Genomic DNA, 69,837 nt, shown 5'->3' with positions numbered 1-69,837 from the left:
GCTAACAACTAAAATGCAAAATTACAATCTTAAGGAAAAACAAACTGCAGTCACTGAGAAATACTTTTGCGAAAAATGAACACAAATGGACGTGGGAAAAAACAAAATATCAGAAGATATTTTCAACCAATCAGAAGTCGTTTGCAGATACAGTTGAATCAGCAATTAAAACGTTTTAGACACACACACACACACACACACACACACTCTTCTCCTACTTTTAAAACTAAAAAAATATAATAAAATGAATGGAACGATTAAACGCCACTTCGGAAAACAAATGACAACTGAAACAAAATCACGACTGCACAACATCACTTCAAAACCAGCCCTCTTCTACAGCTGTGAGACTTGGGTCATAAATAAGAAAGATGCGCACAAACTAGAAGCAGCACAAATGAGATTTTTAAGACCATTATTAGGCTTTACAAGACTAGACTACCAAAGAAATTTAGATATCCGCGAGAAATTAAAAGTAGATAATGACATAAAACGTTATCAGGAAGAATGGATCAGCCACATAGAAAGAATGAACCCAGACCGGATCCCAAAATTAGTCTTTAACTACAAATCTACAGGCAAGAGAGATGTTGGTCGACCAAGACAACGATGGCGAGATCAAGACCACCTCCAAGAGCTACAACGGAACAAGTCTTAAAAGACCTAAGCCGGACCAAGTTCATGATGATGAAGAACATTTCCACTCAGCAATGAGAATAAGACAAAAATCTTGGAATGTTCTTTCCAACTCAGTTAGAATCAATAGGTACTGATTCGATTCTTACAACTCGTTTTGGCAGTAGTTTTCGAACCCAGGCAAAAGTGTATCTCCGGGCAGATTGATTTATTTATGTTCTGCTGTTAATATGTAGGTAAACTCATTTACATTCAATCAACTGAAAAAGGACTAAAATCGTAGAGAGAATAATAGCTTTTTAAGAGTTTAATTTTTAATCTTACCTTGGAATAGATTTCACACATCAAGTATATACAGAGGTTACAAAAAAAACAAAAAAAAAAGAACAGTGAAAAACAAAGGTGTATTAGTGGAAACAGACAATTCTGGTGATCTAAATAGGATTATAGGATCTGAGGTTTTTGGTAATAAAAGGTATCAAATATGATAGACTTAAAATGAATGATCCTTCAATTTTGATTTATGATGTGATGAAGGATATGACAAAAGATGAAATAGCTGATTTCTACTCTTAAAAACTTAAAAGATTATGGTCTTGAATTTCAAGATGCCAAAGAGGGGGATTATGTTTAGATTTAATACGGGATCAAAAATAAAGTTGACTAATTGGATTATTGGGGTGGCCTCTAGGCTTTTAAAGTATCTATTTCAAAAAGACAGAATTTATTTCATTTAAGACTAGGAGGGAAAGATTTGGATAATGAGTTAAGGTCTAACGAGCAACTTAGATTTTTGTATAAAAACATTAATTGGAAAAAGTTCAGGCCTTCCATTGAACTAGACTTTGGGAATAATAAGTATTTGACACTAAACACTTTGAATGCAACAGAGTATGCTCCAATTGTGCAGAATGCACTTTACTTTTTGCGAACAAGAGAAGGAAATTGCTTTAAAAAAATGCACCTTGGTGATCAAATGACCTTAGTAAATTACGTAGAGAAGTATTTCACTTAAGAAAACAATACCAAGGGCATAGATCTTGGAATGCAGCTGAAGCCAGTTATTTTAAAGGATTGTTTAGGAATAAAAGAAAGAAATATCACAAGGCCATATATGAACATAAAGGGGCTTAGAGGGGAACAGGTATCCTGTGTGTTATCAGACACTCAGCCTAAAACACTGATGGATCCAATATCTCTCTATTACAGAAGATTTAGGAGAAGTCTGGTTGGCCTGTCTTCCTAAAATCCACTCATGCACGCCTTCTCGATGGTAAGCCCTGTTATATCACTCAGGTGGCAACGAACATGTAGAGTGGTTCTCTTCAAGACGCCTGGTCAGCGTGAAGAGGAAAAGACCAAACCCTCCAGCATATGACAGCACGACAAAACAAATGACCCTCAGTCCCCAGCAGCTTTCACTCTCCCTCTTACGGCAGCGAGAGGATCAGAGTGGAAGCAGAGGGTGCTAAGAATCTCTGGGTACGACCAGGCTGCCATGCACGGAAACTGAACTTGGCCTGTTATAACGTACGATCACGCATCGGTGAAGACAGGATATTAGAGCTGGAAAAGGAATTAGAAAATGTGAATTGGAATATCATCGGTTTGGCTGAAACAAGAAGAAGAAGAAATGAATCACTTATAAGTTTATCAAGTGGAAATCTGCTGTACACCAATGGAAACAGTGAAAGGAGTGAAGGTGGAGTTGGGTTTCTGGTCCATAAAGATTATAATGATTTATGCACCAACATCGAGCCATGATGATGAAGAGGTTGAAGAAATGTACACCGAAATTGAGAGTCTTCTAGATGAGCAGAAAACCCACTACACTATTATTATGGGGGACTTCAATGCTAAGGTTGGAAAAAGACAAAACAGCGCAGAAAGGGGAACTATAGGAAATTTTGGAATTGGTGAAAGAAATGAAAGAGGTGAAAGACTTGTGGAATTTTCAGAATCTCAAGGACTGTCAGTAATGAACACTTTTTTCAAGAAAAGGGTGAACAGAAAGTGGACATGGAAGAGTCCAAATGGATTAACAACTAATGAAATCGACTTCATCCTCACTAACAGAAGATATATTGTGAATGATGTTACCGTCCTGAATAAGGTAAATGTTGGAAGTGATCACAGAATGGTAAGATGTACACTTGATATAGATGTAGGAAAGGAAAGGAAAAAACTGACTCGAGTAAATAATACAAAGGTCTTTGAGATAACAGAGGAGGAGAAAAAGCAGTATGTACTGGAACTTAAGAACAAGTTTGAGCTTCTGCAGACTGCTCAGAACCAAGATATCGACGAGGAATATTACAAATTTTTGAAAGTGATAAAGCCCAAGAAACCTATAGGGAAAAAGAAATCCAAAGAAGAAAAAATTAGTCAAGAAACACTTGTCATGATGAACCGAAGACGACAAATGAAGAGCAAGAAAAACACTGACAGGGAGAAAATTGAGTATACTGAGTTATGCAAAGCCATTAGAAAGAGACTCAGAGAGGACATAAGAAGATTTAACACAAGAAAAATAGAACAAGCATTAAGGGAAAACAAAGGATTTAAATCAGCAGCCATGAGCAGTAATACAGAAAGACAAATGATACTGAAACTGAAGAATAGCGACGGTGTACTTATAAACAGCAGGGAAGGCATAATTCAAATAGCGGAAGACTACTATAGAGAATTATACAAGGAGCGAGAGAATAATGCCAGTAGTGGGGAAGTTGGATTGTAAATTAGCAACGCATACAACATACCCGATATTCTTCCTGATGAGGTAGAACATGCGTTGAAGAAAATGAAGAATCAGAAAGCCCCGGGGGAAGATGAAGTTACTGTAGAGTTGTTAAAATTGGGAGGAAGAGACATAACACAAAAACTGGCAAGGCTCTTCACAAAGTGCATTAGAAAAGGTGTGACGCCTAATCAGTGGAATAATGCAATCATAGTTTTGCTGCATAAGAAAGGAGATAAATCAGAAATTGGAAATTGTAGACCAATTAGCTTGTTATCCCACATCTACAAGTTGTTCCCAAGGGTCATTACTAACAGATTAGAAAGAATACTTGATGAGAATCAACCGAAAGAGCAAGCTGGCTTTAGGAGAGGATTCTCAACTATGGATCACCTTCACGTAATATCACATTTGGCATTTGTGGCATTTGTGGATTATGAAAAGGCATTTGACTCCATACAGCATAAAGCAATGTTTCGGGCACTGGAAAGACAAGGCATTGATACCCCATATATTATGATTTTGAAGAAAATATACGAGAGTGCTACCTCCTTTATTAGACCAGACAAAGACAGTAGGAAATTTAAAATTAAGAAAGGAGTTCGACAAGGAGACACAATATCTCCGAAGCTGTTTACTGCTGCCCTTGAGGAAGCCTTCAGAAGATTAGACTGGTCGCAGAAAGGAGTCAATGTGAATGGAGTAGCTAAACCATTTATGATTTGCAGATGACATTGTGGTCATAAGCCACGATCTCAAAGAATTAGAAGAAAATCTTAATCAGTTTTGCACAGTTAGTAAGGATTTTGGACTAAAGATGAATATGGCTAAAACAAAAGTAATGATAAACAAGTATGCCACAGAAAGGGAAATAATGATTGAAGGAGCAGTAATTGAAAAGGTGGAGTCATATACTTATCTGGGACAAGTTATTAGCTGTAATAATGATAAATGGCTGGAAGTCAAGAGAAGAATAAATTTTGGATGGATAGCATTCAGGAAATATAGTCACATACTGAAGAGCAATATCCCACTTTGTCTGAAACGTAAAATAATGAACCAATATATACTCCCCCACCATGACTTATGGAAGTGAAACTTGGGCACTCACCAAAAGAATGGAAGAGAAGCTGAGAACTACACAGCGAAGAATGGAACGAATCATATTGGGAATCAGACTGTTAGATAAGAAGAGAAACACATGGATTAGGCAGCAAATTCAAGTAAAGGACATTCTTATCAAAACTAAAGAACTAAAATGGTCTTGGGCAGGACACATAGCTCGAAGACATGATGACAGATGGACTAAAAAATAACAGAATGGTACCCAAGAGGAGCTAGAAGAAATCCTGGAAGACAAAGGCGGAGATGGATAGATGAAATTCATGAGTTTGTGGGTAGTAAATGGATGGCCAGTGCTCAAAACAGAAGGAACTAGAAAGTTGCTGGAGAGGCCTTCATCCTGTAGTGGATTGAAAATGGCTGATGATGATGAACATAAAGTAAGAGCTTGGAGGTCATTGGTATCTACAGTTGGAAATAGCGACCCATGGGGACTTTTATATAGATTGTTAATGAACAAAATAACAACACGGGAGGAGTTCCATACAATTATAACTGATTATAGTGAAACAATGGATTGGCAATCAACAGTACAAGCTGTGATTGCACAGCTGGGTCCTGAAGATAATGTGTTGGATGAGAATGAAGAATAAATTACAGAACCTGTAATGCTGGAGATTTTACAGATGATAATGATTCATTGTTTGCTGAATTAAGTTCAGTATTAAAATAATTAAGTATTAAAAAAACGCCTGGGCTGGATTTTTTTTTTTTTTTTTTTTATGAAAGCCCCAAACACGTAAGGTATCAGAACCTATAATACTTAGTACCGTGCATGGGTTGAAGGAGAAGTATGGGGGGGGGGATGCCGGAAACTTTGCTCTAGAGACTAAACATGGGTTTCACCACTTCAAGCCTCCAATAAGCAAAGTGGTGGTATTTCACCGGTTGATGAAAGTCATCTACCACCTTAGTAGAGAATAGTGCAATAATTAAATTTGTAGATTGTTACCCAAGTGTAGCTTTAAATATGTATTATAAATGTTTATTGGAATGTATTTTTCCTGATTTTTGGAAGAATGCACTCGTGAAATTGATAAGGAAACCCGCTAATGAAATTACTAATCCAAAGACCTCCAGGCCAATATCATTATTACCTAATCTTTGTAAACTGTATGAGAGATTGTTGTTTTGGCGATTACAGCAGTTACTGATAAATAGGAAAATTACATCAATTTGGTTTCAAGAAAAATGTCTCAACTGAAGATGAAATTAATGCACTGTTAAATCATGTACATAATTCAAGATTTCATTATGAATTAGCTCTATTTATAGTTTTTGAGGGGGCATTTGATGCCGTTTGGCATCAAAGTATTTTACATGAGTTAAGGAAAGTTAATCGAAGCATATACAATTTAATAACAGGGTTAATTGAGGAATGTCCACAGGGGTCCGTTTTAGGACTTCTGTTTTGGAATTTAGTTATAAATCAATGGTTATCAAGGCCATTTCATTATGTGGAGAGTTGCTTGAAGATAGCTTTTGCTGATAATTTGGTGATTTCCATATCTGGGCAGTAAAGAAGAATGTTAGAAGACAAAGTGGGGAAGATTATACACGAATTATGTAAGTGGACAACAACTAACAAGTTAAAGATTTCTGCAAACAAAATGGTGACAATGTTATTAACGGTCAACCTTGATTATAATCGGCTACCAACAGTAAAAATAAATAATAAGCAAATTCTACTGGTTCCTCAGACTACGTATCTGGGGGTTATACGGGATCACTTTTTTGCCACACGTATTTATTTATTTTTTTTTTAAACCTCAAACACGACAGGTATTAGAACGTATAATACACTAGTGTGCAAAACTTAAGGACCAACCCCATTTCTAGAGGTTACAATCAAAAAATCTTTAAGGTACTCTTTACTGATGAGAGTAGATTCAGCCTCTGCAGCGATTCTGGAGGTCAGCTAATCTGGCGAGAAGTTGGCACACGGTAACACCCCGCAAACATCACTGAAAGGGATCGATACGGCGATCGGGGTGTTCTCGTCTGGGGAGGCGTTATCTTGGACAGACGTGCACAACTCCAGATACTGGAAGGCAGTACTGTAACCTGTGCACGCTATACTGTACTGTGTAAAGTGTGTTTAGGGTCTAACGGCACCAGGGGTTACCCCCATCTCCGTGTAGTCTACATTGTCGCGTGTTACAGAACACTGTAAAGGCCAGAGATTTAAAAGTGTATGGATATTGTTGGATGTAGTGTCGTGTACCGTTGTTCATCTGGCTATTTAGCCGCTGGACCCCTACTGAGGCCCAACGTTGCCCACACTTAGCCCCGTGGAGGCAAGCCAGGTACACCAGTATTTTTAAATAAGTACTCTGGCAGGTCCTGCCACCTAATTTCCTGGGATTTCAGTGGCTAGGACCAAAAAAAAAAAAAAAAAATGGGGGGTGCGCTAGAGGTTGGGTCAGGCCAAGGAGTTTTAAGTTATACAGTGTGGAATTAAGAATTTTGGGTGTAGGGCTAGGATAATTTTGACATGGGATGAACGCTAGTTGGAAAGCGAGAGGGGGAGGGGAGACTAAAGGCTGGGGGGTGAGAGACAGAAGTATAGGGTCGATAGAGTAGATGACCCCAAAATCAGTGAGGCAGACCCATGCCACACCAGAAGGACTGTACTGAGGTAATCCTTCCCCATGTGCGTCTGATCCGAGGTAACATTGGCCCCGAGTTCGGGTTTATGGATGATAAGGCCACACCCCATCGCACCTGCAGCTGTGATATGCTTTTGGAAAGTGAGGACATTGTTCGCACTTCTACCGGAGAGTGCGGGATTTTTGTGCGGCTAGCACAGACAGATTAATGGATCCGTGCCCAGGGTCGGGCGCCGGGTTGTGGATACCAGGGTGTTGGTTGCTCGCTATCTATTTACAACGAAACAATAAAGAACAGTGACAACAGGTGGATCAGGACATATGTCTAGGGGCCACCGGCGACCATAAATACATACTGTATTCAATTGCAGCTGCCCGGATTTCATGTGTTGCTACGAGATCTTTGCCAGTTAATTTGTAAACTCTTTATCTCCGCGGGAGAAGTATTCAAACAGATAACTGCAGCATTTTGGGTTGTATTATTCATTTACGGTTTTTCTTTTGGCCAACTCCAGCTCTGAGGTATTCCGGGCACTTGCTGTCCCGCACTGAGTGCTTACTATCTTTATTCTTACGCTTACAGTTTACGCACTGTGGAGGATTTTCTTTGTGCGTAAGTAAGGCATCGGAAACATTTATTTACCACGGTAAATTTACAAAACGATGAGAGGTGAATCCAAGGTATATTCGGTCTGATTGGCTTATGCATCTTAAAATACGAGGATTGAACCAAATCACCCAGTTGGTATCATGTGTCCCAGTTCCAGAGTTAAACCGGAAAGTTGTCGCCCGAGAAACCTCCACTTGATAGGCCTCAAAGTCCTTGAGGCTTTTAACATGGAGATCTTCGAGAATATCTTCTTTAGTATAATCTTTGGGGAATCCATATACCAACACTGTAGAGGTTGTCAATTTCGGTTTTTTCAATAGTAAGACCAGCTTCAACCAGAGACGGAGCCATGCTAATTTTAGAAGCATCTGTAGAGTTGGTAGCCTTCACCAGAACTCCTTTATTCCGTAATAATCGAATGTTTTTAATTTTCACTTCTCTGAAGTCTTTTTGAATGTATCTGTAATTCTATTTCTTGTATCCTGACGAGAGGCAATGAATAGAGGTTTAAGTATAAGAATGTCACTTGGGTCCCCCAAACCTAGCAAGGAAGTCAAAGGACCTTTAGGACTATAATGTTCCTCACCACACCTGGTTGAGGCTTTTATCCTTGTCTTACTTGCTGTTTAGGAACATCATCCTTAACTATATCTGCAAAAGTCTTTTGCACTGAGCACTGTCCCTTCAAATACATGTCAAAAAGCTCTTCTCTTATTTGGAGCTCAGCTGATTTTGCTTTGGGCCTTGCATTATCAATCAGGGCTGTTGTCACCGCCCCGAGATCCATCCAAAGGCTATTAATGCGGTTAGACGCCAGCTTTGTAACTGCTGGAATCTGCAACCATGTAGTCTTCCAAACCTTTTTAATTTTAAGAACTGTTGCATGAACCGTTAACATATCTAATGATTTTCCCAAGTCAATACCTTTTGTGCATGACAAGTTGTGTACAGTTTCGGACTCTGCCAAACCTGTTTCTTCTTCTTCTTCATGATTTACACTATTTACATTACTGCCCACTGCCACTGAGGATGTAGATCGTGTTTCATCCGAAGCAAGATCTTGATCACACCTTGTGACAACGATCTTGGGTTTCTTTTTTCCCCACAATTTACTCATGTCTGTTCCTGATGTGCCGGGATTACCAACGAAATCTTGTTTCGTTTCTATCTTCAACTGTTTCCATGCTACCTTGTGTGCAGAATGAAGTAAAAAATATAATACAAACATTTAATAAAATTCAATAATCCTGGTGACACCAATCTTCACCTGAAAAAGAATCTTCTTTATTTATTAATGATATTTTCCTTTGCTTCTGTCTTCTCGCTTTTTTAATTCCAGTAATGTTTAATATACCACTTACCTACTTGGAAGTACCTAGACACTCTATGAAGTTTTTGTCTATGGCCGAGTTAACCAGTATGGGGACTTGTATGTCAATAATAGAAAAATTAAAAATTGAGTTTTTGTATCTCCCCTGAAAACCACCAGGGAAAGCCACAAAAAATATGAAAGTTAGGTAATCCTTATTGCTGTTCTTCACCTTCTAAATATCAAATCCTTAGGACCATTAGGAGAGAAATTATACACTCTCCAACCCAGGCCCAAAAGAAACCCAAAAATCAAAATTTCTATATTCAGTCATATTTACTACATACAATGATTTCCACTTGGAAAATTGACCCCATAGAGGGGACTGGAATAACCCGATGTTTATATTCAAAGTTTTTAAGTCCAAAAAGCCAGTAGCACAGGTGACTGAAGGAAGAGGGTTGCGATTAATGGCTTTTCTTCAGATTGATGCAACTTCAGGAGTGGAGTTCCATAAGGATCATTTGTCGGACCGCTGTTCTTTCTGATTTTCATAAACGACATCGAAGAAAGGAGAAGCGGGGTGATGTCAAAATTTGCAGACTACGTAAAGTCTAGGAAAGTCATTGAAGACCAGTGCCAAGAAGCGCTCAATCAGGATCACTTGAACAGGCTTCAAGAAAGGGCCAGGAAAGTGGAAGCTATGTTTTAATGGAAAAATGCAAGGTGTTTTACTTGGGGAACAGCAACCAGAAAATAAATTATACGCTTGGTGGGGTTGAATTAAAAACAGTAATGGAAGAGAGTGGGATCTCGGCGTTAGGATAGAGGCAGATAAGAAGTTTTCTGAACAGCGTAAACAGGCAGTCAGGAAAGCCCACGGTGTCCTATTGATGGTTTATCGAACTATTGATAGTTTATCCTTTAGAAATGGAGTAGTCTTATCTCACTGCACAAAGCAATTGTAATACCGCATTTGAAATACTGTTCAAGTATGGAGACCTCACTGACAACAGACGTAATACATAAGAAGCTAGCAAGAAATACCAGTTGATCAAAGAAATTGTACAGTATTACAAGTAGCCTCTGGCCGTACTAGAGACCTCTATCACAGAATAGGACAAGACAGTCACTAACAGGACTGTGTCCATTAATGGAGAAGATGATCCTCACAACAGACCAGATAATTTTCATCGACACTGCACGACAAATCGACAAAGCGGGGCCGAACACCAGCAACCTTCAGAAAACACAAGGAAAAGATCAGGGCGTATTCAAACCTAAGACAGGAAGTCAAAAAGGTGCGGCATAGCAACAAGAAATGGCCATCCCGATCATCGTGTCAATTAACTCTTTGGAATGGTTCCAAAGAAATTCCATAAGAACCTAGCAACAACGGGCCTTCCAGAGAATACTTTCATGGAATTCCTGAAAGCCGCAATCTTAAACATCTGTAGCATAGACAAAGGGTTCCTCGACCAGCAATAACAATAAAAATAACGGGACACGACCAATCAGCCGATGCACTTGGTACCAGTATAAGTCAAGGGGCGGAAAAATGCCCATAAAAGGAGAAAACGTTTCTAATAATAATAATAGGCAGAAAAAGAAGAATACGAATAATGAGCCAGAGTGACAGATGATACATGTCGACGATGCCAACTGGGTCACAGTAACGATCCAACACATCACCGCAGAATGCAGTTTGGTCACCCCAGACGGAGTACACTTGTAGACACAACCAGGTAGCCAGGATTATACATCAGAAGCCAGCAAGCAAATACCAGTTGCTCAAAGAAAGTGTACCATATTACAAGTACAAACGCCAAGTAAAATACCAGACACTCCAACCCACACGAAAATCCCAGACAACAGACTGGACATAACCTTAGTGGACAAGAAGGAAAAGGCAACCCATCTGATCGACACAGCAGTGCCTAACATTGCAATCTTCCAAAAAACCCACGAAGAAAAAAAATCAGGAAGCACACGAACCTCAGACAGGAGATCAAAGAGATGTGGCATATGCAACAAGTAACGACCATCACAATCATCGTGCCAACGACCGGTATGGTGTCAAAGACTACATAACAGCAATAGATCCCCAGAGAACACTCACAAGGAAGTCCAGAAATTCTCAATCCTGAACACCTGTAGGACAGTCAGAGAGGTCCTCGAACAACAGCAATACCAGACACCACCTCCCATCTCTCGTGCACTTGGTAGCAGTACCCGTCACAGGGTGGATACCCCATCATCAGGGAGAAAATAATATCATAACTACAACAATGATAATAATAATATATCGACATGTACGGGATCTTATGTAGGGCTACACCCGAACTTCAGTACAACCTCCACCTTGGTACAGTGTGATGAGTGAAGATTTCCGCAAAAAAACATAAAAACGTGGGTAATATTCTGTTTGTGCAGTGTACGTATGTTATTGTGTTGTTTAGTTGTTTCTGGCCACTTTCTCACTAGGAAGGCGATCGCCCGGAATGCAGCAAGTGCACATCAACACCACGAGGATGTGGACCACAACTAGGTATGTGCCTTAGCCTGCTTATGGGATGAACTGGATATGCTATTGAGGTGAGTGACGTCGAAGTGCAACCAACCTCTTTCCGGATACTTTTGGACATAACGTACAGGAGGGACTGACCCTGTAGGTTTATTGGTAATGGATTTATCGAAGTTTGTAGCTGGAACCGCCAACGTCAAACTAGCGTACTTGTGAACACCACATACAAATTGTTTCTTACAGCTCTGAAAGTCTCCTGTTCAAAACGAATAGTTCGAACTGTAAAGAAAGAAGTGATAAAAGATTAATCTTTGATACCGAACCTAATCTAGACCAGGTGTGATTTTCAGTGCAATAATAAGTTAAAAGTTGTATCGAAGGTCGAACTCCTACAGCAGCAAAGATATCTCTGCTAATCTGACCAAGATATAAACAACATACGTTCAGTTATTCTACATATTATCAGTTGAAAAAGAGACGCTACAGTCTGGAAAGCTTCTGCTATTGTATATTTTATTGTATTACATTAAACTGGGTTATCATTGTATATATTTTTCATAACATACGTTCAGTTTGTTGTCATCCATGGAAGAGTACAGTGACACCTTCGCCTGCCCAACTTGAACTGGGACGATGACCCTCACTGTCGTACATCGAAAATATCCTAATAGATAACTACAGATTAAAATGGGTTACAGCCCCTTTGAATATCTTAACAAAGTTGGAGAAGATTTTTGAATCATGGATTAAGTATATCGGAACTGTGATGATTACAGTATTACAGAAACATCACTTCTCACGAACTTATCAAGGTCCCACATTACAATTATCATTAGACGAGACAATGGCAGAAGAGACGGCAGGATCTTGGTTCAATACCACAAAGCCACTCAAGTAATTTTCCACTACCCTATAAGCTTCAATCATGGAAAACTTGGATTGTCTGTTATAAGCTTTGTTTCGAAATATCTCGCCATCTACTTCACGATAGGCAATCTGAACCTTCTTCCAAGAGACGTACATCAACTCTGTACCCAAAACTCAGTTCTGGAGACCTTCACGATGCCACCAGTAAATTTTCTAACTTTGGCAGTTACGTGATTAAGGTGTGAGAGAAAATTTAGGGTTCAGTCCACAATCACACCCAAATATTTGGTTTCCGTGACAATTGGGGGTCGAACATTGTAAACTTTGACGTGTGGTGGGCGTCGAATATTTAATTCGGAGCCAAAAACCATCATTTTAGTATTCAAGGAAGCACTGATCGATGGTTTGTTGTCTGGATTGCAACCGTAAAGACGTGCAAGATTGAAAAATGTTTAAGAACCTGCGATTTATACGAAATTAACTTATGCGCCTGTGTAGACACTGTTCTATCCTGAACAATATACATATACCACGCTGCAGCATTTCGGGTTTTACAGTAGGCAACTGCTTACGACACCGAATTTTGAAGGCGCCAAATAATTCGACATAAAACGATTTAGGAGCGAAATTCCTTTTCACGAACTGTGATTCTCATTTGGAACTAATTGCAGTAGTTCCAAAATCTTCTGACGCTATATTTAACAAATTGAATGAAGTTGATGAGCTCTTGCTGTCCAGTTCAATGGACGTGGTCTGCTTCGCAGAAACATGACTTAATCCCAGTGAAGAAACACTTTCCTCTACTTCGCCTGCAAGATATGAGATGGTGTGCACGTCTAGAGAAAACCGCAGGGGAGGAGGAATATCAATTTTGTTCAATGAGCAGGTATTTCTATCCTTCACTCAGTATCGAGCCAGTCCGATTCTTTCGAGGCAGTTCTACTCACACTAAAACCTAAAAACAACAACAGCCAGAACGTTTCTCTCGACATTGTCGCAGTGTATATCCCACCAGTTCCATATGCACAAGTAGTTGATGAACTCCTCAATTGGCTGATTAACCATCTCCATTCATCACTGAAGCACGTCGTGTGTGGAGATTTCAATCTCCCAAACACCCTGGGGAGCCTCAAAAGAAAACTGAGTCAGCATTTAGACATATTAGGCCTTAAACTGGTCAGCACACCACCCACAAGGGGTGAAAGCACATTGGACCTCGCATTCGCGTCAGCAAATTGTGTAGCTAATCAAAACGCGACAAGCAATAGTAGTCTGATCATGATCCCATCATTCTCTCTGTGCAAACAGAAATGCCCATTATTTCTGACAGGAGGAAAGTCACAGCCAAAACAATTACAGCGCCCAAATACCTCAATCCTGAAAGGTGTGTTTATGCAGCCCAGGCAATCCCATGGGATGTCCTGGAGGAATGTGACCCTGAACTCGGAATTGACCTAATGACAAGACGAATAGCCACTCTCTCTCTCTCTCTCTCTCTCTCTCTCTCTCTCTCTATGCTGCAACAAAGAAGCTAACCATTACAGAGAATTCAAGGGCCTGGTGGAGTCCAAAAGTCTCTGAAAGCTTCCACGTAAAACAGAACATGCACAAGCGGTGGAAAAACTCCGGCTCACCCTCGGACAGAACCGCATTCTCCCGAGCTAGGGCTCTTTTTATTAGGAACAAGAGGGACGCAATAAAACTTCACCTAGAGGCTCCCATAAATAAAGAGAAGCCCTTCCATAGAAGCAAATCAGAGGACGCCATTCACTCACTCAATCTGAGCAGTTGACTCGACCACATAACTAGGTTTGCGAATCAGCCAGAATCCACGACACCAATGGAATTCACAATCAATCCGATTTCGACAGATCCCTTAAATTCAGTTCAACTCATCAAATATCAACTGATTGATGCAATAAACAGTTTAGCACCTACGGCCGCATCCGGCGCAGATGGGATTCCTCAGTTTATGCTGAAATGCCTCAGTACATTTATTGTTGATCCCATTCTGTTGTTATTGAACAAAATCCTTCACCAAAAATTCTTCCCTCCTATGTGGCATGTCTATCTAGTAAGACCGCTGCCAAAAACACGCTTTGATTCTCAGCTCAGTCACTTCGGTCCTATTTCTTCTGCATCAAGCCTATTAAAGATATTTGAGAAATCTCTTCTGAAAACGTTAACGACCCATTTAATGCCACATCAGTCACCGCAGATCCACTATGCCACCCGGTCAAGATCCACCGCTACAAATCTAGTCACCACCACTACCAAGATCCTCGAGGCATTTGATTCCATATCCGTTCAAGCGTTGGCAAGTCTACTACGTGAGTATTACCTCATTGGAGGAGTCGAGCTCTGGTTCATTGAGACAATGCTTGAGAACAGGACTATTATTGTTAGCGATGCGAATCGGCGCTACACCAGAACTATTACAACTGGAGTCGCACAAGGTGGAGTCCTCTCTGGTATTTTGTTCTCAGCTGTTCTTCTGCCTTTCGTGACGGGCCGAATTGATATTGTCACCTTCGCTGATGATATAAAGATGTTCACTGCTATCAACCCTGGAGACCCTACTGACTATACAAATGTACACAAATGCCTACACCAATCGTACAGAAAATCCAGAACCCCCAGGCCTCTCCGGTTTCGGCCTTCACATCAATCCTGATAAGCCGAGACAACTGACTTTCTCGCTCAAACGGAACCCAACGATAGTGCAACCCAATATAAGAGGATCCGCGATTTCTGCTGTTCAGCAACACACCGATCTGGGCGTTATCTTTGACCAGACGCTCTCCTTTCTGCCACACATAGACCACCTGCAAATAAAGTTCTGTCAACTTCGGTGGATGCTTAAGCAACAACTTATGCATGTCCATGACCAGGCCGTTCGGTGCAGGTATATTAAGACGTGTCTATCCGGTTGTGCTTTATGGCACAGAAGTCTAGAACCTCAACTGCCGCAACGCATCTGAGACGGATTTTTGCGGGCGAATTTTGGTTATTGAAGTGGGCCATATTGAAATTCCGGCTTCCCCCTGCACGAAGGACCACCCAGATGGCAGCAGCTCTAAACATCAGACGTCTTCCTGCCATTATCCATGAGAGAAGACACGTCTTTGCTATAAAAATGATGGTTGTTCATTATTTCGGACCCAGATATCTAGTTTATTGCGCAACTCATAATAATTTTCTGTAATAGTTTCCGTTGCTGCTCATACCTCCAAGCGGTCTGGGGCGGGTAGGTAAGGGGGTTACCCCCTTACCTAGCTAAACTGAGCAGTATTGTAGTAGAGAAGAGGTTCTCGTTTTTTGTTAAATCAGGAGGGGGTTTAATTCCCTCTCCTGAGATTATAGTGAGCATTTCCGTGCGTGCCCTCACGGGACTTGTTATTTTCTGATTTGAGCATTATTGTGCCCTCAGACCTAGTCCTAGCGTTTACGAATAGGCCTTCGGGACCACTGCCCGTTTAACTTGAGTAATGTTGCTTTTAACGCAATTGCACAAAGTTTATGAGTGTATATTTTAATATTCCATTTTGGCTAATTTTGATCAACGGCTCCTAGTTCCCTCACAGCTGTGTAAATATTATAAATAGTTAGTTATTCACCATTTTTGGTGTCTCACTTTTAATTGTATATAAGAATTTTATTGTGTACAAATGTCTTCCTCTTGGGAGGAGTTAATTATTCGAAGTATTCGGACATCCCTCTTCGGGCTGACCCTGTTTTCTGGATGAAAAGCCCGAGTTTCAGTGAGACAAAACCATTCCACCCTCGCCTGAGACCGACTGACTCAGCCACGTTATGAAAAGGTCGATAAAATTACATCATCGACGGGATTCGAAGCGGGGCCTTTCTGCCCGCTGATGATACCCTTGTACTACCGCACAGACCCTATAAAAAATCGTGTTGGTCCTGGTAATGGCAGCTCTGGCAGTGGGCGATGGAATACCAACACCTGAATCGATAATTCACGATTCCCCTTGCAAGATATGGTATATAGCATGAGAGTCTTATTTTACTCACTTCTATTAGTGTCTCCTTTCACATGAGCTGACGGTTCTAAATAAACCTGGCTCACCTTATACCTTCAGCTCTCTAAATGGCGAGTCAAATCTAGACATCACTGCGACTTCTTACACCGTTTCTTCAAACATTAATGACTGGACAGTAAATACTAACATTTGCTCAAGTGACCACCTTGCGATCACCTTCTCCGTGCCTTGCTCTGCGCAATCATATAATCCTCCACTACAGGACCTTAGAAGATTTTCTTTGCGACGCATCATGTGGAACCGGTTTAATGACTCAATCAACATTGATTTCTCAATTGAAGCCATAAACTTCATCCATCACTTTACAGCTTCTGAATTAGCTTCCTATGTTAATTATGCTCTCAGCCACGCCTGTTATAAAGCAGCCAAAAAGAAAATTCAGTCCTCCCATCCCACTCCATGGTGGAACCGAGAACTTACTCTGCTTCGTCAGCAAGTGCATCGGGCTAGACGCACTTACCAACGACATCGCAGGAACTGGCCACCTCCCGATGTCGAAAGTCTTAAAACAGAATATCAGGTTCTCAAAAGACAATACGTCAAAACCATCGCTACCACTAAAATAAAATCTTGGCAGAACTTGGTTACTTCTACTGGCAATCGGGACCCATGGGCCTTGTTTATCGCCTTACGAGGAACAAATCCTATTCCCCTACTGTTTATTGGTCGGTACCCGCAAACGGCACCGAAACTCTCACCTGGAAGGACACCATCAACACTATCTTGGACAATCTGCTTCCTTCTGATCGCCCAGAGATGACTTGACTACTCATCAACAAATAAGACAGCTCAATAACTCCTTCATTAATACTTCTGATCTCAGCCATTTACGCAGCTGGAGGTGGACACAGCTGTCCTAAAAATTAACAACTCCGGTTGTCCGCGCCTCGACCTTCACGAGGGCATCTTTATCAAACAATTCCACAAGCTACATCCAACAGTTCTTCCGACTCTATTCAACAAATGAAAGCACTTTCCCTGTTATCTGGAAGACAGCTCTTCTTAAACTAATTACTAAACCTTCAAACACCCAAAGTGGCAAGTCCTTCCATCCTATTGCTCTGCTATCGCATTTGGCCAAAACACTTGAAAGGTTGATTGCTATAAGACTCACGTCACTGTTCGCGAACACCTCTCTTGTATCAGACGATCAATATGGTTTCCGAACTGGACGAGGAACTGAAGAAGCAGTCGTTGAGTTCCTTTCTCGAGTTAACTCTGCAAATTCTAAATACGTTCTTGCTATTTTTGTTGATTTCTCTGCGGCATTTGATCTCTTATGGTGGTCTAGTTTGTTTGCTCGCTTACGTGCTGCCGATTGTCCTCTTCCTCTCTATAACCTTTTAAGAAGTTATTTTGAAAACCGTACAGTTTCTGTTATTTCTGGATCTAACTCCATCTCACGCTCTGTAACTAGGGGCTGCCCCCAAGGACCACTTGTTCTTGGACCACTTGTTTGGAACATCGTTCTTGACGAATGGCTCCTTAAAACTATTCCTTATACTTCCAAATTGGCTTATGCAGACGATCTCACCCTGCTGATCCAGGGAAATTCCCGTGCCTCTCTTGAAAGTACTGCCAACTTAGTCATGTTAGATCTCTCTCAATGGTCCACCACAAATAAGTTATTCATATCCTCATTGAAAACTAAAATGATGCTGGTTAAGGGTTCGCTTAATATTTCACGGCCACCTGTTGTAAAATTTCAAAACAAATCACTTTTCACGGTTTCTTCTCTAAAATTTCTTAGTCTGATCATTGATAGTAAACTTACTTTTACTAAACACTTGGAAGGTCTCTCAGAGAAAGTCGAAAAACTTACCTTCTCACTTCTGCGTCTCTCTAAACAATCTTGGGATCTTAATTCTCGTTCTCTACGGTTATATTACAAAGCTGTGTTTCTGCTAATTTGTTCCTAGCATTCAACGTAAAATGCTTCTAGCAATGTGCAGGGCCTGTAGGACTGTGTCTACTCCTGCTTTGCAGGTCCTTGACGGCTGTCTGCCCCTCGATCTCTTTCTTATGTATCGAGGCCTGTGCTTCTACATTAGGCACGCTGTCCCTGTCACCTTTCTTGGCATTACCATCGATGTCACTGTGGATCCCAAGGCAGAGAAAAGACGCTGTTGGAATATTTTGATGCAGAGCTGGCAAGACAGATGGTCCGCTACCTCTAAGGGTCTTGTTACTTTAAAGTTCATCCCTAACGTCACTTTTGCCACGTTAGAGTCCACTCAGAAATGGTTTCATCCTGGTCTGTACACTCTCCTTACTCCCTGGTCATGGCTCCCTTAATGCCAAACTTGCAAATTTCAACCTTGCTGGATCACCTCTCTGTTCTTGTGGCGACCCAGAAGACTGGGAACATATTTTATACCACTGCCATCAATACCTACATCTTGTTAACAAATAAAATAAAACAAATAAAACGCACTGTAATAAGATGTCAACACTAACGTAATTTTAATAAAATTTGGGATGACTGGATAAGGCTCTCTAAAAGAGACAAATCTAAAATATCATAAAAATCCATTCATTGTTAGTTTAGATATTACATACGGACGGACGGACAGACAGTGAACATTACAGCTTACCTTTAGTTTATTCAATTTTTATTTTACTTTTTAATAAATACACAACTTTACCCTTTTTTGTCTGTTCATTGTAATTGGGAAGTTGATGCAACTAACTGCAAGGTATGTAATAGTTTGTGAAGGCCCAAAACCGGAAGTCATTCACAAAAGACTTGTAGTACATTTCGGAAGTTGTGTCCTGTCAGCAGCGCGATGTGTGAGTCGTATTCTGCTTTCAGGACAATCGTGAGAATATTAGGAAAGAACATTTGCAAAGGTGGGACGCTTATTCTGTACACCCACCGAATTTCTGCTCATGAACCCTCACAAGAATGAAAGTCATTATTGGTAGTTAGAGCATTGAAGGAAAAGCGTCCCAGAACGGTCAAAAAAAATCCTTTTTTACGACAATTGGAGTACAGAATCTTTCAGAGCTCAAAAGTATTTTGGAGGTTTCTGGACAAATCTCCTAAACATCTTGAAATTTCCTTATCAGAACGTACATTCTGGAGATGATTTATTGAATTTAAGCATGACCGAGAGAACATTGGAGATAACCCACGGACTGGACGTCCAGAAACAGGTCAAAATAAAGAAATGGTCAATATGGTGCATAAATTAGTTATAGAAGACCATAAGTTGAACATTTGAACAGATCGCCAAGAAAGTAAAGATTAGCACTGGGTTAACATGGGCAGGTAGGCATAACAAAGGTATTGCCGGTGGATTCCAAGAATGCTTAGTGAAGGCCACAAAGAGACAAGGGTGCACATCGCTAGGTCTCTTTTGAAACGTGCCACTCCGAATGAAGAACAGTTTTTGCCAAAATTGTTATTGCTGATGGATGTTGAGTCCACTACTTTAATCAAGAATCTAAAGTTTCCACCATGCATTGGAAACACACTGGTTAATCCACTCCAAAAGAAAAAAATAAATAAATAAAAATGCAAGCCTTAGCTAGAAAGATTCCGTTGGCAGTCTTCTGGGATTGTTTGGCGATTAGGAACATGCGGGATTTCTTCCCGAAAACAGTACCACTCTAACAAGCCATAAGAAAGATAGACAAACGGCACACAAAACTCAATCTCAACAAGGAGACCACACTCACACAGACAGAAAAATGGATGAAGGAACTCCAGGGTACACACTACAGTGATCTTCATCAAGACTATATAGATAAGATGGGTTCCAAAGTATGGTTCCCAAAAGCAAAATTCATCCCCTAGACCGAAGGATTCTTTCTTGCCAAGTAAGAACAGGTAATCACACCAGCAACCAATCCGCTCAAGCAACAATAAAACTCTACGACGGGCTAAATCAAATTATATTACAAATTAGAAGTCTACTCGGAAACTCTGACAAAAGTTTTTTATTTTTATACGCCATTTTGAAATAAGATGGCCGCCTCTAACATTATGCTTGTCACCTGATCAGAGATAATAATTTGAGTAATTAGTAAGGCTAAAGGCGAAGGTTTAAAAATGTTAGGTACCGGAGGATTTTGTTAAACTTTGTCCAATCACAGAACAGGGAATTCATTTGGGAATTCACAGGGAATGAATGGTTTCTGAAGAATCTGCTCCAACATTTTTATACTGTTTGAATCAGCAAGTTATGTTCGTCACATCCATCAAGAAAGAAGAGGATTTGGAAAGATGGTTTTCATGCTATATCGAATGAAATTTATGTTTCCTTTCTAAAGGCATCTCAGATCGTGTCCGTAGGCGCCCCAGAAGTCACCTGCTATTGTTCTTACGAAGAGGACTGAGCCTTTCAAAAGACCCTCTGCTAGTTAATCTGCAGTGGTGTGAAATCCAGAACTGTTGTTTAAATGTTGTTTAAATTTAGGAATGTTGTTAGAAAAGCCTGTTGCTTAAATAAGGAATCTACTAAGTATATCTTTAAAATTCGCTCTTTGAATGAATTGTAATTGAATTCTGAAGAATTTTAACTAAAGTTCACGGATACGTTTAGTCTAAAATTATTTCAGATAGCAATAATTCTGTGTTGTATATCTCATACTTTGTATATTCATATTTTGTTATATTTTTATTGTTTAATCTCAAAAGAAATTCTGTATACTTATTCTTAATTACAATGGCTCCGCAAGTGCATATTAATTGCCAATTGTGCAAAAAGAAATGCAAAGACTTCCTTCAATGCAATGCGGAATGCGGTCTTGTGTACTGCATCAAATGCATAGATATGTCAACTGCCAACTGGAAAAAGATGTCACAGGCAGCGATTGACTTGTGGAAGGGCCCTTGTTGTATAAATCACAGGCAATCAAAGAAAAAGCAGACGAAACATGAAAATAACTTAGGCTGCAGCCCATCTGATCCCTCAAGCCCTCCCGACGATGAACCTCAGTGTTTCAACTGTCCCCCATCGTCAATGGATACTCGGCAGAGTGGGCTATCCGAGGCCATACCTTATGACGTGGCATCAACGCAGACAAATCGCTCCTTCTCTCACCACCTTAACCAAGACGTTTCACAAGATGAAAATCCAAATGAGCTGACCACAAAATTCATTTTTCAAATCTTGGACACTCACAAATTCATGATGGTCTCTGTTCTTGATGAAACTAAAAAAATCAGATTGGAAAACGCGCAATTGCGTGAATTTAATTATATTTTACTAAAGAAACTTTCGGATTTGACAGATCTCATGCGAAACTCCAGCAGGTCATTAAGTCCTACATACAATTGGACGAAATCCATGGAAAATTCCACTTTCCAGCCAACCCATGCACCTGTTGCAGAAGCCACTTACACATCTATTATAAAGCAACCTTCATACCCTCCTGTATATGCTCCTATCCCCAGTCAGTCTCAGAAAACATCTAAGGATGTCAATCGACCTTCAAATCCACTCCTAGAAGATGTCATTTCCTCTAGTTGTTTTCCACTGTCTTCCGAAGAAAAAACGAACTGCTTTTTCTCATCGGAAGACAGTGGAATCTATCTGCCTCTAATCACACAGCAGACGTCGACATCCTCCTCCTCCTGTTGTAGGAACAGCCACCAACTCTACAATCAGAGCAATCCCCAGAACCAAAAGTTCGACCAAGGGTATTTTTGTCTCGAGACTCGAACCCCAACTCTGCGATAGAGAAGTAGAGCAGCACATCAGAACGCAGCTGCAGATAGAAACAAAGGCAATAAAAATGATTTCTAAATACGAGTCGTACAGCTCTTTCTACATTCAATGCCAGGAAACAGACTTTGATGAACTACTGAAGGACCACTGTTGGCCTGTGGGAGCTATCATTCGGCCTTTCTACGGACGACCCCCTCTCCCTGGCCCTAGGGTTACTAGCTAGTGACTTAGCTATCGAAACAAGTGAGCATGAATGACAATCCGTGCGTTTTTCAGATATCCAGGAATCTCTACAGGAAATAACGTCTACAAATGATTCATCTGTCTCTTCAGCCTACCAGAATTTCAATGACACTAACTCTTGTGAAAACATCTTTCTACCCTGTCACTTGCCAACAATTAAGCCAAGCAACTGATGCCTTACTCCAGCATCAAAAGATGCAATTACTATATTCTATATAAACGCACGCAGTCTTGTAAAACATAATGATGAAATCCTCGCTCAACTGACATCTTGGAATCTGCATCCAGACCTGATGGTTTTTACTGAGACTTGGTTCTCTCCTGAGGTTTCAATCCAAATTCCAGACTACTTTCTTTTTCAAAGTTGCAGAGGAGATTCAAAAGGTGGTGGAGTTGCTATTTATGTTCACAATCATCTGCGATGCTCTGCCTTTCCTTTCTCAAATTCGCCTGATCAAACATGTGAACTCACTTTTATCCGCATTGCCTCTTTGGTGATCGGGTGTCTATACCGACCACCCTCAACTTCAGTTAACAGCTTCCTTGTAACTCTTGACAACACTCTATCTCAATTCACAAGCAAATCCCTAAGCCTTCTACTGATTGGTGAATTTAATATTAACATTCTTCAAAGTTCTTTCTCTCAGATGCAAGACCTCCTAGATGTCATTACTTCAAATGGTTTCTGTCTTCTTACTGATGGAGATATTCCAACTAGAATGGAAGAATCCCACAGTTCCCTTCTTGACTTCGCAATTGGGGAATGCTCTCTCACGTATGCAATACTTGATACAACTATTTCCGATCATCGTCCCATCTTAATGGTAATCGAAAATGAAATAAATGAAGCAGAGATCATCTTGAAGAAAATCAGTTCATCCGTCAACAACAGTATGCTTAAAAGATCCACTAATTTTGCAATTCATTGATAGTCCTTGCTATAGCACTGTTTCTTGACTTATCTAAAGCTTTTGATTGCATAAACCATACTATTCTACTTAACAAACTCAATAACCTTGGCTTGAGAGGGAAAATTAACCTTCTCCTTGAAGATTACCTTACCGATCGGCCGTTTGTCGTAAGAACAAATCAATCATACTCTCACATCTGTTATTTCTCCAGGGGAGTACCCCAAGGCTCACTTCTTGAACTTATCCTATTTGTTCTTTACATCAATGAATTTCTCTCTCTCTTCTTCTGTCTTCTCACCTAGTAGCGTATGCCGATGATGTTTCCATCCTAATCACAGATAAAGACCCTAATGAGCTCCAACTCAAAATCTCTGCCTTGTTTTCTGTGATGCATAATTGGCTTCAAAAGAATCAGCTTATACTGAATCCAGAAAAATCAAAATACATGGTGTTTAGAACGAAAAACAAACAACTAAATATTGATTTAGACGTAACGTACAAAGAAAAACAACTTGAAATGGTGAATGAAACCAAGTTTCTCGGAATCTGGCTAGATGATAAGCTAAGTTGGGCAAAACAAATGATAACCCTACGAAAGAAGATTTCGTCACCAGCGGGAATACTCGCCAGGGCCTCTGCCAGGGTGTGTTCTCCCTCCCTTTTTGCTGTTATCTTCCAAAAAAGTGTAACATAAAATAGGGATAAATAAATTATTGTTATTATTATTTGGCATGCAGAGTTTGAGAAACCTCACGGTACTTGACCACATGTAGATTATCAATAAAGCCTTCGGCTTAGCCTGATCTTGTCAACAAGCGTCCTTCGACAAAAAAAAAAATCGTACTGCAATACTTCTACTCTGATATATCACAAGCAAATCCAATACGGAATACAAGGTCACCATAATACGGATACCTCATAACCTTGATCAACAAAAACACACGCGCATAACGAAGGTTGCTGAAAGTGTTGCAAGGTTCTACGTCATTCCTCTCTATTTTGCAAAAAAGGAAGATTAAAGGGTTTAAAACGGCACTATTTGTGATACATTTTAAACGCTTCAGTGTTTGAACACCTGCTGGAATACAAATATCATTATGGAAATCACTTATGACGTAGTAGTTGTTGAAGCAGAGTATTTTTCAAGATCATCAGCGACTAAGGTCATATTGCTCCGTGTATATTGTCTGTAAATTGCGTGTGTTCTGAGGTCGAATTTCTGTTTTGCTGGACGACAAACCCGACTTTTTGTGGAAAAAACCACGCCACCCACGCGCTTATATAGCATCAGCCAATAAATAAATCTACACAGTTCACCCATTCGTACCCTCTAACAATTTTTTTAGTCCTTCCTTGAATTTATTCAACCCATCCACTTCCACAGCAACGGATGGAAATCTTTTGCAATAATCAACCACTCGCTGGCTGAAGGCAAACTTACATACAACCATCCTTCCTCAACTTCAATTTATGTCCCCTCGCGTGTGTAGTCTCAGCAAGTGGAAGAATGCCATTCACATTCAGTTTACTCAATCCATCAAGGCTTTAAACGCCTTAATCAGATCTCCACGCATGTGACTAGTCTCGAGACGTTACAATCTGCAGAACTGAAGCCTTCCTAAGGTAAGAGCACCCCTTTGTTCCCTTCACCAGTATCCGTTCCAGCAAATAGACATCCTTCCTAAGGTAAGACCTCCACACCTGTAATATAGCACTCATCATGTGGTCCAACCATGGCCTCATATAAGGGATAATCATTTCCTTCTCACAGTCAGTGGGTGGTTGATTGTTGGAACAGGCTTCCATCTGTTGTTGTGGAAGTGGATGGGTTGAATAAATTCAAGGGAGAACTAAATAAATTCTTAGCTGGTACAGATGGGGTTTTTTTTGACTGATGCTATTTAAGCTTGCTTCTTGCATCATTTCCCATTACTACTACGACACCATTTCAGAGACTCTTACGGTCCATGACCCTGGTGACTTCAGCTAACGACTGTTTTCTCCTCATTTTGCCAATACCTTTCTACCAGACCAAATTTCCCATCATCTACGTTGTATTCTACAAATTCATAAAATACCTACACTACACTTTCATAATAATAATAATTCCACCCACAGCATCTGATAAACAACTGGCGCCACAGAGTAGCATGCAATACTCTAGCGCTGACACACTTCCTCCCTTGCTTTGACCTCCCTTGCGTCTGCTAAGCAGAACTGTCTCACTACATGCAAAGTCTGGCAAACAGAGAGAGGCAATTTGAGCGCTACTGTCTTAAGTGCTACTCTGTGGCGCCAGCTATTTTAGAGCGCATGCGTATAACGGGCCACTGTTGATTATAATGGATCAGCAGGGTTTTTTTTTTTTTTTAGTGCTGGCGTTCTGAAATTCTAGGGTACTGGAAGGCAGCTCAGTACAGAAATACAACAAATAGTGAAGATGACAAGATTTCTGGTGGCGGGGAACGAGACATATCCACCACAAATCTAGATGATTTCATATCCGAAGACTTTCTTGGAGTTCATAAAATTGGATCCTAACAAAGACCTCTTCAATTTCAATATTGCATCTCTGTCCTATGGGATAAGGTGGAACGGAATTCTGGAGCAGAGGTCCACAACCAACCAATTTACAACGATTGTGGTAAGTAATTACTGAAACTACATCATCTGTACAGGAAAAAAAAAGCTATCCTATCACATCCTAGCTGAAGCATCACACCGAAAACTACCAATCAGCAGGTACAAATCACCTAGGGCAACAATCATTCCCCCACAGATGACGACTCTGCCTTCACTTCTCTCTTGCACCACAGGGCAGTTGCACGCTACCTGGAAGAAGTTAAACGTGATGTAGCTACCACGGCCACAAAATGTTGCCAAACGGTAACAACTTTGATGCACGTGATAAACTGGCCACAGATAAGTGATGCTCAAAAACAGTCAGCTGAATACTCTTATTAATGAGATTAAGCAAATTAAAACTCAAACCTACTTGAAGAAGTACAACTACTCAAGGCACAAGTAATTAGAAATAAGTTCACCGTTGTGAACCAGCCTTCTGTCATAGATCAAAACCTTGGAAATCGCAAAGGAGCTACACCAAATGAATACATGGTACCAGCACATCGTGATGGTCAACAAAGTATGAGAAACGCACTAAATCTCAAACCAGCAGTACTAAAGAAAAACAATCTTTAACTAATAAGAAACAACGACCTGCCTACCCCAATCGATATGAGTCAATTACCTGTATCAGAGCACCCTTGTGAACCTAGGTGCGATATCGACTATATAGCTGAAGCAGCCATTTCTCATAATGAGGCTTCTCAAAATACTCCATGCTTACACTCAAGCACCAATGAAAGACTCACTTATGCACATATTGTCTTCCAGCAGTCATCATTCAAACGATCGCGACCTAATTCCCCTTTGGAAGTGATATTTACGGCCAATGATCCAACTTCTCACCAAGATAGTTCTGTAAATAGATTGGTAGTCCAGAGGGCCAGTCTCACTCTAGAAACATCACCAGCATGCCCTAACAAAGCCAAACCAGTCGACCAATCCAACATATTGGAGAAAATATACAATATAACATCCATCCAAACAAAATCGAAAATCTTCACATCGAGATTTGGACCATCCACAACCGGTGCAAATATATCTAAACAGTTCAGGAATGCTCATCCCAACATGGGTCACGAATCGACGAACTCGAAAGCCTGACATCAATAAAAACACGGCATGTGCCTTAAAAAAGATCCCCCGGAATTATGCAGTCAGAGTCTTGTACCAGAATGTTAGAAGCCTTCGCAATAAGCTGGATACCGTTGACCAAATTCTCCTAGCCAGTGATATCGATATCCTCTGTGTCACCGAGACCTGGCTGGATAAAGAGCAGGAATATTTTATATCCTGTGTTCCAGCTGGATATAAATCTGCTTTCACTTCCAGAGTTGGGCAAAGAGGAGGTGGTGTTGCAATTTTCTTTAAGAGCTCACAAACCTCACTCATTCATCAAGTCTCTAGCCAAACATCAGCGTACGAAGCGCTTGCTGTTACTCTCAGCTACCATAGGATTCTCATAGATGTAATTGTCATATACATACCCCCAGCACCTTCCTACGAAGCCATCCATGAAATATCTAACTGGATCATCAACCAGCTTCATCCTTCAGCCTTGCACTTCGTATGTGGAGATTTTAATCTTCCTCCTCAGCTAGCTAACCTTCAGCAAATGCTCCTATCAAACTTATCTTGTACAGGGTTACAAATGATCAACGATCTCCCGACAAGAGGTAACAACCAATTAGATCTCATCCTTGCTTCTTTTCCCTGCACACCTGATTACCTGCCAGAGACTTATTTCAATTCGGACCACAAGCCAATTGGTGTTCTTTTACACATACCTGCTCCAAACTTCAATATTGTGAATTCGACTAATACCAAAGTAATAGTAAGTCTCAGGTTTTTGAGTATTTCTAAATGTGTTGAGGCTGCCTCTGTCATCCCATGGACAGTCTTAGAAAATTGTGACCTAGAAATTGCAGTGAATTTGCTGACTAGCTGGCTTAAGACTATTGCGACATTTGCAGCATCAAAGAGAATTTCCATCATGCCTCGGTCCAGAGCATGGTGGACTCCCCATCTTAACATGAGCTTCAAGTTAAAGCAGCATCTGCACAAAATGTGGAAGCAGTCGCACAGTATCCATGACAGGATAGCCTACTCCAAAGCTCGCGCAACATTTAATAAGCAGAAGTCAACAGCAATTAAGCATTATATGGATAGAACCCTTCGTAGCGGAAAATGTCCCTACTCTGAGCGGCCTTCTGATTTCCCCCTAAATCTTGAACCTGACCAGTGGCTTGACTTCATATCAAGATTTGCTTCGAACACGGAACAATGTCCTGATCTTCATACTCCAACAACCAGAATCCCGCCTGACACTCTGTCGGCAGTATCAATCTCCAGGGAACAGCTTATTGCTGCCATTAATTCTACATCAGCTTCTGCGACGGCAGGTGCTGACGGTATCCCCCAATTCATTATTAAATGTCTCAGCCCATATATTTTGGATCCCCTTCTAACTATTTTTAATGCTGTTTTGTCAACCCACTTCTTTCCCCAGCAGTGGAATATCTACCTTGTGAAGCCTGTCCCCAAAACTCAATCTCCTTCACTTCTTAAGCATTACCGGCCAATCTCCAACGCCTCAAGTCTTCTAAAGCTCCTTGAGAAGGTACTTCTCCCCGTTCTAACTAAACAACTTCTTCCACATCAGCCTCCTCAAATCCATTACTCCCTTCCTCATAGATCCACTGTGACTAACCTCTTAGCCACCACCAGCTCTATCCTCTCTGCATTTGAATCCCAAGCAGAGCTTGCAGTCACCTATGTAGACCTTGAAGCAGCTTTCGACTCTATAAACGTTCCTGCAATGCTGAAGCTACTTTCAGACCACTACCAGATCAAGGGAGACACTCTACAGTTCCTCACGTCACTCCTTCAAAACAGAATAATCCAGCTTATTGTCCATGGGCACATATATGAGCGAAGTATCTCTTCAGGCGTGCCACAGGGTGGTGTCTTATCTGGGCTCTTGTTCACAGCACTTATCTCTCCACTTGTTGAGTCCAGGTATGATATCTTATGTTATGCAGATGATATAAAGCTCCTCACACCGATTTCTCCATACGATGATCTTCTCATGATAACAGGATCAATTAATAATACACTGACGGAAATTGAAAACTACCTCAACCAGTTCGGATTAAAAATAAACCCAGAGAAATCTGAATTTATGATATTCTCTTTAAAGAAAACACCTTCTTATATTCAGCCCATTCTGTGTAATTCTCCAATTCCCATCGTCAATAAGCATACTGATCTCGGGGTTGTGTTTGATCCTAAGCTCTGCTTCAGTTACCATATAGACAAGCTCCTCACCCTGGCAGCTCGACTCCGATGGATTGCCAAACAGCATCTACATTATATAAATGAAGTCACAACTACTAGAAAATATATAAAAACCACTGTATACTCTCCGCTTTTATATGCTGCAGAGATATGGGCATCAGCTGCAACTAGCACAATCAGGCCACTTTTTTCTGCTGAGTATTGGCTCTTAAAATGGGCCATAAACAAACACAAACTGCCTCCACAGCTCAGGACAACTGAAATGGCCAGCTTAATTCAAATTCACAGGCTCCCCATGCTGATTAGGGTGAAACGTCTTACCACGACTATCAAAATGATGGTTGGCGAGATTTCGGCACCATCATTCTGGGACCTGTGCTCATGGAGAATCCCTCAGTCTTCCCTCAGAGCGACTCCAACTCTATGCCCACATCACAGCCGTCTCCACCTATCTGATAAGTTTCTGCCTTTTCAGCTACTTTCGTGTGCCCAGTCCTTGGATGCTGACCTTAACAAGTTCGCTTCTGACAGGGAATACAGATGTCGCATCCTTGAATTGTACTTCCCTGTCCCTGATCCTTCTCCTCGAAGCTCGTCTTAATGCTGCAAGCCATCAACACCACCTGATGTGAAGACGGTATACTAACTCTTCAGTATGACAGTTAGTAATGATGGACTAACTACTTCTGTTCATACTACTATATGTATATGAAATTATCCGTTTCCGCCCATATCTTCTTTATATATTGTATTGTAAATAACTGTACGATACTTGGAGTTTGGAATTGTACTTCCGCATATGTATTTCCTATGTTTTATATATCAATGTTCCCTATTTATACTGTATTATTACTGTTAACCCCTGGCCTGGTGGCCGTGAAGGGCAACATTGCAATCTATCGAATTGTATCATTATTATCATTATTATTGCAATAAAGATTTCTTAAATTCTTTGAGGGACAAATAGGGATGTGAGACCTATGAAATCAAGATATCCTTCCTATGCTTCATTCACAATTACTTACGACACACAGGATGAACTAAAAGTGCTAGATACCAGCACCTGGCCTCCAGGAACTCTAATAAAAATGTACAAAGAACGGACCTCTTCCACATCCTACTGCATGAGATCGACAATAACACAGAGACAGCAACCAACGTCACCTCATGCCAACCTGTCTCAATAACTCCCCTTAGATGCTTCTTCCAAAATATACGCTGTATCAGCAATAAACTACACCCTCTACAAACCACCATGCTACTAGCTGAATATCAGTTCATCTGTTTGACCGAAACTTGGTTATCTTACGAAAGGCAACTGGATGTCATATGTCAGCCTCTCGATTATCTCATTCTCCATAATTCCAGGGATAGCAGACGCGGTGGAAGTATTGCGTTACTATACTCATTCAGTTTCAAGCAGTCCAGATTTCAGGTAACCAAATCAGATAACTTCCAAGCCCTATGTGCCACATTAAGAAAAGATGCCACACAATTCCAAATTTGCCTTATATATCTACCCTCCGACCACACAGAAGATTCACCAAGTGAGCTGATAGCATGGATAGCAGCCAACCTAGTCCCCAAAATCTCCACCTTCATTCATTATAGACAATTTTAACATGCCTACGCCTTGACATAATGAGGCCACTGAAGATCTCATATCAGTCATTGGCAAATTTGGCTTAGTTCACCAAACTACACCTCCTACTCCTCTATTATTCCTTATTCCACAATCTTCCACACATTGGACTGACCACTGAACACTAGAGCTTCCCTCCTGATCACTCTCCCATCACGTTTGAGTTCAACGTTACTATAAACTGAAACGCTCGTGAAACTTTCGGGAATGAGGTGATTACCAAAACAGTATTCTCCATCAAATAGTTAAACCCAGAGATCATCCTTGCACGTCTCACAGAAATAAACTGGAAGGATCTACAGCAAGAATCAATAGACATTGCTATATCCAACCTGGCTAACCAGCTACTTCAAATTGCCTCCCAAGGAGCTTCCAAACAATTAAAATTCTCTGATAGATCCAATACATGGTTCAATGCTGAAGTCCAAGAAGCATTGAAGAGGAAACAGTCAGCTGACTACCAGATGTACAAGAACGAGCGGGCAACCTTCCTCAACGAAAAGCAACCCGGCAGCTGGTACTCAACAGAATAAACCACTCCAAACGTATTACATTCAAATGCAACAAAGATTTCCATATCGATTAGAAGGTATTTCAGGAATGGATATCTTTGACTTTCAACGAGGTGCCATCAGACACAAAAATCCCAAACCTAAGTGATTTCATCATGCACTCCAGATATCCCCCTTTCAGCTATAACTATAACAAAACAAGTCCTTATAAATACCATCAATAGACTTCCCAATAAATCTACAACTGGTAGTAGTAGTAGATTTATGATGCCTTCCCTCTGTTCATGGTTAAAGTGTGGAGTGCCTTCATTGTGGAGCCCCTTCTTTTAATATTTAATCGCATATTGAATTCTGGATTAATCCCGACAATGTGGAATCACTACAGGGTACAAGCCGTACCCAAAAGAAGAAACCCAAAGGAACCTAAGGACTTGAGACCGATCTCAGTGGGCTGCTCTCTATTAAAAGTGTTTGAGAAAACTATCTTATCAGCACTGATCGACCAATGCTTCTCTCTTAGACCCAAACATCTGCATACTGTGATCCCAAAAGATGTACATATACAAACCTACTGGACACCCTATTTAAAATTCAAACTGCTCTCAACCGTAAATCTCAGCTGGACGTCATCTTCCTGGATATTTCATTTGCTTATGATAAGCTCCCAATTCCCGCTCTCATCTACAAATCTAGAAAAGTACTTTGGCATTACTGAAAGCCTCTAAAAACCATCAACCGCATCCTTACACCAAGACAACTCATCATCAGCTATAAATCCTTCCAACAGGAGTGCATTATAACGAGAGGAGTACCGCAGGGAGGTGGCCTGTCCGGTCTACTCTTCGCCGCTGCCCTTGAACCTTTCCTCGCAAGGTACTTTGATTTCTCATCATATGCAGACAACCTCAAATTATACATAACGTCTAAAGACGCTGAACAAATCACTGACAAATTAGCGAGTCTCCATCCTGATAAACAGACTTGTAGCCCATCTACTGCAAATAGATCTGGAACTAAACGTATCAAAATCAGCTCAACTTCCCTTCACAAAAAAGAGAATCAAAAATGACATCACAAGGGATTGTAGATAAGGAAAGTGAAGTCTCACAACGACCTCGAAATGACTTGGGACGAGGGCCTCACTTTTTGGAACCATTTTCGACCATGAAATCGAAGACTTTCTCGGCGATGTGGGCAATTTGACAGGAGATTAGGGGGTTACTCAACGTCGATGTAGTTGGAGGATACGTCCAGCGGTGCCTACAATCCATTGTGATCACGTGTATGCATCGCCAATCTGGTCTTCTGCCCCGACGTCGTACATAAACAGATTCCTGGCAGTCAGTACTGGGTAATGCGATGGATGAACAGGGTCACGGGCAGCGCATTCACCATCTGGCCCCAGGGCTGTTTTATATACCAACCTAAAGATCACTATGTGGAGAGTTCACATTGCATCCAGGAATATTCTTCCTCTTTATCAGATACTTACCGGTGTGATTAACGCAACGAGTCTTCGAGGACTTAGCTCTATTCCACGAGTACCGCAGCTGTGCTGTCTGAAGAATTTCTTCCCAAATAACCTTTTCAATTGATTGCCTGTGACCATCCTGTGAAATTGATTGCCTGTGACCACCCTGTGAAATTGATTGCCTGTGACCACTCGGAAAGCAAGCAAGCAGTAGAGAGTGAAGAGCCTCTCTGAATCTAGTCAATAATTGAATAATCTTGAGCAGAGCAATAAACAGATTTAATAAATAAATATACGCACTTGTGTAAATAATTGTAATCGTGCATTTTTGTACACCTTTCTTATATTGTAAATAATTGCAATTCTTGCAATTATTTAAGTCAACATGAGCCTGGGTCCCTGATAGACGTTGAATCCATTTTCGATCAAATTTAAGGGATGAAGGGAGGGACCTACTCGTCTCCCTTTAGGCATTTATGCCTGGCACAGTGGCCAGTCGTATTACAATTATCCATGGTTCTCTTGAAAGCAGATGGCTTCTCCCTTCTTACCACTGGAAACAGAATAGAAAAGAGCGCGTAAATTACAATTTTTTACTGTCTTCATTTAATGCTCTGCAAAACAGTGTGAGATATGCTCAGCACTACCTTAACAAATACACTGTACTTGAAAATCGTACAGTTGTTGTGCTAATTGTACCTCAATATGGTTTCTTCGAGTCATTCGAAAATCTCGCCAGCTTGGCATTTATCACAAGAAGAGGAAATTGCCAGCTGTTCTGGTTTCCAGAGCAAACACAGGTCTGTTAGCCTATCTATGTAATCTGTTTAAGAAAAATGGCAGCTGATGTTCTTCCAAAAAGTGAAGGTTCTTCGTGATTACTCTTATCTGTTCGAACCCGGACAGAAAGAGACACGTAGTCAGAACAAGGATATAAATAGCGGTTGGTGCTAGGCAGGCAGCAAGGATTCCAAGATGTCGAAGTCAATCTTTTTGGTCTTGGCAGCGGCGGTCCTGACAGTGGGTGAAAGATTCCCCACCGCTAAAGATCGTAAGTCATTTTCTTTCTTCACTAAATTGGAAGATCGTCTTATAACTAACTGGATCCTTCCTTTAATATATATTCTTACCCCTCCCGTGACATATTTTTGGGATGTTGTTAAAATTTTCCCACTTTACTTACGAAGTTGCCGATATATCGTATACAATGAGTGACCATTTTATTAGGCACACCTAAGAGCGAGTAAGTCTTGCTTTAGCCCAAGAAACAAATTGAATTCGTCGTGGTATGGTCTCAGCAAATATCGAAAGCACATCACAGGAATGCTAGTCCAGGTTGAGTCAGTAGTATTGCATTGTAATATAGTATCCATCTGCGAATGCACCGTAGCCACGAACGGATGCAGCTGGTCGGAAATGGTTCCTACATAATCTGTAGCATCCAAATGTTGCTCAACTGATACCAAAGACCCCAGTGTATACAACAAGTTACATTGACAAATAGCAGGATCGGTTCGTGGATTCATGTTCTTTTCGCCACATTCTTCTGCCGATATCAATGCGAAACAGAAGGAACAGAGATTTATCACACTAGGCAACGTCTTTTCCAAAGTTCCACTGCCCAGTGTGTTGTTTCTTAGCCCACTGTAACTACCCTCCTTGTCAAAAGGTGCAACGCTTTCAGGGAGCAGTTGTCTTTGAGAGATATGCTCTCTGAAACGCCTCTTTGGTTACCACTGTACCTAACTCATAACCGTATACAATACTACAAATACACACAGTGGCCATAAAAATACGAACCTTTATTTAGTATCGAATCGAGCCGCCTTTGTTTCGAATAACAGAAGGTGTAAGGCGCTGCGTGGATTCCACAAGGTGTTTTAGCGTGTTCTGGTCTAATTGTAACCGTTTTTCCAGCAAAACATCGTGTGGCTGCGACAAAGTTAAAGGTAGAGGAGTTCATTACCGATAACTCTCTCCAGCACATCCCACAATAGGATTCAGATCAGGTGAATATGGGGGTCGCAGAAGATGGTGGAAATCAGCTTCGTGTTCTCTGAAACATTCTTGCGATTTTGGCATGATGCGTTGTTGCACTGTTATCCATAAAGAGGACATCACCTTGTGTAACATTGCAGGTATTCTCTGGATGACATTCGACCTTCCACATCAATCAACGGATCCAATATGTGCCATCAAAACATTCCCTATACCATGATATCACTTCCAGATGATTGAGTTGTCTTCTTACCAAGGCAATCAGGTCGATCGTTTCCTGAGGTTCTCACCAAAATCTCTGTTTTGTGATTGGACAAAACAAAGTGTATAGTGATTCGTCTGACCACATGACTTTCTTCCATTGTTCCACTGTCCAATCACAGCGTTCTCGACACCTGCAAGCTGATTTTTCTCATAAACAAGCGTCTTCCGAATACGCAGGTGGCTGCCAATATCCAATTTATTCAATTCCCCCACGTGGTACCGTTTGAAATAGGGCAGTTCTGGGCTTGGGTTGAATTCAGATGTCATTTGCTGCATCCTGAATGCCTCATTTTTGTGTACAGTCCTCTTTAGAGTAGTACAACGGCTTAGCTCTTGAAGTGTTGTTTTTCTGCTACATTTAGGCCTTTGAGATGTGGAAGAACCTCTTCCTTTCCATTCATTAAAAACTAGATGGATGCCTTTGAAAAACCAGTTATGTCTTTCGTTTCTTGAATCGTGCCTCCTGCTAAAATCTGAATATAAATGCTAAATCTCAATCTGAATATAAAGACTGAACAGGAAATTTAGATTTCCTCTTCAGTCTTTATATTCAAAGAGGAAAACGTCACCATCCCACACCACTCCACAGTTTTCTTTGCATCTATTTTGTCTAAATACAAAGGTTGGCATTTTTTTGACCAGTGTGTGTATATATTTAATATAACTGTAATATTACTGTAGTAATTAACTATAGCACTTGCCAATGTATTAGAACCCTAATAATCAATTTTACTTTATTCTAGGGGTTCTACTGCGCTCTGCAATGGAAAATCCCAGTAAGTCTAAAATCTATCCAGTATTTTTGTGTATTCTTCTTTATTTTTGATTAACAAGAAATAATTTTCTGATTCTTTAAAACGAATTATATTTACCATAACTTAAGAGATGCGTATCTTATATTATATGTGGTGATTAAGCCCAAATAAAGCTGAATAATGAAATATTTTTATAGATCTTTATGAAGGAGACATTGCAGGGATTGATCCGCATGGAGTAAGTATTTTTTCAAGATAAAAATAATTAACTTTCTGTTAAGAAGTAATAATCCGAAGTAAACAAATGATTGGCATTTTCCAGAAATGACCTCAGATCTCAAAATAGACAGAATGTTGTCTTTCTGCTTTTGATTCCTTATCAATTATAGAATAGGATTGGTGGCTTCTCTCAGGTGCATCTATACGTCCATGTACATTAATGCTGGCAAGAATAGGGTTGATGACCTGGAAATGGATTAAAAGAGAGAAAAGCATCAAACTCTCAGCCAGCTACTCCAACGCTTGAGCCCATGCATCGAAAAAAACACAACGACATCCTCTGCGGGATCCAAGGCCCGGGAGTTTTTTACACCATGACTCAGTTAGTCGTTCTCAAGTGAGGAACATAGTTTTTTCTCCGAGAAATTCGTTTTTTCATCCAGCAAACAGCAAATTGGCCACAGATTAGAAAGACTTTTGTGAATTTCTTGGATGATTGTTTGCTACAGCAGCTAGTTAGAGGGGAAACAAGTGAAAGCAACACTCTTGTGTCTGATTATCTGCAGCGAATCATCAATAAAGACCAACTAGGTGGAAGTGACTACGCTGTATTGAATCTTTATTAATATGGGGATGTTTTTACCATCTCGAGCAAACGGAAGGGCTTTTGCATTCATAAGGGTGACTACCAGGGTATGAGACAGTACTTAAACATTATGGAGTGGGACCAACTTATGAAATTACCAACAGCAATTGGAAGAATAATTGGATATCAGATGAAATAATGAGACTTGCGACAGAGAAGAAACATTTGCTATCTCTTGTGTAAGGCAATGGTCAGGCCACACCTTGAGTACTGTATACAGGTCTGCAGGCATCATTTTAGGAAACATGTAGAGCTGCTGGAACGAGTACAGAAGAAGGGCAACAAGAGGAACAACGGGGTGCGCTTACAAAGAAGGGATTCAATTCTGCAAATTGCAGCATCTGTAGGCTACGCACATAAACACATTCTTTTCTGGACTTGCATCAAATACTGAAGAGAATGAATGTATTTCTTTAAGAGCAAGGTGGACTTTGAGCACATTTTGTAGCAGTTTTAATAAAATTTATTATTTTTTAAATAAAATTTTATTGTATTGGAAACTGGTTGTATTTTATTGTAAAATCCTGTATAAGTAATATTTGTTTATTTATCATTATATATAACCAATCATTAATAATAATCGTTTAGCAATTAAAATATTTCTTAATTTATTAAAAGCGCAAGCTGTTTTAATTATTAAAAGTATTTAAAAATCCTGAATAAATAAATTGAACATTGTTTTCAGGATAGGAACGCCATTGTGAATCCCAGAAAATATTGGCCAGGGGGTGTAGTTCCATACGAGATCGATCCTCGTCTCAGTGAGTGAGCGTTTTACTCCCACTTTTTACAATAAAAATTGTAGAATTGATTATCAGTACACATTGATTTTTTACATCAAGATCCCTTAATGGCCCTCATTAATAATTGTCAAACTGTTTCAGATTCACAGAGAAATGTCATCATGGAAGGAATTAAAGACTACCACGACCATACTTGTGTGAGATTTCGAGCTAGGACTTCAACTGACCCAAATTACGTTGTAATGAAACCTATCGATGGGTAAATAACAGTTTGATTTTTATTACGCCCCTTCAATGATTTTCCAAGGGGGAGTTTTAATTTTTTTATACTCTGATGTTATCAAACATTATTTGATATTTTCAGGTGTTATTCTGCTCTTGGGATGCAAGGCGGCGCACAAGATCTTTCCCTAACTGCCGGTTGCTACTGGAGACAAACTGTGACCCACGAACTGGGACATGCGATCGGATTTGACCACGAACAAAACAGATCTGACAGAGACGAATACCTGACCATCCACTGGAACAGCATGTGGCCAAGTAAGTAACGTTGCCCTGCGAGTTGAAAAATACTATCTCAACCTTTGATGGCCGTTGTTCTTATCGAAGGTCTCGTTTATATGTCCAAAATCATTAGAGCCTCCCTGGTGGGATCCATACCATTCTTTAATGACATCTTCTTGTTTTGGTGTTCCCTTAAATATTTCGTTGCCCAATGTTTTTCTTTGATTAACTTTCATATATAAGTATGGTGATCGAGTTAAGGTGACTGAGATGTTTCTTGGTATTGAGTCCCGTTTAATTCACAATAGCAATGGAGTTCATGCTCTAAACTACATTATACAGTATGTAATTGAAACGATTGATTTTTCTGCAATAATCTCAAAGTTATTCCACGTAATCGCTCTGGACACAAGCGTGTTTTATATAAATATATACACTGTCCTATGATGCTACATCAGGTATGATGCTGTCTCACTACTTTTGCCTTAATTTTAAGGCAGTTTAACACGACTGATCTCTTGAGTACAACTTCCTTTCATTGTTCCATGGTCCGGGAACGATGAATCAAACACCACAGCAATTATGTCTGATGACGTGTGTCCTACTGTGTGGCACTCGACATTCGCTCTATCAAGACCAGCCATCTTGAGCATCTGAAGGTTGGTTTTCAGTAACTGGAACTTTAATAAATCATTTTTGAAAAAATTATATGTTGAGGGATGTGAGAGATAAATAAAATGAATGTTTGTATCCCTCACGTTGGCTGAGGGCGCTTCGATCGAAAAACTGATGGAGCGGTGTGCAGTTTATGGAAATTTTAAATATCAATCATGTAGCTAAAACTGGAAAAAGGATAAATTTTCATTAATCCCTACGAACTGTTTATTTAAGCATTTAAAAGGGGTCGACGTTGTCACAGCACATTTTTGTAAAAAGCGGTTTAATTTAAGATATTTCATATTATGTATTTTCTGGACTCGTGCATTTATGATATGCAACTGGAATCAAATCACCTTAAGACGATCAATGCCCTTCTTATCTTCTTCTTATTGACCTCGTTGCTAATAGCTGACAGAAACGTTTGTTGATTGTACTACCCTGTGGTAATTTTTTTTATCTTTTTGTTTTTCAGACCAGACCCACAACTTCGAAAAAAGAGAGTACTGGGACAACAACCTGCTTGGGGAAGAATTTGATTATGACTCTGTGATGTTATACGACAACACCGCGTTTTCAAAAGACAACATTCTACACACCATGGATGCGAAAAATGGTCGGCCACTGCTCAGCGTCATCGACAAACCAGGACTGAGTGCCAGCGATATCAGACGAGTCAACAAACTGTACGAGTGTTTTGGTAAGTGGGCACGAAATAATGTTTATTATTAAGTAAAATCAATTTAACTTCTAGGGTACAGCCTCCTCCGCGTACGCTATAAAATATTCTGTAAGAACTTCCCATGAAAGATCGCTCTTTCATCACCAAATAGTAGAAGATGGAACCTCTTGACGGATTAGGATTTGGAACCACTTCGAACCAGGTTTCGCCATGGACTCAAATAGTACCTCAAAAGAAAGCAAAATAAATTTCAAAAGAAATGCGACCATGTTTAAATCCAAGATATATAAGACTTGACAATTTCGCCCTTGGGCTTAGGTCCATGGCACTCATGTCAAAGGACGTAGGAGCATCATTCCAAGCGCCATGGAAGTTCGCCTATCTGACTGCCTGCTTTCCTCTACAAGCTTATCGTCAGTCGTTCATACCAAGTTGTGTTACTTTTGTGTGGTGGATAAACCAAATTTAAAAAAACAATCTGTGGTGAATGCAGATCTGCCAAGTTCCCAATTCACCTTCCAGAGAACAGTTGAATTCTGGGTCTTCAAAATTCGATGATGAATCTGATGAACATGCGGGTAATTGGGATTACAACACAGAAACCTGTTCAACTTAGTGAGGAAACTTGGTCTAACCGAATCCAGGCTCTTGAAGAATCAAATATTTCCTTCCCAACAGAATAGATCTTGAAGTCATTGGCGTAGAGGGTAACTAGAAAGTCTGAGGTGTTGAAGAAAGATTATTAATGAAAGATATGAAAAGCAGAGGACGGGGAGGGGACTATGAGGTACTTCACTTAGTTGGATAGTTCATTTGGTTGACGATAACTCTCAGGGAACGTTGCATGATGTAACATTATGCAATGTAACATTATATAACGTAGGCATTATCCCTGGTTGGAATTTTGCATAGTTCTTCAAGGCTCTAACTGTGCAGGACATTAAAGAGGGGCTTGATCTGCAGTGATAGAGAAGAACCTAAATTTGCGTGCTGAGAGTTGAAATCACCTAAAACCGCTATGTTAGTAGATTGAATAAGTGAGAGGATAGATTCCAGTGAATTTTCTAAATATTGATGGTCAACAAAACTTTTAAGTTGCGAAGATGAATGAGGTACTAAAGTGATTCAATATTTGTAAAAATTGAGGCAAGTTCACAGAGTATTAGCATTAGCACTAGCATTAGTAGAGGCATTTGATGCAAGAAAGCAAGCTTATGCAGCATCAGCCAAAAAAAAAAAAAAAAAACCCCACTTCCACTTCACCCCTCTGTTCGTTCAAAATACCTGTCCAGCTGAGCCTTAAACTTATTTAGGCTATCAGCCTCCACCACAAGGGATGGGAGTCTGTTCCACCAACCAACCACACGCTGGCTAAAGGCAAATTTCCGCACATCTATCCTACATCTGTCTTTCCTCAATTTGAATTTATGCCCTCTCAGGTGATTTTTCTGAGCTAGAGGAAGAATCCCATCAGCATTGAGCATGCTTAAACCATTCAAGGCTTTATACACCTCTATCAGATCACCTCGCTGGTGCCTAGTCTCCAGACACTGTAATTTGCAAACTTTAAGCCTTTCTTCGTAAGAGCACCCCTTTGTTCCATTCACTAATCTTGTTGCCCTTCTCTGTACTCGTTCCAGCAGCTCTACATCCTTCTTGAAATGAGGCCTCCAGACCTGTATACAGTACTCTAGGTGTGGCCTGACCATTGCCTTATACAATGGAATAATCACCTCCTTATCCCTGCTGGAAAAATTCCTGTATATCATTGACAATACTCCATGAGCTACTCTTGCAGCCCGTCAGCACTGCTCAGAGAACTTCATATCTGCCTGCACAACCACCGCCAAGTCCCTTTCATTCTCTACCACCGTCAGTGTAGTACCACAGAGTTGATACGTTGCTCTGGGGTTGCTGTTTCCCATGTGTAGTACTTTACATTTGTCAATGTTAAACTTCATTTGCCACCTCTCAGCCCATCTGCTCAACCTTTCCAGATCCTGTTGCAGCAGCATAGTGTCAGTAGTGTCCTTAACAACCCTGCCAACCTTTGTATCATCTGCAAACTTGGACATTAAGCTTGATATACCATCATCAATATCATTTATAAATACAGAAAACAATAATGGACCCAACACTGAGCCCTGAGGGACTCCACTAATAACATTAGCCCACGATGAGCAGTGTCCATTGATTACCACTCTCTGTCTTCTCCCGCTCAACCACCCCTTTATCCATAGCAGCAATTTGCCTCCAATGTCACACTGCTCCAATTTGTGTAGCAGTCTTCCATGTGCAACAGTATCAAAAGCCTTTCTAAGATCCAAGTATATAATATCAAAGTTATTCCCTGCATCCAGTTCTTTTGTGACTGCATCATAGTATCCAATCAAGTTGGTCAGGCAAGACTTCCCCTTAACAAAACCATGCTGTGTCTGAGCTATAACTGAAGTCTTGTCTAAATGATCCTGCAGTGCTTCTTTAACCAGTGCCTCCATGAATTTTCCAGGAACAGAAGTTAAGCTCACAGGTCTATAATTACTTGTGTCAGCCTTTGATCCTCCTTTGTGAATTGGGGTCACATTTGCACATTTCCAGTCTATGGGTACCTCCCCTGAGTCCAAGGAAGCTCTCATAATTATAGCTAAGGGTTTGCTTACTTCCTTTGCTGCCTCCTTTAATATAACTGGATAGATCCCATCCACCCCGGGTGCCTTTCTTGTGTTTATCTTCAACAGTTTCTCCTCCACTTTACTCCCTGTTATTTCAAGATTCTGTAGCTTACTGCTAGAGTTGAATACACCTCTGGCATTCCCCTTGCTGAATAACTCCTCATGTGTGAATGTCGATGCAAAATATTCATTTAGTTTGTTAGCTACCTGAGCAGGATCATCAACAGTTGACCCATCAATATCAAGTGGACCAATCTGATTCATCCCCTTCCTTCTAGAGTTTACATAAGTAAAGAACTCTTTGCTGTTTTTCTTTGCATCCCTTGCCAAAGATTTCTCGTAATCTGCCTTCGCCTGCCTAACCTCCTTTGTAACTTGGTTGCATATCAACTTGTATCTATCATAGGCTTCTGTGTCATGTGTTAATTTGTAAGTATCCCATGCATTTTTCTTCTCTGCCATATGCCTCATCAGTTCATCTGACATCCATTTAGGCCTAAACCTTGAACAATATTTCTTAGTTGGTATATAAAGCCTAGTAGCTTCCAAGATAAGTTCTTTGAATGCTTCCCATTTTGAATTTGCTGTTGGTAACATCATCGGTTGGTCCCACTGTATAGAATTTAAATACTGTCTCAGACCATCGTAGTTGCCTTTACGAAAACAATAACCCTTCCCTTCACCCCTAATGGTAGTTACCTCTTTGAGTAAATCCCACTTCAGCACACTGTGATCACTGCCACCTAGTGGTTCATTTATCTGCAGATTCTTAATGCATGAAGAATCACTGCTGATAATCAAATCAAGAGTATTACTCCCTCTAGTTGCCTCCCGAACATGCTGATGTAGAAAACAATCATCCAATAAATCCACAAAAGCCCTGCTAGTGTGTGAGTAACCAGCCCCCAAATTCCAGTGAATATCTGGGAAATTAAAATCTCCCATTATAAGACTCTCTGATTTACTGGCCCACTCTATTTCCCTGTACAGTTCCTTATTATACTCATCAGAGTCATTAGGCCTATAGCACACTCCTACTCTCAATTTTGATCTCCCAATGCTTATATCACACCAAACTGACTCAACACTGCAGTGTCCAGCGATGTCAACTGGCTTCACTTCCTTGGTTTTTATGTGTTTCTTAACTAATAGCATAACCCCTCCCCCCTTCCTATCCTGTCTATCCTTTCTGTAGACGTTGTACTCCCCAAATTGCAGTTCTGCATCCCTTATATCTGTGTGACACCACGTCTCTGATATCCCAACAATATCTGCCTTTGATGTTTTGAGCAATACCTCAAATTCATCAAATTTATTTACTAAATAAATGTATGAGGTTTCAGTATGAGTATGAGGTTTCAATGACTAATAGCTACTCCGCCTCCACGACATCTGTGTTTCCTGTGGATAATGCACATTTATAATCTCCCGGTAGGTGCATTATGGCCTTAGTAGCCCTTGAACCAATAAATCAAACCAACAACAACATAATCTCCCAGTCATCAGTATCTGTGGAGAGCCAAGTTTCAGTGAGCTGGGATACATTATTAGCCTCGGATTGCTCTAAAGTTGTTTAAGTTACTAAGTAGAGTCTTCAGCGCTTTCTGATGATGGATTATTCTGTTTAGATCTTGCGTGTAAGACTTGAGATTGAGTATAAGATGGAGCTTTTCCACTGCGGTCGCAGCTATAAATGGCAGTTTACAAACCTTACTATAAGAGGCAGCGGTTATTTTAGCATCTGTCGCTTTAAGTAACGTTGGGAAAGATTTCACTTGGTGACTTTGATCTTGAACCGTAGAACTACAGGCAGGAGTTTCCAGCAGAGGAGAGACGGTGGTAGCAGTGGTGCGATTTTGAGCAGGAGGATTTATCTGACAGTCTGTTCAGTAATAATTTTTTCTGTTAAAGTACTTGATGCACAGAGGCTAATTGGATTTTGTGAATGGGATCCAATGGAAGATGAATTTCTCGTTTCAGTGCAAAGAGCATCATTAGATAGACGAATTTTTATTCATGAAGAGGTTTGTTTCAAGAGTAAGTTCAGAGTTCTCTTTAGTCTCCCGGAGGTGACTAGTAATGACCAATGGGAGATTTTTAACTTGAGCATTGATGTTAGAAATTTCAGCCTGTTGAATATTGTTTTAATGCAACTGATCTTTGTGGATAGCTCAGCATTTTCTTCGTTAGAACTGGAATATCACTGGAAAGTTTCATTTCTGGGTAAACCATTGATGCTATTCAATAATTGAGGTGAAATTTAGCGGACGGTTTCAGGGAATATGGAGAGAAATGAAAAACGGAATTGATGGCGGTCAATTCAGGTGGATTTAAAATGTTTCCAATAGCCTTACGAGCGCTCTCACAAGAGTGTAGATGTTCAGGTCGATTATTTTGAAATGAAACGCTCTTTTCATTTTGAAATATGAATTTCTTTAAATTTATTGAGTTCTGGAACTTAAATATTGTAAATGCTTACAGTAATAACATATTAAAAACCACCTGCAGTCCAACAGAAGAACCACAATTTTCTACGTCTCATCTTGATCATGTGTTTATAGGTGAGGTTCGTCCAACGCCCCCTGACATGCCCGACATGGTCTGCAATTTTGAAAACGACGAGTGTGGCTTTGAACAGAATACAGCAAACGGAGACATTAACTTTTCCTATGGACAGGGAACAATCGGAGGAAGAACAGGTGAATTTTTCACAATTTTTTCTTGCCTTACAAAATGAATGTCATTTTTAAGCGTATTCGCTGATGCCTTCTGTTTCTTTTAAAATCTTCTCCTATCAAAATATTAATTTTTCTTCTGCAGGTTCCTTTCTGTACGTTGAGACCAAAAAGCTCAGAGGAAGTCTGAAGGCAGCAGTTCAAAGTCCGTGGTACAGTACCCAGTGGGCAAGGACTGGATGTCTCTCGTTTAAACTCTTTATCGACAACCCATCCGTCGGTTTCCAGGCATTTAATTCTGGAACTGGAACAAACATTTATTCAGCTCGAACACGTTCAAATGACTGGCAGGACGTTTCTGGACTTGTTGATATAACTGGCGACAGCACTCAAGTGAGTATCCCATGAGTAACCTTTTTTTTTTTGTTCTATCCATTACAATTGCGAAGTTGACACAACTAACAGCACGGTATTTAACGAATGAATATTAGTAAAGTTGCGAAGCTTATTCTGTACACCCGCCGCATTTCTGTTTATGAAATCTCACTACAAGTGAACATCAGTATCGGTAGTGATAGCATTGAGGGAACAGCTAACCATAAAGGAACCATTCTTCTTTACGACAATTGGGGTCCAAAATGTTTTGGTGGATTCTGGACCATTCTCCTTAATGCATTAAAATTAATACATTAACGCGTATAAATTTTTAATGATTTTAGCATAAATAATATATTTTAGCTCAAGGATAGTTCTGTGTTGTAGGACCATTTTCCTGAAACGTTTCGAATGCTTATAAATGGATGTTTAATGTTATTAGAAACTTAAAATTCCAGGGGATTTACCGTGTTTACTTTTCCATTTTTCAGATTGCCTTCTTGGTCTTTGTCCAGAGGGACGTGGACGCTGTGGTTGCAATTGATGACGTCAGACTTAGTGGTTTTCCTTGCTGAATTTCAAGTCAGGCATACAAGCCAATTAATCCTTAATAAAAGAAATATTACCACACGTGTCTCTTTTTTTATATTTGTTTCAGAATTCAAGGAGTATTTTTCATGAACCGGACTTTCAAATGATAAGAGAAATAAAAAAACGAAAGAAACAAGCTGACCATTTCAGAATTGTAGTTGTTTTCGGGTTTTAGTAGCATCATCGACTAAGGCTATATTACTTCCTGGATATGGTCTGTAAATTGCGTATTGTGAGGTCAATTTTCTGTTTGCTGGTTTAAAAAACCAGAATTACAGGAGAAAAACCATGCTACCATCTCTTGAGACCGACTAACTCGGCCACGTTGTGAAAAAGGCGGATAAAAATTCCTCATGGCATCGACTGGACTCGAACCCACGTCTTTTCCACCAAGTGTGGAAGGACGGTGATTCTACAAACTGTGCAACTCACAAGGCCACCATGTCAGAGATTAAGTGGTAAAATTTTTCATCCTATCCATTCACACTCATTTTGATCACACTCTTCGCTCTGCAGTAGATGGCATCATAATTGCAAAACTGTAATTAGCTGTACTCTGCCACCGATTTTATGCGGAAATTTCGAATCACTGTTTAAAAAGAAGCCAACAAGTAGATTTACTTCTCTACATTAGTTGTTGGACTTGATTTTTCTTCAAGACGGGGCTCCAACACATTCCCATAAAGAGATTTGGTTTTTATGGCTCATGGCCGACAAAGCCCATGATGTATCAAATCCACCATAAAGAGGTTCGTGGACACCCCAAAGTAATGTTTCCTGTGTAGTGGATTGGAAGAGGAAGACCGACTTGATAGTCCTACTATCCCTGGATATAACTCCTTTGAATTTTAGTCTCCGGGGTCTCACCAAAGACCAAGTGTATTTCTTTACCCCCCCTCCTGTCTCGATTAGTCGGTGGAAGGATATCAAGATTTTCCTCTCCCGGAAAGCAGGGTTTTTCTTACGGGGTACACTCAAACTGACCACAGAAGAACATACGCAATTTATGGACATAATTCAGAGAGTTCGATGAGGTTTATTTAATTCCTTTTTTGGGGAAAATATTTGGAGTAATAATGTTTCTCGAGATCAGGTCTGCCGTTACTGATCCTTTTAATCATGGGAAGAGGAGAGAATAGCATTTCTCGATCTCAATGGGAAATTTTAGGAAACACATGAACACCAAGATAACCATTAGCTAGGTTACAAAGTGGGTTGTACATATCTTCGAATGCAAATTTAGAATTATTAGGGCATAAGGACAGTGCTTCACAAATGTCAGTGCCGGTAACAGGAGAGAAAGGAATACCCGTGACCTGGTTATCAGCATTAACTCTTCACGCATTAAGAATCTGCAGATAGGAGGAGAAAAACTAAGTGGCAGCGATCTTAATATGCTGATGTAGGATTTACTTCAAGACGTCCATTAAGGGAAAAGGAAGGACTTTTGCTTCCATAAAGGGGTTTCAGGCAGTTTTTAAAATCTCTGCAGTGGGATCAACGGATGATGTTACCAACAGCAAATGGAAAGAATCCCGGAAAGCAATCACAGAAGCTACTAGCCTTCTCTTACTAATTAAGAAATACTGTTCAAGGCTTAGACCTAAATGGATGTCAAACGAATTGATCACATTTGTGGCAGAAAGGAAAAATGCATGAGTGGAATATACAAATTTGTATACATTAGCAAATGATACTAAAGCCTATTGTAGATATTAGCTAGTCTGTAATCAAGTCACAAAGGCGGTTGGGCAAGCTAAGGCAAATCATGAGAAATCTTTGGCAAAAGGATGCAAAGAAAAGCAGAAAAGACTTCTTTACTTATGTAAACTCAAGAAGGAAGGTGATGAATCAGATTCGTCCACTCGATATCGATGGCTTAGTTGTTAATAAACCTGCTCAAGTTACTGCCAATTTTGATCTACACATTCATACACGAGGAATTCTTTAGGGAAGAGGATGCCAGAGGTTCATCAAAATCTAACAGGGAGCAGCTAAATGATTTTGTAATAACTGACAGGAAAGTGGAAGAGAAGTTGTGGAAGATAAACAAAAAGGGACCTCGAACAGATGGGCTCTATTCAAAAATAGTGAGGCAGGCAGAAAAGTGGGTAATCAAACCTTTATCTGTGATAATTAGGGCATATTTGGATACAGAGGAGGTCCCTGTGGACTGGAAATGCGCGAATGTGTACCAAATTCTCAAAGAGGGGGTCAGAAGGTGACACCATTAATTACGCACCTGTTGGTTTAACTTCTGTTCGAGGAAAAATAAAATAATGCGGTCACTGGTTAAAGAAGCAATGTAGGTCCATCTACACAGAAGTGTAGTTATATTTCAAACACAGAATGGATTTATTATGGAGAGATCTTGTGTGGCAAATTTGTTTGGATGCTATGATGCAGTAAGAAAGAAACAGGATGGCAAAAATAATTCTGACGTCATATACTTGGATTTCAGGAAAGCTTTTGTTGCACCTGGAAGACTACTGTACAAATTGGAGGGGTATGGCATTAAGGGCAAATTGCTACAATGGATAAAAGGGTGGTTGAGTGGGAGAAGACAGAGGGTGGTAATCAATCGACGCTACTGTTCGTTAACTAATGTTATTAGTGGAGTACCTCAGCGTTCTGGGTTGGGCCCATCGTTGTGTTCTGTATTTATCAATGATATTGATGAAGGTATATCAGGCTTAACGTCGAAGTTTGCAGATGATACAAAGGTTGGAAGGGTGGTTAATGACAGGAATGATGGTATCGTACTGCAACAAGACAATGATGATGGTACAAAAGTTAGGCAGATGGGCTGAGAAATGACAGTTGAAGTTTAACACTGGCAAATGCAAAGTCCTGCTATGGGCAGCAGTAATCCCGGAGTAGCTTATCAACTGAGTGGTACTACACTCAGAGTAGTGAAGAGTGAAAAAGACCTGGGGGGGGGGGGTAATTGTGCAGTCAGATATGAAGTTGTGTGAGTAGTGTAAACAGGCTTCTAGGACAACTCACGGAGTTTTGTTACAAGGCAATGGTCAGGCCTCAACTTCCTGGAAGCTTCATTTTAGTAAGAATGTATATCTGCTGGGACAGGTTACAGAGAAGAGCGGCGAAAGAATGGCTTCAGTTCTGCAAATTATAGCGTGTGGAAACTAGGTACCTCTGTGGTGATCTGATTGAGGCGTTGAAGGCTCTAAATGGATTCAGCAAACTCAGTTCGGATGGTATACCAACGTTGTTGTAATCGGGTTTTAGGAGCAACGGCGACTGTATTGACCCGTGTACACTGTCTGTAAATTGAGCGCGTTCTAAGGTCGATTTCTGTTTGCTAGACGAAAAACCCGAGTTTCCGGGAAAAAAAAAAGCCATGCTACTCTCGTCTAAGACTGACTAACTCAACCACGTTGTGAAAAAGACCTCTAAAGATTCCTCCCGTCATCGATGGTACCCGAACTGAGGTCTTTTCCACCTGGTGTGGCGAGAAAACATTCCCGACTCCTCACGGTGGCATTCATGTTTCTAAATTTCTCTTATACATCGAGAGGACATTAAAATAGAACCACTTCCCTAATACTATGTGTGGCTTCTACAGGCTCGCAGAATGGCTCGAACATGTTCGAGCCGTTCTGCATTCGATGCCACAAAGTAGTGAAAACACATTTATTTACGTGGGATCATCAATGCATGTATTATATTCAAAAAAGTTTGAGGAATCGCACGCTGGTATCTAAATGGTTTGCGATACGGATGGTTTCGTGGAGTGTTGACGTTGACCTTGGATTTTCATCTTTATATTAACTTTACAAAATATTCTGAAATGTTTATTAAATATTTTGCTCCTTTTTAATTGCAATTTTGTTTTATAATTAAAATTTTAAATCAGCGAGCACCCTTCTTTATTTTGAAGCAAGATAAAGGATATTTTCTTGTAGAAATGCATTCCGGTTTCGGATCAGTGATAGTATTTTATTACTAAAACTTAATTTGAATTTCAAATGTCGCACGCGTCATTGCAGCGAATAAACGTCATACATGTGCCATCGTGCAACGAGATTTTAGTGGAATCTTCCTTGAAAACGAAGGAGTTTCACGCGTGTTGATCAGTTGGGAATGAAGAATCCATTCTCATACATTTTTTTTTTTTTTACTTGTTTTCCATAATTACGCGTTGTTGCAATATTTCCGAGTTTTCGTGTGCTTTATAAACTACTCGTCACACTGGACATTGATCTGAGTACAAAAAAGAAACCACGCAATCTCAGTTTCTGCTCTACTGTTGAAGATGGCTGCCATTGTTAGGTCTATGAATCTTCAATCAAATGAGACAATGCCCAATAAGTGTTGAGCATTGTCCGTATCTGTTTCAAAATGGACCTGTATCAACAATATACAGGGTGTCTCAAAAATATTGGCACAAACGTTTAGGGGAGGTAGGTAACATCTAAAGGAATGTGAATCGCATAGGAACCCATAACCGGAAACGTCACAGGAAAGTAGTAGCAGAGGCACAAGAAGCAGTAATGACACGAGACAGTAATTAGTGACACTGACGCAGCATGTATTGGCGGACACGGTCGAACACACCTAGAGTTTCTTTGACAGTAGCAGCAGCGCAGACGAGTCTCGCCACGAGATCCATTTCCGTCTCCACAGGGGATTCATACACCATAGATTTGAGGGCCTCGCACAGAAAGAAATCAAGGTTCGATAAATCAGTTGAGCGTGGAAGCCAAGCAACGGGTCCACCACGGCCAATCCATCGACGCCCAAAACGCCTGTTCAAATGGTCACGAACACACCTTCCATAATGGGCAGGCGCTCCGTCATGTTGAAACCAAATGTTGCGTCTCACATTTGCTGGAACATCATCAAGTAACCCTGGTAGAACTTGTTCAAGAAAGATCCGATATTTAGCGGAGTTCATGCGGGATGGTAACAGGTATGGGCCGACTAAGCAGTCACCGGCCCACACATTGTTGTGCCGCATGGGGGCGCACACCACGTGGGCCCTCTGCTAATCCATATCCCATTCCAATGTGGTGAAACATGGGATTTCAACAACACTAGAATATTTTCTACAGATACCCAATACAACAGAAAGAAATTTAAAGACGCCTTCTTCATAAAAATATTCGCAGCCTCTGCAATCAACAGAACACAGGGAGTCGAATTCAACCCGCAATATTTCCACCTTTTCGATAAGAAAACAGAACGGGAAAGAATAATCGAGACATATGGAAGGGCGCCCACATACAACCCCTTCAGACCCACAGAACCAGCCTGAAAACCGTTGACCAGGTTATGAGAGCAAAGGTTACCCCAGGCTTTCACTACACAAGACCCACTGGATCCAGAATAAAAAAACTTGGCCCCACTCTATTGGCTAATACCCTTAATCCCTCACCTATAAATTAACTGCTGACATCACATTAGACAAACAGCCTAATAAACCATATTATTAATTTCAAATGATATGAATAACCTTTATGGTAAAATATTTCATAATTTTAAGACACGTCAGTGCTTACTTCAATATTCACGAGTAGTTTTTAATTGTAGGAATCCCATAAAAATCATGTCGAAAAAAAGTTTAGAATTAAAATCCACAATTAATTAATTTTTGTAATTGCTTGTAATATAGTAAAATTTCTAACCGTTGCCACTGTTCTGTCCTCCAACAGCATGGACTGGTGATGGGTATCGGCAATATGCCTGAAACGTCACATTAATGTATACGGTTTAGGTTAGATTAATAAAAGATATTATTAATTTCAAGTGGTATAAGAGTTGTGTTAAATATGGTATTAGGGCATTAGCAAAGGCTAATTATGAGAAGGCTCTGGATAAGAAAATCATCAAAGGCTTCTATGCTTTGTCATCGTTTGTCATAACAAACGACACTTCTCTTTTCACCTATTCATTTCCTCCAATAATTTGCCATTGAACTCATGTAAGCCATCAACTTCCACAGCAAATGGCAGTTTGTTCCAGAAATTAAACACCCACTGGAAAAGACAAATTTCCGCACATCTATTCTCCAACATTTTTCGATTTGAATTTGTGCTTCGTGTGTGTAGTCTGAGCAAGAGGAAGAATCCCATCAATAATAAGCATACTCAATCCATTCAAAGCCTGAACACCTCAATCAGGTGACCATGTTCTCCTCGCCAATCTTCTTGCCCTTCTCTGTACCCGTTCCAGCAGCGCTAGGTCCTTCTTAAAATTAAGACAAGTATGAAGTACTCAAGATGTGGCATAACTATTGCATTATATAATGTGATAATCACGTCCTTATATCTGCTAGAAAAATTCCTGTATATCCTTGACAAAACCGCAATCAGCTGTGCTGGCAGCCTGTCTGCATTGCTCAGACAACTTCATTTCCGACTGTACAATTAATTCCAATTCGTTTTCATTTTCCACCCACTCCCACACAGTTTGTTCGTTACTCTGGAGTTACTGCTACCCATATGCAGTACCTTGTATTTGTCAATGTTTAAACTTCAATACCATTTTTGAGCCCATCCGCCTAACTTTTCGAGGTACTGTTGCAGTAGCATTCCTGTCATTACCCATCCTGCCAATCCTCGTATCATCTGAAAATTTGGGCATTAAGCCTGATATGCTTTCATCAATATGATTGATAAAAATTGAAAACAACATTGGTCAAAATACCGATCCCTGGGGACACCACTACTAACATTAGTCCACGAAGAGCTATGTCCATTGATTACCACTCCTTTCTCCTCCCACCCAACTATCCCTTTATCCATATCGGCAACTTGCCCTTAATGCTACACTGCTCCAGTTTGTACAGTATTTTTTGTGCAACAGTATCAACAGCTTTCCTGAAATCCAAGACATCAAAATTATTTTTTGCATCTGGTTTCTTTGTGACCACATCGTATTATCCAATCGCACCGGACAGACAAGATTTCCCCTTAACAAACCCACGCTGTTTCTGAAGATTGACGTGAAGGTAAAAGCTAATGTATACAGAGCTCAAAGGATCTGTCCAATGATATTAATACTAACAGCAAAACAGATAACTGAACCTTCACCTGAGGATATTATTATTTGCCATATGGTGCAAAGAAGCCTGAAGCTTATGCTGTACCAGCCAAAAAAATTTCCCTAGTTACCCAGAGAGAGAGAGAGAGTCAAAAGTAGAAATGAATCACCAAGAAAGAGAAGAATGATGATATCCAGCTCAGGACCCTGGGTGTGCCAAGTCCATACTCACCAGATGTGAGCGTCGTATTTGTCAATGCATCGAAACGCATCAAAACTGAACGTTTCAAAAACTTTTTGCAACAATAATTTTACACATTTCAGCAATGAGTGTCGTATTCAATTTAAGAAGAACTGCTGATGTCATCACTCAAACCAATCCCACACGCATTGCGCAAATGTGGAGCCAGTTCTGAAGCTGTGTAGTGCGAGATAGTGCTGGGCATTGAGGCAAAATGTTTCGTATTTCTGTTTTTAAAAACAGAAATACGAAACATTGAGTTGATTATTGGAACGAAAATTATTGGAACCTCCAGCAGTTTGATAGGTGGTGGTCTGTAAATTACGTCTGTTGTCTTGGTGATTATGTGTTTTTATAAACTAAAACTTTTCTAAGAGTGAAGTCAGCTACAGATCGGTTTGGTCTGACTTTAGTAGAAGGAAAAATCTTAGAGGGAATGATGAAGAGTGCAATCCAGGAACAATTAGGTATGGCATTCAGCAGGACACACAACATGGCTTGTTAAGGGAAAATCGTGTTTAACTATCTTCTTCATTTTGACACATTTTCTCATGAGCTGGATTTGGAAACAATTTCGATATAGTTTACTTCGGTTGTAGCAAGGCATTTCACTCGGTCCCTCATGGCAGGTTACTATACAGGGTGATTCGGGAGGTTATAGTATCGATTATTCTGAGTAAAAAAGTTCATATAAACGTGTGTCCAATTCCCAATGGATACGGAAATACAGCTGTTTGAATCTGGCGCGCACGAAAAAGAAGCCATTATGACGTATTAAAGAAACTTATTGTTTGCATTTATTGACTTTTTGAACAAAACACAAATAATTGACAAATTTTTTACAGTTCACAATAAATGTTCGAAAATCTCACCACCAACCTCAATACACTTTGCACCTCTTGTGTTAATATGACGTTTTGTTCTTGTCTTTGCTTTATGAGGGCAGCAGTATGCAAAATGCGAGCGAGAAATTCGTCTCTTGTATTCACCTCTTCTTTATATACTGTGCTTTTCATCCACTCCCCACAAACAAAAATCTAACGGAGTGAGGTCTGGAGACCTTGGCGGCCAATGAATGGGACCACCGCAGCCTATCCATCGTTCAGGGAAAGTTCGATTTAGATATTGTACCACCAGACGGGTATAATGTGCAGGATCTGAGTCATGATGAAATTACTTACCAATCTTTTTAGCCAAGGGAATATTCTCCAACAGCAGTAGAAGTTCGTTTTGCAGAAATTCTAGGTAAATGGGCCCTGTAAGACGATTTTGTAATACAACAGGATAAAGTAGCTTCATCGCTGAACAGTATTAAGGGAATTCATGGGCGATTAGCATTTACCCACCGACAAAATTCCAATCGCTCTCTCCTGGTTGAACCCGCTGTATGTGAAATCGTTACAAGCCGTGCTCACCTAATGTTCGCCATACTCTTGTCTGTGGAACACCGATACGCGTAGAAATTCTTCGTGTGCTAATACTAGGACTACCTTCTACCAACTGAAGAATGTGTTCCCAATCATCCACATTTTGATTATTTGCACGTTCAGAGAAATATGGTCGCTGGAAACTGTACCAGTCCACGCAGTTGGGTGTAAACGCTCTTGAATCCGCTATTCTGTCGTTAGGAAACCAGCGACGGTTTTCTCTACAAGCAGCACTTCCACCACAAAAACGTACACAAACACCATCCGCCGTGGTCAAGAGCGCAGGTGCATTGAGTGACTTGGGTTCAAGCCCGTGACTGCTGAATACGGTGCTGTTTCTTGTATTCTCTTTACCTTGTGAACTCCTCTGACCGTGTGGTCGGCCTGAATAAAATTATGGAGAAATCATGATCTGTCCCTAAAAACGAAGCTGAGAATCATTGATTCGTTAATTTTTCCATCTGCCACTTATGGATGTGAAGGATGGAATCTGAAAAGAGTTGACAGGAAGAAAATTGAGGCATTTTAAATGTGGTGTTACAGGAGAATACTGCGTATTTCCTACTTGGATCGAAGAACAAATGAGTGGGTATTGAATAAAATTGGCAAGCCTAAAATTCTTCTTTATAGCATCAACAAAAGAAAATTCAAGTTTTTGGTCATATAGGAAGAAGGGAAAACTTTCTGTTGAAGAATATAATGGAAGGAAAAACCGAGGGGAAGAGGTGCAGAAGAAGGCCTGCAACTAGGTGGAAGGATGGGATCAGTGAACCTCTGGGCATGACACTTTGCGGTGCTGCTCGTATAGCACACGATCGATGCAGTTGGAGGAATTTGTTGGTGGCCACAACAGCCACCTCAGGGAACTATGTGACTGGAAGAAAAAGATGTATTGTAAAAAGGGTTGATATTTTTAGGTGAATATTTAGGAACGTCTGTGAGTTCCAAGATGACTAATAACAAAGGGAGTTCATTCATCTATAAGAATTGCCAAAAGATCTTTTCAAAGCTTTCGTGGCTTCATGAACAGGAAAATTCATTCGGACCACAATATATTTAGATGTGCAACTTGCGACAAAGTATTTGGTACATCATCACTCCTTCACCGCCATGAATAAGAGACTTTTCACTTGTGAAATCTGTGGTAAGACATTCAAAAGTTAAGACATTCAAAAGGTGAAAGGTAGAAATATGGGGACGATAGAGAAGGCGACCCCAATATGGTCAGCGAGGCCGGCTTAGGTCTCTCCCTCCCCTGTCTGGGAACGGCGTAAAAGAAAACCAGGCAAGAGTGTCCGGTTTAGATCGCCAAGATGGCGTAGGAGCAATGAAGCTGCATGGTACTTCAATATCCAGTTCGGTCACCCATGGGGCAGTATCCCCGTCCAGGGGTGGTTGTCCAATTAATGCAGTCATTGACAATGGTCAAGTGCCGTGTGGGTTTATCAGGTGCCATGTCCAGTATAGCTCGATTTAGAGCGTTGAATGTGTCAGGTATTGTCCATGAGGATGGTTCTTCTGTTAAGGATACAGTGGCTCGGTTTCAGCTTGGTTGCTTCTTGCAGTGGCTATGCCCTGCGATGAATCGTTGACGTGCAGTGTGGTTGAAAACTCATCAGTAGGAGAAGTATCTCCATCTTTGTTAGCACTATTTCGGGATCATAGGGACTTGGAGTAGAGTTATAGTTTGGTTGCGATTCCAGTCATTTGTTGTGTCGGGTATGATGGTGGAAAGAGATTCTGGTGGTGGTGGCGGTAGTGGAAAGGTCCTGCGTCTCACAAAGATATTCTGAGCGAATTTGGAGAAGGCACTGTATGTTGCTTCTGATTCCAGTAGGTGGTGTTCTTGGTTCCTCGGGATGAAGTGGATCTTGGAAATTAGTAAGCATCAGCGGCGATCTTCAAAGAGTGGTACATGATATGCTCCCAGGATTCCAGGAGGCCGCAGGAGCAAAGCGGGTTATCTGTTAGGCCAAACGTGATTAGTTTCCCTCTGATGGCTCCGTGAAAAGGAGATAGGTGGTTAGTAGCCCCGGAGAGAGCCAGGCTGATTTCAGGACATCTTCTGGATGTCTGGGATAAATCTCTTTGTGATGGCCCCTTTTGGCGAGGCATTCCATCGCTGTTGTCAGGCCCGCTGCAGGTGAGCGGTGAGTCTGTGTTTTTCTGCCAAGCATTTAGTGGGTTTAGAGTGAAGTCGTGGAAGGTAATGGCTTTCTTTGGTCAGGTTATATAGCAGGCCGCAGCGTACAACCTCCAGGTCAAGGGGTAAAACCCCTGACAGGGCCCGGAGGACGTGAGTGCTAACTGTACAGCAGGCCAGGGTAATGGTAAGCAGGATTGGGCGGTGTATCGCTTCCAATTTTCTTTGATTGACGGCACTCTGGGCTTTTCTAAACCAAATGGGAGCGGCATAGGTTATAGCTGACAGAAAGATGGATTTATAGAAGAGCGATAGAATCCTCTTCTTTAGTCTCCAGTCCTTCCATGTGACTCTAGCTACCAGAGCGGTGTAGCTTTTAATTTTCTGTTGGAGGTAGGTGAGATGTGGTAGAAAGGAAAGATTCCTATCCAGATATAAGCGTAAGTATTTAAGTTGCGCAACCAATTTGACTGTTTTATTTTGTATTTTTATCTGCGGTTGTCTGTTGAGTTGAAGGTTTATCTTCAGCAGGATGAAGCACGTTTTTGATGGTGAGATCTCGAGCTGGTGCTGGGAGGCCCACGTTTGTAAAGCTGACAGCCCCTGGTTACCGGCAACACAAGGTGTACTCTGCTGTTTGCTGATACCATGAGGACAAGATCGTCTGCGTATGCTTGGTTTTTAACGTTTCCAAGATCCATGCAGGGCCGGCGTAAACTTTCGCGGAGACATTTCCTATTATATAGGATCATAGAATATTATTAAACAATTTTTCATATGTGTGGTGAGTATAAAGTATCGGAAGTTCCTCGAAAAGCTAAATTATGTTGGGCCAAATATAAAATAGATGCAACTATTCTTCGAAGAACTTGTTTCCAACGTTCAGTTTCCAGTTTTAAACAATTTTCGAATTCTTTATCAATTAGGTCGTCAGCGAAGGGATTTTGCTCCCTTTAAAGGCATTTGTTTATAGCTTGTAGATGTATTGAAGATCGTTCGTGCATTGTGATTCGCTGAGTTAAATGAGACCAATCACAAAATCCATCTGTCCCCAATGAAACATTTTCTTTGTTCTTTCGGTCGGCCACGTACCAGGATCTTCAATGTCAAAATTCCTATCTTTTTCTTCCTCAGGACGGTTTCCAGTGTTTTCACAATTTTTGGTGGTAAATTCGATTGTTTCTCTATTATTGATGTCTTCAATTTTTTCTTCGGGGTGGTTTACACGATCGTTCATAGGAAATTGTGTTGCATTTCTGTTGTTTTCAAATTCATCGGTTTGATCTGTAAACGAGTGTTCTTCAACGTCATTTGGTCGTCTGGAACTCTGGAAAGGAAGTTGGGATTCCAGTAATACTGGTGTAGTAACTAAGTTATTTATACGTATGGTATGATTTGCCTCAGATAAAAAATTAATGCTTGGTTCTTTCCTGCAATGGAGACGCCGTATTTGTTGACGGGACATGGTTCCTTCAATTTTAAATTGTTTTATTTTGGGCTGGCAACAGATCCTTACTGTTTCTGCTAATGTGAGGAATCATGGAATCACATTTTGCATGACTTTTTAATTTACGAACGATTTAGATTTGCAATTAAAAAGAGTAATCCCGGAACTGTCCAGTGGCAATGAATGTGTCTGCTTAACAGGAAAAGATTTAATGCTTAGCAAAATTTTGCAAAAAATGTTTTTACTAAAAGAAGACAAATGTGAAGGTATTAACCATTTTTAGCGTTGAGAGAGTTGTCAGTGAAGGAATTGAATGCAGCAATCCTGAGGATTTTTTTTTATGGGATGTCTAGGAGTGGGATTTGCTGGCACCTACCAGTCTTGCACTCCACTGGTAGGTGCAGTATTTTTGGTACTGTTAATGCACAGACATTGATAGTGGAGACGGGCCCGGCTCCTGTTGCCAGGGATGGGCACATGGGGAATATTCCCATGGGGTGTCTGCTCCCTGGTGGCAGAATGGTCTGTCTCATTAAACTCAGGAAGTTTACAGGCGACAAGGATTTTTTTCCTCTTACAATCGGATACAGGTGGAGATAGGTGTAAGCCTGGGTGCCATTGTCGACAGGTTTATACAGGGTGTCTCAAAAATACACGGCATAACTTCACAGGAATGAGTTCCTCATATGTAGACAATAAAAAATATTTTATATCAACATAGTTCCGGAAATGCTTGGTTTCCCAGTTTTGAAGGTCTGTCTGTGGCACTTAACTGTTCACATCACCTTACAGTAATTGTTCAAAATGTCCACCTTCTGCTTGAATACAAGCCTCATATCGTCGTCTCATGGATTCGCGAAGACGATGCCAAATTCCTGGCATTTCGTATTATCTCACAACCTGCCACAATTCGATTGCGGACAGTTTCCACATCAGCTACCGGAGTCGAATACAGCAATGACTTTAAATGGCCCCCACAAGAAGAAATCTAGTGGGTTTAAATGGGATGAGCGTGGAGGCCAGGCAGTTGGTCCACTCTCTACTTCGGGAGTCGTAGATCTTGGTTGTCCTCTGTCGGCAGCACGAGGTGTAAAGGTCCCATGTTCACAAAGCCGGCGATGGATACCTTCAAACGTTTTCCTGTCTGGACATCTTCGTTCTGGGAACCTTTCGTTGTACAGACGACGAGCGTCCAGAGCATTCAGTCCGTCAAACCATACACAAAGTGCATATCCGCTCGCTCCTGATTTGAGTACATGGTAGGAATGGAAACCCACCAGATTCTGTCAGTACCTTGTGATGAAGGAATTCACCTGCGAGAGATAAGACATTCCAGTTAATAACTCGGGAACCAAGCATTTCCGGAACTATGTTGATATAAAATATTTTTATTGTCTACACATGAGGAACTCATTCCTGAAGTTATGCCGTGTATTTTTGAGACACCCTGTATATACATATACATACCACTGTTCTTAGAAATAAAATCCCATCACATCTACTTCCCGAAAACTATTTTACAGAAATTCAAGTCCGATGCAACAAGTACGCGCTCTCTTACTCCCTTCTCACCCACCAACTGCCAAACTGTTGGAGTTTCAAATAAATTTCGTTTTTCACTAACTATAAGTAAAATGCAGAAGTGTCAAAAATAGAAGTACCACCTTATAAGCAAAGCTTTTATTAAAAACATTAGAGAAACTATTATAAAAATGAAATATTAGAACATTAATAAAACTCACAAGATGGAACCCGACATTAAAATATCAATAAGAAATATAAAAATGGAAAGTGTGTTGAATTTGTGAATTCCGAGTGATGATACTGAAAACAAAAGCATTTTGAAGGGGCATTTATTCTGAATGGAGTTTTCTATGCTTGGATAACTTGGATGAGTCAGAGAATGCTTTGCCACACGTTGCACACGTAAAGGGCTTTTCTCTGGTGTGGACTCTAATGTGTTTAGTTAGAGAGGAAGGAAGTGAAAACGTTTTCGGGCAAAACTCACACGAAAAAGGCTTCTCACCCGTGTGGATTCTCATGTGGGACACACAATTTGTTCGCTGAGAAAATACCTTGTGACAGAAATCACAAGAATAGGGCTTTTCCTTAGAATGTACTCTCTTGTGACTGTTTAACTGTGATGAACTATTAAATGTCTTTGTGCATTTGTCACAGGAAAATGGCCTTTCCCCAGTATGGATCCTTCTGTGTACTGATAGATTTGATAAGGTCGATAATGATTTCCCACAATATCCGCACGTCAAAGACTTCTCTTCGGTGTGACTTTTGAGATGTGATAAAAGGGGCTGAATTATCTGAGAATTTTCGATCACAAATATCACATTGAAAAGGCTTCTCACTAGCAGGGTGAATCCTCATGTGACGTACAAGGTTACTCTTGTCTGAAAATCTTTTATCACAAATGTCACAACAAAAAGGCTTTTCCCCTGTGTGGATTCTTTTGTGATTAATAAGATGGTGTGACTGTGTGAATGTCTTCCCACAAGTCTCACAAGTGAAAGGCCTCTTATTGCTGTGAATATCCTCATGGCGGTGAAGATGTGATGAGCTACGAAATGCTTTGTCGCAAGTTTCACATTTGAAGATATTCTGGCCAGAATGAATTTTTCTGTGCTGACGAAGACACGAAAGGTTTGAAAATGTCTTGTCACAATGCTCGCAGATGAGATGACTCCCTTTTTTATCAGCCATCCTAGTTATCAACGATGTCCTTAATTATTCACCTGAAAAGATCAAAACCGTTTTATAATACATACATTTACACTTTTGCATTTTATTTACGTACATTTTTATTACATATATACATAGATACAAACTGGTTATATTCACAATCATGCGATTCTGTGTAAGAAACTCGAATCCCATCTTGGAAAAATCCATGTTTAAAACAGTTACACTGTCTGCAGGCCTGAATTTGTTGTGTTTGTGTGATTAGGTGTAAGTTTATGTTGTTTTGAGGTTTCGGGCTTTTTCGCCACCAGTGAGCAGTCGATCACTGTCTAATGCCCGTCCCTAGGTACGAGCCGTGCCTTGTACTATTATCTAGTGCTACTGCACCAATTTGTCGTCTAGTGGAAGGAGTGCAATACCAAATTGCACTCCTTCCACTGGAGCCCTCGAGCTGCTTAGCTGTTTGACCTATTAAGGTAGAAATATAAATTCATGAATACATCAGTCTACTGTCCACATGTAGAATTAGTAAACACGATGCGTCTTCTTTTAAATACCTTGTCAGAAAAAGATTGGAATGTCGCAAAGTTCTTGGCATCTTGAATCAACCTATTGAGATTGTCAGTCCTAATAGGTTGAGTGCTATTAAATAGTTCTTGTCTGAAGTGGTCATAAGCCGAGCAATAAAGTAGAACATGTCCCCAATCTTCTATTGCCCCACAGAAACACAAAGGATCAGGTTCAAGTCCAAATTTACAAAATTTATACCGCAGTGAACCATGTCCAGTAATTAAATATGGTGTTGTCATTGAAGAGTAAAACCATCCACCATCCCATAAGTTTCTTATTTACGGAAAATGCTGCATCTTCAATGAACACCCTGGTAGTTAGTTCTGTTTCATTGGATTACCATCTATATTTCCACTTCTCAGCGAAGTTTGTCCAAAGATTAATTTTATTCTTCCCAATGTCCATGGCCAGATTACTTACAACGTCGAGGATTTGAGTTGCCAAACATTTCTTTAAGTTAGAAAACATGCCTCAGTATGCCATATAAAGGTCAATCGGAATACAACCTGAGATCACTTATAATGCATTGGTTGATGTTGTCCTGCAGCATCCCTGTCTTACCAATACCATCATTAGAAATCTTTATTGCAATAATAATAATAATAATAATAATAATAATACAATTTGATATATTGCAATTAGCAGAGTGGTCAGTAGCGCGAGTGCAATAGCACACGCTCTTTGAGTGGACCAGGGTTCAAGCCCGTGATTTCTAAATACGATTGCCATTTGTATTGATTTATTGTAAACTCCACTGACCTGGTGGTCGTGCCGGAGTATAAACAAAACAAGAAAATCATATTGCCCTTCACGACCACAAGGCTAGGGGTTAACAGTAATAGTACAATACGTAAGAGAAAGAACATTGATAAATTAAACATAAGAAAATACATATGTGGACGAATAAAAAGAAATACAGCTCAAAACTCAAGGTATAATACATTTATATACACCACAATGTACAAAGAATATTTAGATGGAAACCTGAACACTTAGTAAGCCATCTTCATGTCATATGGTAGTGTTGGCTTCTGACGTTAAGGCAAGGTCTAAGGAGAAGGACCAGGAATAAGGAAGTACAATTTATCGATACGGCGTCTATATTCCCTGTCACAAGCAAACGTATTAAGGTCAGCATCCAAAGACTGGGCACATAGAGCAGCTGAAAAGGCAGAAAACTGTCGGATAGATGGAGACGGCTCATATGATGGCACAGAGTTGGAGTCGCTCTGAGGGATTCTCCAAGAGCACAGATCCCAGAATGATGGTTTCGAAATCTTGCGAGTGATCATTTTGGCAGTCGCAATAAGGATTTTTATCCTAATCAGCATGGCGGACCTGTGAATTTTTATCAAACTGGCCATTTCGGTTGTCCTTAGCTGCGGAGGAAGTTTGTTTGTTTATGGCCCATTTTAAGAGCCAAAATTCAGTAGAAAAATGTGGTCGAATTGTGCTAGGGGCAGCAGCTGCCCGTACCTCTGCAGCATATAAAGGCGGACGGTATACTGTGATATTTATATATCTTCTGGTACTTGTGACATCATTAATATAATGTAAATGCTGTTTGGCCATCCATCAGAGTCGAGCTGCCTTGGTGAGCAGTTTTTCCATGTGGTTACCAAAGCAGATCAAAAACAACCCTGAGATCAGTATGCTTATGGACGATGGGGTTAGGAGAATTACACAGTGTCGGCTGAATATCAGAAGGCGTTTTCTTTAATGAGAATATCATAAATTCAGACTTTTCTGGATTTATTTTTAATCCGAACTGGTTGAAGTAGTTTGCAAATTCCAGGAGTATATTGTTAATTGATGCTGTTATCACATCAGATCATCATGTGGAGAAATCAGTGTGAGGAGTTTCATATTATCAGCATAACATAAAGTATCATGCCTGGACTCAACAAGCGGGTAGATCAGCGCTGTAAACAAGAGCCCAGACAAGACACCACAAAGTGGCATGCCTGAAGAGATACATCGCTCGTATTTTTGGCGGTGGACAGTAAGTCGGATTCTTCTGTTTTGAAGGAGTGAAGTGAGGAACTGTACATTCTCTGAAAGGATAAAACTCTGGCCGACGTGAATAACTCTAGGAAACCATATGCAACGACATATAGTACAATTGGCAAAAATATAACCTTATAATATAATGCCAATTTATTTTTTTCTTTATACCCCATTCAGATCTTGAGAGCCTAATATCACATTGGCAGTAAATTTCTTAATCTTTTCAGCTAAGTTCTTTACGTCGGGGATAAAAGAAAATTTATCATCAATTAAGAGACCAAGATATTTATTTTGAGAAACATAAGGAATTTAGGCATTGTTAATATGAAGTTTAGGAGGTCTGTTATAATCCAATTTATTATTGAAGATCATAATTTTAGTTTTTGTTTCAGAAAATTTTAATTTGTTTATTTTAGACCATTCCAGTAAATCATCCGGGATTTCTTTCCCATGTATTTCTAGCAAAAGCCTCGAATTGCCAAGAACCCAGCCTTGTGAGCATCCTCTGGATATGAATTTGAGTGATGACATCAGCAGTTCTTCTTAAAGTGAACACAACACTCATTTTTGAAACGTGTAAATTATTTGAGTAGTCACTCAAATAGAGCAGTATCAGAAGCATACTCGAAATGCAAGAATACGAGCTCAACTATTTTTCTTTTGTAGCTTTTAGTTCCATCGTGATTACTTTATTGCATTTATTGAGGTTTGTCTGAAAAAAATCTTTTCTGCACAAATGCCATGTAACTTATTGCCTTAAGATGGTCCTTTGTTTATTCTTCAACCTCTGATTCCATTACTTTCTCTGGACAACAAATCAAGCTGACCCGGCTTCGCCCTTCCATAGACTTTATGAACTGTGCTGCCATTTGCATATCTCTACAGCCTGTAGAAACTTCTCGTGAATCCATGCAGATCTTCAGGACTGAAGACATCCATAAATTCACGAGAGGTTCTCCTATCTGTTTTGCTATTGGTATTAATATAATTCAATATATTCTCTGATCCCTGGGTGCCAACGTCTTTAACTTCTCTTCAACTGCTCTCTGAGATATCATTAATCCTCTATCTTGCGGTTAAAATTAGATATAATTGTAATATCCTGTACGAAAACATCATGTGTGGACCCCAAACAGTTACTGGTTTTGTGCAACTGCTGAAAAATGACACTAATGGATACTTGACAGTATTAAAACGACGAAAATTTGAGGGCATTTTCACAACTTGATTGAGTTAGTTGATCTCAGGCAAGCTCCATTTTTTTTTTCTTTTCAGAATTCATCTTTTTGTTCAATGAACAGCGAACCAACGAAAGACAGGTAGATACAATATATTAACGCCTCATAGCCTTACTTTATCTGATGCTTAACACATAAAGACCTTCCAGGATCCTTTGCCGGTTGATAGAATCGCTCTCATGTCCCCTCCAGAAAAGATCCATTTCTGACACTTCTGTACAGTTCGAATCCCAGCAATCTCGGGAGATATTTTTATACATCTTTCTCACAAGTGGCTGAGTTATTGGTGTCAAGTGGATGTAGCACGCTATTTATAGCGGTAACTAAGATTTTTAAGATTACTGAGGTATCCTCTTACCTCACACACAGATATAAGGAATGCAGAACTGGAATTTGGGGAGTACAATGTGTACAGAAAGGATAGACAGGATAGAAAGGGAGGAGGGGTTAAGCTGTTAATTAAGAAAAACATAAAATCAAAAGAAGTGCATCCAGCTGATATAGATGAACAGTGCACTCTTGAGTCAGTTTGGTGTGACATAAGCACTGCGAAAGCAAAAATTAGAGTAGGAGTGTGTTATAGGCCTAATGACTCGAATGAATACAATGAACAATTGTACAGAGAAATAGAGTGGGCTAGTAAATCGGAATGTCTTATAATGGGGGATTTAAACTTCCCAGATATTGACTGGAACTTATGGGTTGGTCACTCACACACTAGTCAGACTTTTGTGGATTTATTGGATGATTGTTTTCTGCAGTAGCATGTTTGGGAGGCAACCAGAGGAAGTAATACTCTTGATCTGGTTATCAGCAGTGATCATTCGTGTATTAAGAATTTGCAGATAAAGGAACCACTAGGTGGCAGTGATCACAGTGTACTGACGTGGGATTTACTTAAAGATATAATTACCATCAGGGGTAAAGGAAAGGGTTTTTGCTTCCTGAAACCACTGTACTCAATAGTGGGATCAACTGACGATGTCACCAACAGTAAATTCTAAGTGGGAAGCATTCAAGGAATTAATCGTGGAAGCTACTAAAGGTTTCATACCTATTAAGAAATATTGTTCAAAGTTTAGGCCTAAATGGTTATCTAATGAACTAATGAGACTCGTAACAGAGAAGAAAAATGCATGGGATGCATATAAATTATCAACCGACTCAGAAGCCTATGGCAGATATAAGCTAATCTGTAATCAGGTCACAAAGCAGGTTAGGCAGGCCAAGGCGGATTACGAGAAATCTTTGGCAAAGGATGCTAAGAAAAATAGCAAGGATTTCTTTACTTATATAAACTCTAAAAGGAAGGGGATGAATCTGATTGGTCCACTTGACATCGATGGTTCGACTGTTGATGATCCTGCTCAGATAGCAAACAAACTGAATGAGTATTTTGCATCTACATTCACACGTGAGGAATTATTACAGTTTGAAAATGGAAGAAGGTTATCAAATTGTAGCAGTGTGCTTAATGATTTTGTAATAACTGAGAGCAAAGTGGAGGAGAAATTGTTGAAGTACAACATAAGAAAGGCACCTGGGGTGGATGGGACCTATCCAGTTATACTAAAGGAGGCAGAAAAGCAAAAAAGCAAACCCTTAGCCATAATTATGAGAGCTTCCTTGGACTCAGGGGAGGTTCCCACGGACTGGAGATGTGCAAATGTGTCCCCAATTCACAAAGGTGGATCGAAGGGTGATACGAGTAATTACAGACCAGTTAGTTTAACTTCTGTTCCCGGTAAAATAATGGAGTCACTGGTTAAGGATGCATTGCAAGATCATCTAGACAAGACTGCAGCAATAATTGAGACACAGCATGGGTTTGTTAATTCTTGTCTGACAAATTTGATAAGATATTATGATGTGGTTACAAAGGAACTGGATACAAAAAAATAATTTTGATATATATTTGGATTTCAGGAAAGCTTTTGACACTGTTGCGCATCGAAGACTATTGTACAAATTGGAGCAGAATGGTATTAAGGGTAAGGTGCTACAATGGATAAAAGGATGGTTAATGACAGTAATGGCAGTGTGCTACTGCAACAGGATCTAGATAATTTGGGCTAAGAAGTGGCAACTGAAGTTTAACCTTGACAAATGCAAAATTCCAACGGTAGAAGTAACCCCAGAGAAACGTACCAACTGTGTGGTACTACATTTAAGGTGGTAGAAAATGAAAAAGACCTGGGAGTAATTGTGCAGTCAGATATGAAGTTTTCTGAGCAATGTAGACAGGCTGCTAGGGCAGGTCATGGGGTTTTGTCAATGATATATAGGAATTTTGCTTGCAGGGGAAAGGAGGTGATTGTCCCTCTGTATAAGGCAATGGTCAGGCCACGCCTTGAGTACTGCGTACAGGTCTGGAGGCCTCATTTTAGGAAGGATGTAGATTTGCTTGAGCGTGTACAGAGAAGGGCAACACGATTGGTCAGGGGAATGAAGGGATTCTCTTACCAAGAGAGGCTTAAGTTCTGCAAATTGCAGTGGCTGCAGACAGGGCACCTGCATGGTGATCTGATTGAGGTATATAAGGCCTTGAATGGGTTGAGCACGCTGAATTCTGATGGGATCCTTCCACTTGTTCAGATATTACGAACCTAAGGGGGCATAAATTCAAATTAAGAAAAGAGATGTAGAATAGATGTACGGAAATTTGCCTTTAGCCAGCGGGTGGTTAATTGCTGGAACAAACTTCCATCTGTCGTTGTGGAAGTTGATAGGTTAAATAAATTTAAGGAGGAACTGGACAGGCATTTGGAGGGAATGGTGTAATTTTTTTTTTTTTGGCTGATGCTGCATAAGCTCATACACTTGCTTTCTTGCATCACATGCCACTACTACTATTACTACTACTACTCAGTAATGGTCACTACAAATCGCTCATTCTACCTTAGTTACTGGCTAGTTACCATCTTAGTCATCCCTCTTTACTCATGAGGTTGCTCTATTAATAAAATGTCTTTCTCTTTACACCTTGGCCTAATTTAATGATATAGGTTAACATATCCTTACAGTACTACCCCTACAAATATAATTTCTTTACTCGTCCCTTTATACTATTACTTTCTTTTTATTACCCCTGTACCACCAGTACGTTATTTCATAATAATTAACATTCACAAATTGCCTCAACCTTAGTAACTAACTTGCCTAATACAACAAGAATGTTCCTTTTTTAAAAGTGACTATCGCTCAATTCCTTACAGAGCTAGATTACGAGTCCTTGAGTTCAGGATTCGAGAAAAAAAAAAACAGGAACAGACTTACGTTCCGGAATGGCCACTACTTCCAATTTCCTTGTGTTCAGGCTTTCTTCGTGGCAGACAGGCTTTCTTGGGCACACTGCCTTCCGAAGCCGGACCAGGCTTTCTTTCTCTTCTTGGATCACTTATCTGCACAACTCGAAAACATTCATTTTCATGTTCACACTTTCTCTGCTAAATATGGCCAACTTATCCAAACTTCAGTCACCCTGACGCCGTTTTCTTTTGACGCGAACACTAGACGTCCACTAATTTCCTGTTTACTTTCTAACGGTGGTTAAGATCAAAAGAGACGCTTCATAATCCTGTTTCACGATCCTATTGTTCTTGCCCTCAGCAACCCTTTCATGCCTGTTCTCAAATGGCACCCTTCTCTAGTGCTGTCCTGTTTGCTCTCTATATTACTTAAGTATCTTTACTTAAACACTTTCTTCAAGGGGTCAACACCCTTAAAGAAAACACTGATTCCATATTGGAACTCATCTAAGAATGTTCCCGCAAGATTCCCGAAAGGTTACATTAATGCATAGTGATTTAGTTAATAGCTAAATAAACTATCTTAATATTCACGAAGTATAAGAGTAGTCATTATAGAAGTCTAGATCCTTGAAAAGCAATACGAATTGCTTTTAATCATACCTGGAACTGAAAAACTGCGTTTAATAACGTTTGTGAGTTTCGATTCCTTTATTTTGAATCTCCCAGATTCAAAATAAAGGAATCGAGACTATTCTGTCAGATGTACAGCAGTTCCCTCGTCTTTTCCTTACGTTATTTACAACTGACTAATCTAAATTAAACGTGTTTCTAATATTATTCTAAGATATCTAATATCTGAATTTGAATCAGTTAAATGATCACTTTTAACTTATTTGTAAGTGATTTGCATTTAATTAAATAACGATTTTTCTTGTCTCTAAGCATGATCAAAGTCATTTTGTTTGTAATTTAATTGTTATAGGCTTAATGATTCTTAAATGAGTTTTAATTTGAATACGAGTTTTAATTTGAATATGAGTTTTAATTTGAATATGAGTTTTAATTTGAATAAATGTGCTTCTTACCTGATGTATGAAATCGGGTAATTCCTAAAATTTGAAAAAATGTTTTGTCAAAACTCAGAAATAACGAACTCACATCTACACAAAATTACAAATACCGTTGCAAACGATATCAGTATCTGCGCAAGAACACAATTTCAATCACTGACGCCACGCCACCTGCTGGATGGATTCATTTTTGTATAAATAATATTTATTGCGAAATATCGACAATTTTAATATCAATATTAGTAATTTAACCGCTATTGCCACAGTTTCTTTAACACAGACTTGAAGAAAAAGGGAAAAAATAAAGCCCATCTGTAAGCGAGCGTCCCAAAAATCAATAAACTAATCTTAAGTTAATATATGCGACATTTTATATTTCCAAACAACAAAATTTTTTCTTTAAAGAAATCTTACGTTATTTTGTCGAGCGTTAAAATACAAATAATTTGCTTATCTCGATCTTGTCCACAAAAAGATTTCATTTCTGCATGTGTATTTAAAGAAAGGTAATTCTCTCTTTTTGAACTAATGAAAAATAAATTACTTAGGAAAATATAAAATACTATATATATGGTTAATTTTATCTACATGTATATATTATACTATGCCAGTTCCAAATTCCGTACGGCAATCAGCCTTTGCTGGCTCGCAAATACATAACCAAATTCCTGTATGCTGGAATCCTGTATGGTGTGAATTCTGAGCATCTGGTGTTCATATTAACGTGAAGCGCATTTATGCCGAGGAATCTGGTTGTAAATGTGGGTCACCCACATATTTAATCACCCTCCCCCCCTCTACAACGAACAACTGCAATGAAACCTGAACTGGAACTAAGGACGCTACCGCTACTCAACCGCGATGATGACAGAAGACTTATTTTCATTGCAAAATTGATCGCCGGAATGATATCGGAACCCAATATCTGGGATATATGTTCATGCGCATTCTTCCTTCACGTTTGAGAAAGTTAGTTCATGCTGCCAGGAGGAAAACAAAGGACTTAAATCAGCAGCCATGAGCAGTAATACAGAAAGACAAATGATATTGAAACTGAAGAATAGCGATGGTATACTTATAAATAGCAGAGAAGGCATAATTCAAATAGC

General features: G+C 40.1%; 1 protein-coding gene across 1 annotated transcript; it reads left to right on the top strand.

Moving 5' to 3' along the window:
* Positions 1 to 26,544: 26,544 nt before the first annotated feature.
* LOC150087540 (zinc metalloproteinase nas-7-like) lies at positions 26,545 to 45,619 on the top strand. The gene is made up of 9 exons (XM_090372524.1): positions 26,545 to 26,790; positions 37,422 to 37,497; positions 37,621 to 37,738; positions 37,844 to 38,019; positions 39,116 to 39,340; positions 43,906 to 44,031; positions 44,556 to 44,693; positions 44,815 to 45,062; positions 45,536 to 45,619. Exons 1-9 carry the CDS (start codon positions 26,545 to 26,547, stop codon positions 45,617 to 45,619), a joined length of 1,437 nt encoding a protein of 478 aa, XP_090228650.1.
* The last annotated feature ends 24,218 nt before the right edge of the window (positions 45,620 to 69,837 follow it).

This window comes from Mastigoproctus giganteus, chromosome 4, assembly GCF_048544385.1.
Source record: "Mastigoproctus giganteus isolate SK-2022 chromosome 4, ASM4854438v1, whole genome shotgun sequence".
In the NCBI taxonomy this organism is placed as follows: Eukaryota; Metazoa; Arthropoda; class Arachnida; order Uropygi; family Thelyphonidae; genus Mastigoproctus; species Mastigoproctus giganteus.
The sequence above is the reverse complement of the archived record's forward strand: the minus strand, read 5'-3'. Positions and strand labels throughout refer to the sequence as shown.

What these genes read in the sequence shown, in the direction of transcription:
- LOC150087540 (XM_090372524.1), top strand. Translation starts at nt 26,545, where the DNA reads ATGAGTCAATTACCTGTATCAGAGCACCCTTGTGAACCTAGGTGCGAT. An exon ending in CTGGAACAGCATGTGGCCAA is followed by an intron (nt 38,020 to 39,115) that starts GTAAGTAACGTT and finishes TTTGTTTTTCAG; the next exon opens with ACCAGACCCACAACTTCGAA. An exon ending in AACAATCGGAGGAAGAACAG is followed by an intron (nt 44,694 to 44,814) that starts GTGAATTTTTCA and finishes TTTCTTCTGCAG; the next exon opens with GTTCCTTTCTGTACGTTGAG.